At 38.2% G+C, this 72,089-nt stretch overlaps 1 protein-coding gene across 1 annotated transcript; it reads left to right on the top strand.

The window, feature by feature from the left end:
- Positions 1-34,938: 34,938 nt before the first annotated feature.
- LOC145996568 (zinc finger MYM-type protein 1-like) lies at positions 34,939-66,234 on the top strand. Its single transcript, XM_083133069.1, has 3 exons — positions 34,939-35,223; positions 38,171-38,293; positions 64,399-66,234. Exons 1-3 carry the CDS (start codon positions 34,939-34,941, stop codon positions 66,232-66,234), a joined length of 2,244 nt encoding a protein of 747 aa, XP_082989195.1.
- Positions 66,235-72,089: the final 5,855 nt, after the last annotated feature.

The following is a 72,089-nucleotide window of genomic DNA, read 5'->3' as shown; positions in this document are numbered from 1 at the left end:
GATCACATTATAAGCAAAAACTTATGGCCCAGTCGCTCCCCGGATCTGATGTCTCCAGATTTTTTTCTGTGGGGTTATTTGAAACAAACAGTTTACATTAATAACCCAAGAACACTTGATGATCTAAAAATAAACATTTGCACAGCCATTAACAATATAAACCAATCAACCTTGCATAAAGTTGCTTCTAACGTGATAAAACATGTTGATGAATGCCTCAGGGAAAATGGTTGTCATTTTCAACATCTTTTGTAAAGCTACACTGCCTGTTACGCGCATTGCATGGTGGCCAAGAGTAGGTAAGTAACACTTTTTTCACCATAATTTTCATTTTCTTTTTTTCCTGTTTCCAGTATTTCCATGTCATAGACCATCACTAAACACACCTTTTGTTGCTTTCAAACATCAACAGTGTTGCCATTGTACCTCATAATTTCTTTAAAACACCCATTTGGACCGGTACGCCTTTACGAGGCATTTCAGGATTGGCTATACGCGAAAACGATCGGTTTTTCTACTCTGAACTATAGATGGCGAAATAGTCACCTACCCAAGATGGAAATTGTCGTCCAAATTTCCGTACGAATGTTTGACATGCAATTTTCCATGCTTTGTGAAAAAATAAATTTACACTTTCACTTACATTTGGCAACACTGCATGAACAACACTGCACTCCGTTTGTTGTTTCTATGTTTAAAAATATCTACTCGGGCAGGGCTAACATTTGGTGTATGACTTATGTATGTAACAGTTTTGGGCTGAAAGGTTCGTAGGCTGACTCATAGATGGCGTTACTAGAATTAAATCCATGTGATTTTTACTTAGTACTAACCTTCAAAAGATACGTGTATAAATTTCACAGCTGCCGGATAATTAGTTCGTGAGATATAGCATTGTGAGTGAAGCAGCTTTTGTTATTGTGAAAAAATGGATAAAAAAGAATTTCGTGTGTTAATAAAGCATTGCTTTTTGGCGAAAAAAATACTGTTGAAGCCAAGGCTTGGCTTGATAAACATTATTCGGACTCTGCACCAGGAAAATGAACCGCTGAGAAGTGGTTTGCTAAATTTAAACGAGGCGAAATGAGCATCGAAGACGATGCACGCAGTGGACGCCCCAAAGAGGCTGTTACCGACGAAAACATCAAAAAAGTCCACAAAATAATTTTAAATGATCGTAAAGTGAAGTTGATCGAGATAGCTGAGATTATTACATAGCGTTGTTGGAGCGTTTAAAGGATGAAATCACGAAAAAACGGCCCCATTTGAAGAAGAAAAAAGTGCTGTTTCATCAAGACAATGCACCGTGTCACAAATCAATGAAAACGATGGCAAAATTATATGAATTAGACTACGAATTGCTTCCCCATCCACTATGTTCTCCAGATCTGGCCCCCAGTGACTTTTTCCTGTTTGCAGACCTTAAAAGAATGCTCGCTGGAAAGAAATTTAGCACTGATGAAGAGGTAATCGCCGAAACTGAGGCTAAAGAGAAATCGTACTATAAAAATGGCATACAAAAATTGTATGACCGCTATAATCGTTGTATCGCCTTCAAAGGCAACTATATTGAATAATAAAATCGAATTTTGTCAAAAAAATATTTTTTACTATGTTAGCAAACGAACTTTTCAGCCCAACTGTTACAGGTTTCGGTTACATAGTAACGCCACTCTTAATTCCCAGTTGCGCCGTTCGTGGGACACGCTGTAGAATAAAGCGACAAGTTAACCGCACGTTTAGAAGTTAGAAAAGAGATTACTTGAAAAGCAAAATTAACGAAATTGAAACAAACAGCAAAAATAAAAATATCAGAGATTTATATAGAGGTGTAAATGAGTTTAGAAAGGGGTGGCAACCTAAAGTAAACTTGATAAAATATAAAGACGGTGATTTTCTAGCTGACCCAAGCGATATTCTAAACACATGGAAGAACTACTTTAATGACCTTTTAAATGGCCATGTAGGAGATAAATCAGAAGTGAATGAAGTACACACAGCAGAACCTTTAGTTCCAGAACCTAACTTGACTGAAGTTAAAGATGCTATTAAAAGGCTAAAGAATAACAAAGCACCTGGCATTGATTTAATACCAGCTGAGTTAATTAAATATGGTGGAAATTTATCAATATGTCAAATTCATAAATTAATTTGTTTAATATGGAATAAAGAAGAAATCCCTCAACAGTGGAAAGAATCCATAATTGTTCCTGTGTTTAAAAAAGGTGATAAAATGAACTGCAATAATTACCGTGGAATTTCTATACTCTCAACAACATATAAAATATTGTCTAACATTCTTTTAACAAGGCTAACACCATATGCTAATGAAATTATAGGTGATTATCAATTTGGATTTAAACGTAAGAAATCAACTACAGATCAAATTTTTCACATCAGACGGACACTTGAAAAAAGTGGGAATATAATCAAAATGTCCATCAGCTATTCATTGATTTCAAAAAAGCATATGAGTAGTATAATTGATGCTATAACCAGGACACTTATAGCGTAGAAAAGAAGAGCTCATATGATTAAACAGCCCGATTTGCCTACACTTAAAACTATGCCAAGATGCCCTTATTCCCCATTTCTTCAAGTGTGATATGCTCTTAATCCCAAGAATCTTGAATCCTAGTGTAGAAAAGAAGAACCCTCAATAGACAGATTTGCCCACACTTAAAACAATGTCAAGGGGGGCATATACCCCAATCGGCCATGTGTGTACATATTTAAATCTAAAGAATTTTGAGCCCTAGTGTAGAAATGAAGAACTCCCCTCAGACAGATTTGCCCATGTGTGTAAAAGCTACATCTCTCAGTTTGTTGTCCATAAACTTGTCAAAAATATGCCCCCTCTTGATTTTGTTTTGACTATACATAAAACTAGGTGAAAAATGCTTATATTCTCATCCTCTACAACTTACAGATCAATACAATAGGACAAGGGCAGGCAAGCAAATTGGTTTCATGTTTTTTCTAATCTTTGATCAGTTTCATGTCCCGGCCAGCAATAAATTATGCACGCCTGGGAGATTTTATATGCTAGCATGCATGAGATAAAATCTACACTGTGCCCTTTCAGGGAAAATTGCCATGCCATCATGCTATTAACTCCAATTTACTGGAAGAGCATAAAACTTCACTCTTGCATGTTATCATATATGCCTGAATTGGATTCAGGTTTTGCCTTGTTCTGATAATATATACCCGAGTGAGACTTACAGAATATTCATTGCACAGTTCAAAGTCCAACTTTGAATTGTATTTAGCTGATATAGAGCTCATAACTCCTGGGTTCTGATATTCAATGTGTATTGCATGTGGACATAGTCCCATGGCTTATATGCTTTGTAATCAAGGGGCTTCTGTGTTTGAGGCCTCCCCTGATGGCAAAGTGTTAATATTGCTGCCTTGTAAACAAGAGCTCTGGGTTTGAGCCCTGGTAAAATGTGTAGGCCTCCCCTGATGGCAAAGTGTTAATATTGTTGCCTTGTAAACAAGAGCTCTGGGTTTGAGTCCTGGTAAAATGTGAAGCCTCCCCTGATGGCAAAGTGTTAATATTGTTGCCTTGTAAACAAGAGCTCTGGGTTTGAGTCCTGGTAAAATGTGTAAGATTGAAATACATGTGGCAAAATAATATCTCCACACGTGAGATTTTGAGAATATTCACTGCTAGTTGATATACAACTGATAGCTCCCAGATCTGAAACCTGGTAAAGTGTGTTGTACAACAGCATAATAGAGCAAAATTATTTTACATTGGGGATCACCAGAGCCTAGTTTCTGCTCTTGTCTGGGTATAAAAGCACCAGCTCAGCCACTAACTGCTGTTATAATTGTTTTGGCATATTGTCCATAGTTCTGTTTTTTTTTTGGACCAAGAAATTTTATATAATAAACAACAAAAATGCCAAATCAAAAATATTGTAATCAATGCAAAAAAAAATATATCTAGTTCTAATTGGTCTAGGCATCGCCATATTTGTGACCGTAAGAAATGCAGAAAGGCTACAAAAATGTGTCGAAGATGCCATAAAATATTAAGCAAAGCTTATTACAAATGGCATAAGTGTATTTGTTATGAACAGTCATCAACATTGCCCCCACAACCATCTACATCTGGTCTGAAAAGGAAGCATGAAACACCTGTTAATGCTGGACCGGCAAAGCAGCCACGCTATGCACCACCTATCCATAGCAGCTTTAATGGCCAACTTAGGGATTACCGGTTTGTATCAGAGCCAAGATGTGATATTAAGAATTTTTTGAACAGTATAAATCCAGATGTGCAGGCAATTCTAAATGCACAAAATGGCTCTTATAAGCTGTCCCTCAAATTGTTTACACAATATAAGAAGCCAAATGGCACAAAATTTACACAGCCCCACATAACAGAAACTGTACCGGTATATTCAAATGCAAATTCAGACAAAATAATAAGCAGTTTGATAGATCAATTGAATATTAAATACTCTGAATTTGCTGGAAAAGAGTCTGGATGAAGCCTATGCGGATATCCACACAAGCTCTATGTTAATATTTCTGAATTCAGCCCATTACAAGGATCTACATATTTGCCATTACCTGCCAATATTAAAAACAAACAAGCCGTGGTTAATATAAAAAATAATGATGAGAAATGCTTTTTGTGGTGTATTTTAGCTGCTTTGTATCCAGTTTCAAGGCATCCTGAGCGAATAAGTTAATATAAACAACATGAAAATGATTTTCATGAAGCAATGGAGGGTTTAGAATATCCAATGTCTGTTCAGAATATTGATAAATTTGAAAAAAAGGCCAGGGATATTAATGGTAAACAATTATCTATTAATGTTTTTATTTGTTCTACTGGCAGTGGCAATTGCTTGATAGCACCTCTCAGAATCAGTACATTTGATGATGATTCTGCTGTTCCGATTGATCTGCTCTTAACTGAAGGGGATGATACACACCATTATGCTCTGATACAAAATCTTGAAGCTTTAGTCAGAACACAACTAGACAAATTTAATAGAACATTTATGTTGTGCCGAAGATGTTTAACTGTGTTTGTTGGTCAAAAAATGGTGAATGGGGTTCGTGAAAAAAATGCAGAAATTGCTAAAAACAAGTTAATAGAGCATCTGAAATACTGTGGCAACCATAAACCTGTTCATATGGTGATGCCTAATCCAAGTGAAAATGCCAAATTCAAAAAATTTGAAGCCTTGTTGGAACACCCAGCATATATAGTCTGTGATTTTGAATCAAATCTCAAACCTCTTGCATTCTGTAGTCCAGATCCTGAGGAATCTTCAATTACATCATATCAATTACATGAACCTTCTAGTTTTTATTATGTGGTTGTACAGGATGGGGTTGTTAGTAAAGAATATTTATACATGGGAGCAGATGCCATCAAAGAATTTGCACATAGAATAGAAAATGAGTGCCATGACATAGCATGTAATGTCTTATTAAAATCAAAACCCATGTTGCCTTTAACAGAGAAACAGGTTGAAGATTTCAACAATGCAGAAAAATGCCCCGTATGTGATTCTGAATTTTCAGATACAAATATCAAGGTGAAACACCATTCTCATACAGATGGTAAATTCTTAATGGCCCTGTGTAATAGCTGTAATATTAAGATCCAGAGACCAAAATTTGTCCCTATATTTTGCCATGGTGCATCCAATTATGATTTTCATCATTTGATCAGGTACGAGGGGTTTGACAAGCAGACAATAATGAAAAATATATTGCCATTAGCAAAATAATTAAAGTTAATGGTGTTTCTATTCACTTAAGATTTCTTGATTCCTACAGAATTCTGTCTGCTAGCCTGGCTACACTGGCCACTCAATTATCTGATGATCAATTCAAAATCACATGTGCTTCGTTTCCAAATCAGGAGCTGAAATTAATTAGGCGGAAGGGTGTATATCCATATGATTATGTTACAGATTTTTCTAAATTTGATGAGTGTTCTCTGCCACCACAACAAGAGTTTTACAGCAAAATCAGAGCATCTGGAATCACTGATGAAGATTATCACCATGCCCAGTTGATGTGGAACAATTTAAAATGCCAGAAATTTGGTGAGTATCACAAGGCATATTTAAAACTTGATGTGACCCTCTTAGCTGATATACTTCAGGCATTTAGAAAATCTTCCATGCAAAATTATAATCTGGATCCAATGTATTTTTACAGTGCTCCGGGTCTAGCATGGTCTGCAATGTTTTTAAACACTAAAATGCAATTGGATCTGATCCAGGATCAAGATATGTATCTGTTTATGGAACAATGTATAAGAGGAGGCATGGTGCAATGTTCTCAGAGATATGCCAGAGCAAATAACAAATATATTCCTGATTATGATCCAGTACTGCCATCAAATTATATACTGTATGTAGATGCCAATAGCCTCTATGGTTATGCTATGATGAAAAAAATTGCCATATGCAGGGCTTGAGTGGGTTGAAGATTTTAATATTGAAGATCTTCAGGATTTTGATGACAGTAACTATGGCCTGTTCTTAGAGGTTGATCTGACAATTCCTGATGATTTACACAACACATTTTCTGATCTGCCCCCAATTCCCGAGGTTAAGTGTTCACCTGGCTCTAAACAGAAGAAATTGATGATGACTCTAGAGCCGAAACAGGATTATGTCATATATTACAAAAACCTCGAGTTCCTGATGAATCATGGTGTTCAAGTGACCAAAGTTGGAAAACTTTTGAGGTTCAGGCACTCAAGATGGTTGAAGCCATATATTGATACAAACACAGAGCTTCGAACATCTGCAATGAGCCAATTTGATAAGACCTTGTTTAAATTGATGGTCAATTCTGTGTATGGCAAAACAATAGAAAATGTCAGAAAACATATTGATGTTAAAATAATTACTGACCCCAGCCGGAGCAAAAAATTGATTGCAAAGCCCAACTTCAATTACAGAAGAATTTATGATGAATTTGAATTTAAAATTGTGGGTGCGTCAGCATTAAGGCTATTTTGCACCCGTCACATTATACGGGGTCCAGCCCCTTATCGTTACAAATAACAACTCTATCGTTGCAACTAAAATCATAAAATATTAAAATGTTGACTTTCGTTAAAAGCTGAGGCTGTAAAGGGGCACTCAGCACACATAAGGACAAAAACAGGACAATACAAAAAAATTATACTGACCATGGGGCCAGTCGCCAGAGCCTCGTTAGTCTGCAGTCCAGGGTGTACTACGTGGAAGTGAGGTTGACATTTGGGTGCACTACGTGGAAGGTCACCCCTTACACCCCGAATTTATGATGAGAATATGGCACTTTTCAACATGAAAAAAACAAAGATTAAGTTTGATAAGCCTATTTATGTAGGGGCTGTGATATTGGAATTGGCCAAATTACACATGTTAAAATTGTATTATGATGTGTTGAAGCCTTTTTATAAGGATCGTGTAAAACTGATGTACATGGACACAGATAGTTTTGTTCTTGATATTCAAACAGATGTTTATCAAGATATAACACAGCCTGAATTGTTTAAATATTTTGATACCACTGAACATTCAAAAATTAAACCCCACAACAAAAAGGTGCCTGGCAAGTTAAAAGATGAGACACTTGGTGATGTTATTGTGGCATTTGCTGGGTTAAGAGCCAAGATGTACAGTTTTGAAACATGTAGTGGCGCTATTGCCAAAAAGGCCAAGGGCATTGGCAGAGTGACTGTAGACAAAGAGCTTGAATTTGAAGATTACAAAAATTGCCTCAAATCATGTAGCACAATCAGAACATCAGAATCCAGAATTCAGAGTGTGGATCACTTGTTGACTACAAATATTGTAAGAAAAGTGGCTCTGGACCCACATGATGATAAGAGATGCATTTTATCATGTGGCATACATACTCTACCATGGGGTCATTGTGATTTGAAAAGTGGTAATCAATGCCCAATTACAGAGCATGATTTGAAATAAATAAACATGCCTATGAACTTATTTGGGTTCAAAAAACAGGCTATTATGGACCTGCCAACACCACAACCCTCTTCTGATATAATATCTAAACTAAGTGCTTTGTTAATTATTCATCTGAACAGCATACTTACAGATGTTGATGATGAAACAGGTAAAACATTGTACATATTTAACAATAATTTAAATTATTGCCAATTACCTGTAGGTGGTCAATTGCAATTTATTACAACCCCTGAGGGTAATGTCAAGATTTCAGTAGGGAGAAATATTTATAGAATTAAGCACTCAAACATGGTTTCTGGCACTGTATATACTGTTTCTGCTGGTGACTGCTTATATATTGAGGTCCCGGGATCATATGACAAGCTTATACCTTTTTTTATAGAATTAAGAATCAGATATTCAATAATAAATAACCACTAAAACAAAATGCCTAATGATATATTTGGCCATACAAGACATGAAGATCACAGTGATGAGATTCTGATGCTTGATGTCAGAGTCAAGAAATTAAGAAGTGATTTACAAGCTTTACAAACCACACTCAATGCCAGTCTTCAACTAGAAATTGCAAATTTACAATCACAATGCATGGACCCTCTTCTTAAAATTGATTCTGAACTCAAATTGCTGCTTCAAAAATATACTGACTTGGCCACATTAGATAATTTTCAAAGTTTAGAAGAGGCTGTAGCAGCTTTTCAAGCCAAATTTAAGACCCAGGCCACCAACTCTGAGCAATTGAAACAACAATTGGAAGAGCAGATAAATAATGTCCAGACACAGCTCCAAACAATTGTCAAAAGCATAAAATCACAACAAGATTTTGATCTAGTGCTTTCCACTCTAAAGGAACAGATTCAATCACTCCAGATACCTAATCTGGACCCTCTGAACAATGCCATAGCCGAGGTTAAAGAAAAAATTGCGACACTTGAAAATTTTATGAACAACTTGCCATCTTCTGATGCTTTGAGTGCAATAACTCGGAGTGTTGCCAACATTAAGCTGCAACTTGAAACATATGAAGATTTTGGAAAAAATCAAAGTACCATAACCCATCTTGAGGGTACAATAGCAGCAGTGCAAAGTGATTTGACAAATGTACAAGAATCTCTAGAATCCCGCCTGCCTGGTATTGTAGACACACTTGTCAGTGTCCAGCAACAGATCACAAAATTTGAAAACCTCAACACTGAATCTGAGCTATCTCATTTTCATCACTTGATCGATGATATCCAAACAGAGCTTGAAATTTTACAACAATCAACACCCACTCAGGCAGATATAGCCCTGCTCCAAAATGCTATGCAAATTGTGGCTGATGCTTCTGAATTAAATAATGTGAAATTGGCACTTGAATCTTTGCAAAATACTGTAACAAATCTGCCTACATCACAGGAACTTAAAAATATAAAGAGGGCAGTGAATCGCATATTGAAATCAGAAGATATCAAGAATATCCAGACAGAGATCAAACAACTTACTCAGACAGTGGCCACTCTACCAACTAATCAACATATTAATGAATTGCATGCCCTGTTTGAGGATATCAGAAGACAGGTCCATGATCTTACTGCTCAAAATTCAAAATTGGCAGTTATTGAAAATTTGCAACAAATTGTAGCTAATATCAAGCAACAGCTAGGGACCATGGAATCCAATCAAGCAAATGCTCTGTCTGTTTTTGCCACCCAGCTACAAGAAATTGTGCAACAATACAAGAAACTTGTTGTGGACATAAAAATCAAGCCAGGCCATGATGATGTTGTTAGGACTATCAATGAGCACCTTGAATCTGTAACAAGCAGATTGCTTACAGCAGAAAAAGAAATAACCGGCATAATCGAGAATCCTAAACATACAATAATTCTTGAATTGTACAGCATCCCCAACAAAGAATATGATTCACCATTTACACCAGGTGGCAAAATATATATGCTGTCCCCTGCACAATTTTATTACCAGTTTTTTGTTGGGGGCACACTGAGACCAATCAAGATCAAATATTGGCTTCAACCACAGGCACACCACTACCCCACCTTATCAATAACAAATGCTGACAACAAACCAAAAATCACCAGTGTAGAGTTAGAGGATTTTACAGATCCCAATACATTAGAAACATCTTATGCTGAAGATGATGGCTCTCTGGAATTTCATATACAAATAGGAGACAAATTATATTTAGAAAATCCTGTAGTATCAGCTGCTGAACACCCCATAGTTGCAATATTCTTGTTTTCATATTATGTCTAGACAAATTATTGTTGATGAATTACACAGACAAGCCAGACATAATTATAAGACTGCCAGTAGTCACAAAAGGCATAGATGATTTATGGCAGAGCGACTTGATTGAGATGGCAAGTGGAGAGCTGAAAAACTTAGACAAAATCAACAAGGGCTACAAGTATCTACTTACTGTAATAGACACATTTTCAAAATTTGCCTGGGCTGTGCCACTCAAATCCAAGACTGGAAAATGTGTTACAGAAGCCTTCAGGACAATCATCAATCAGAGTGGAAGATCACCGCGCTATTTGCAAACAGATAATGGCAAAGAATTTTATAATTCTGTGTTCCAACAATTTATTAAAAGCCAGTCAATACAACATTATTCGAGTTACAGTGATCTCAAAGCCTCAATTGTAGAGAGATTCAACAAAACCCTAAAAAATCTTATGTATAAACAATTTACACTTCAAGGTAATTATAAATGGCTTAATATTCTTCCAGAACTTCTACATAAATATAACAACTCGGTCCATTCCACAATCAACATGGAACCCTCTGAAGTAACTTCATCTGATGAGCAAAAATTGATCAGGACTGTTTATTATCCCAGATACCAGCCAACAACAAGAAAAGCCAAATACAAGGTGGGTGATCAAGTAAGAATCAGCAAATATAAGCACTTATTCAAAAGAGGCTTTACAAGAAACTGGAACACTGAATTATTTACAGTGGTTCAAGTTAAACCTGGGACCCTTAACACATATATAATAAAAGACCACCGAGGAGAAATTCTCAAAGGCCGGTTCTATGAAGAAGAACTCAACAAAACTAAACAGCCTGACACATATCTCATAGAAAAAATCACCCGCAGAAAAGGCAACAAGTTATTTGTCAAATGGCTAGGACTTCCAGAACACAGCTGGATCGATGCAGACAAAGTGATACTATGAACACCTGGGATGTTATAAAGAGGCTGCCAGAACCTGAACAGCAGATTAAGAGAAATGGCAAGTTGCTGCCTGATAATATTAGATGTCTTATTGTTGGGCCATCGGCTTGTGGTAAAACTACACTAATGATTGATAATTTTCTATTGGCACCCAACTGGTTAGACTGGAAAAATAGGCACTTGTATGTCTTCTCTAAGAGCTTGGAACAATTAAAATATCAGCAGCTGATGAAGCTATATGATGGATTGGATATAGCCACTTTTGAATCAGATGTTAAGCCACTCCATGAATGTCTTTGATAACTCTGTTGTTGTTTTTGATGACATTATACTGGATAATCAAAACAAGGTTAGAAATTTTTTTACACAGGGGCGACACAAAAACATTGATTGTTTCTACCTGGCACAGACTTTTTCTAAAATTCCGAAGCAGCTGATCCGAGACAACAGCAATTTTATATGTGTGTTTCATCAAGATCATACCAACCTCAAACACATACATGATGAATATGTAGGTGGGGACTTGAGCTACAATGATTTTTCCAAGTTTTGCAGTAGGTGCTGGAACCAGGACAGTTATGGGTTTGTCACAATTGATATGACAAGAAAACCCAATAGTGGCAAATACAGAAATAAAATCAACAATTTTCTAGACATTGAAACATATATAAATAACCATGAAAAGGCCAATCATTGATGATCTTAAATTAAGAGATTATCTTGTAAAAAGATTTAAGGGATGGAAATCAGAGAACCGAGGAATTTATGAACAACACAAACAAACAGAACAGCCTATTATTGATGCTATTAGTGAATTAGGTAAAAATATCGAAACTGTTACAGAGCAAAATCAAAATTTGATGACAGAGCTTGTACCTGTAGCTGCTAGGAACATATTAGATTATCCAATCACCCCACTTTCTAGTATTCATACACCTAGTCCTGTTGCTCCTCGAAGAATTGAAGCTACTCAGGAACCTATTGAATTGGGTCTTCTTGCTCAAAAATATTTAAGCACACCTAAAGACAACAAAGATGAGGTCTTTGGCTTATATGCTGACACAGAGCGTGATGGTAGCATCATACATAGAATTGGAAATTTCAGAGTAACATTTATGGGAGATGATATAATTGTATATTCAGAATCTCATCTTGGAGAAAGAGGTGCTTTTGTTAAATATCCCGGCACACCTGGATTGTGGGAACTGATGACTAGGAAAAGGCCTGGCAGCTATACAGATCAAGATTATGAGCATTACAAAGAAATATTAATAAAATCAGATGCTCTATACCAGAACAATGATCCCACACAAAAAAGAGTCAAGTCTAGCAGTGGAGCAAAATATAACAACTTAATCAAGCCCATATGGTCACAGATCAAGACTGGCAGTGGAATCAAACAATACAACACCCTGCCTAAAGAATTTGTTTGGGTTGATGATGTCAGGAAACTTGTAGATAGGTTATTGGTGATAGCTGGGGAGGAAAATGCTGGCAACCACAATTTTTACAATGAAAAGGTTGGAATTATGGACATGATAAGCACAAAATTGTCTAATTTTATAGTGAATGACACTAAGGGGATTGGATATCTGATAAAAATTATTAATACTCTACCACCTAAATTTTGGAATATTTCTGAGGGTCGGGGGTTGGTTAATGACATTATAAACAAGCTGCCATTTGAACTACATATTCCAGGCTATCAGTATTGTGGTCCCGGTACAAAATTGGACCATAGATTAAACAGAGGTGATCCTGGTGTTAATCCCCTAGATGCTGCTTGTAGAGACCATGACATAGCATACAACACACATTCTGATCTTGACAAGAGACATGTTATAGACAAGAAATTAGAAGAGGCTGCATTTGGTAGATTTGTAAGCAAAGATGCTTCTTTGAGTGAGAAAATAGCAGCATTGGGGACCACCATAGCTATGAACACCAAACAAAAACTGGGGTGGGGGCTGTGAATATATATATATAATAAACCTAGAATGAAGGCCAAGGGTGTTATGTATCAAATACCTTATGCAGGTCTTAAATCTCAAAACTATTGATAGTCTTTTAACCAAAAAGCAGCGCAAGAAAAAAAGCTCTTGTCTTGCAAAGGGCCATGGTACGAAATTGTTGCTTAGTACCCCCCAATTAAAAAAATTACAACAATCTAGAAAAAAATTGCATGTGGGTGGATTTATATTTACTATCCCGGCCATCTTAGCAGCACTTGGGGCTGTTGGGAGGTTGGCTGGGGGATCAGCTGCCATAGCAAAAACAGTAATAGATGCCAAGAAGAATAGGGCAGAATTAGATGAATTGAAGCGCCATAACCTGGCCATGGAGAAACAAGGCAAAGGTGTTAAGAGAGCCATGAATAAGTTTAAGAAAAACAAGAGCCGCTTACAAACAAAGATATTGAAGCTTTAATCAAGCCACTGGGCATCAAAAATTTTAGAGGTGTGTACATGTCTGATTCTTTGCCAGAACAACCACTCAACAAAGAGTGTGGCATAGTTAATTTGGATAAGTACAAAAATCAGGGCACTCACTGGATTTGTTATCTTAAATATTTAAACAATGAGGCATTTGTGTTTGATTCATTTGGAGGTGTTCCACCTGAAAATTTAATAAAATATCTAAAATCAGCTAATCTTTATTACAATAATGCCCGTGTTCAAAATTTCAAAGATGTTAATTGTGGACATTTGTGTTTATCTGTTCTTAGATATCTGTCTCAAATAAATAAACCATCAATTGAAGATTTTCAAAAAGCCTTGTGGTATTTAAAACATCATGGGGTATTCCATCTCACAAGCCAAAATTCAATATTGAAACTTAGATTACATGATGATATAGTATATCCCAAAACAATAGCTCTCAGAGCATTTTATGGCATGTACTTGATCCCCAATATTACACACCATAACAACAGAATCACAGTTGATCAAAAAATTGTCATCACTCCAGGGCAGTATAATCTGTCCACTCTAAATGCTCAATTACCCAGAGGAATAGTATTAACTCAAAATTCTGTCACTCACAGAGTAGAGATTGTATCTGCTACAGAAACAATGGATCTGGGTACTATAGGAGAGCTGTTAGGATTTGAGAACAACACAAAACTCGAACCGGCCATCAAACACACTGCTATTAATATACCTAAATTCTTAGCCATAGAGACTCTGAATATTCACTGTAATGTGGCCGAGGGTATGATCACCAAATCAAATAGCATAGGCACTCACAAACAAACTGGCATCATTGCAACATTCAAACCTAACTCTGAATTTATGGAGCCAATCATCTACACTCCATTCCCAACATTATATTTTCCTGTGTGCCATAATAGAATAGATAACATTGAATTGATGGTCACTAATGAAAAAGAAGAATTAGTTGATTTTGCTGGAGCCACAACAACTGCAATCATAGAGATTAATATTTAAATAAAAATACATACAAAAAAATGGAAAATATTGAAAGTTATGAGCTACAATCATTCCCCCCAAACAGGAGGACATTTGCAAATTTAAATCAACCCAACACAGAGATTGAGGTTGATCTTGATGTAGGGGATGGCTTTATATACCCCCACAGAGCAGATCTATACATCAAATTTGATGTTGTAAAGCTCGATGGTACAGATTATCCGGCAAATTCAAATATAAGATTGGTGGACAATTTTGTGCCACATCTGTTCTCTGAAATTGAGATCAGAAAACATGGTGTTGTTATAAACAGAGTAGATTATCCCGGCATTACCTCCACAGCTTTGGCCACACTAAAATTATCCAAAACCGAGGCTTCTTACTACAAAATAGGTGGATTTGAGGCTGGTGATAAAATTATATCTAAGAGCCACACAGTGCTGCTCCCTATGCGCCTGTTGCCAGGATTCTTCTCAGATTACAAAGATATTATGTGGAAGGGTGGTTTAAGAATCACATTTAGAAGAGCTGCCAATGATAATAATGCTTTGATGAGGTACAGTACATTAAACTCTACCAGGGCAGCTATGCCTAATACCCTACCTGATGAGGGCAAATGCATTATTCAGACTATGGAGCTAAGAATCCCGGTTGTTGAATATGAAGCCAGTTATGCTCTTAAATACAAAGCAGATATAATAAAAAAATCCACAAGTACCTTTACAATTTTATAAATATCAATGTGTACAGAAGCATGCCACTGGTTCTTATTATGAGTTTGATGCTACAAATTCATTCTCCAGTATACAATATGACATGCCGGATTTTGTGGTGGTACTGTTTCAGACTGGAAGACACAATAATCAGGAAAAAAAATTCAAGTAAATTTGATAGCTGCAACATCAAGAACATATATCTTAAAAATGGCAGAAATGAGGTATTTCCTAGAGAAAATTATAATTTAGACATGTCCAAGGATGATTTCCTTAAATTATATGAAGCATTTACAGCATACAAAAGGGTCACTACTGGCAATACTGACATGTATTACACACCAGATGAATTCAAAGCACAGAGACCCATGTTTGTCATCAACACTTCAGAAAGGAAACAAGTTGTGGTTAATGACAGGACAAACATTAAAATTATCTGTGAATTCCATGATACACTCCCTGATGACACCATATGTAGTGTTATTCTTATAGGGGAAAAATCATATGTTTATGATGTAAGAAATGAGAGAGTCACAGAGCAATTCTAGAAGATTTCTGCACAATGCATTGTCTTAGTACTAGATATGCAAGTTGAGGCTGGTGTCCAATTAAAATATTGAGCATATTCCAGGTAACATATTAACATAACAGCAACAAGTATTTAAGCATATATTACATTATATTATTGTGTAAGCAAAAGCTCTTATGAGCATTTTTGACCTAGTTTTAAGTATAGTCAAAACAAAATCAAAGGGGGCATATTTTTGACAAGTTTATGGACAACAAACTGAGAGATGTAGCTTTTACACACATGGGCAAATCTGTCTGAGGGGAGTTCTTCATTTCTACACTAGGGCTCAAAATTCTTTAGATTTAAATATGTACACACATGGCCGATTGGGGTATATGTCCCCCTTGACATTGTTTTAAGTGTGGGCAAATCTGTCTATTGAGGGTTCTTCTTTTCTACACTAGGATTCAAGATTCTTGGGATTAAGAGCATATCACACTTGAAGAATTGGGGAATAAGGGCATCTTGGCATAGTTTTAAGTGTAGGCAAATCGGGCTGTTTAATCATATGAGCTCTTCTTTTCTACGCTATAAGTGTCCTGGTTATAGCATCAATTATACTACTCATATGATTTGGTCAAAAGAGATAAATTATATAATATATTAGTCGAGTTTGGAATACCTAAGAAGCTTGTTAGTATGATAAAAGTATGCACCAGTGAAACAGAAAGTAAAATTCGTGTGGGTATTAATATGTCTGACAGATTTACAATTCATGATGGGTTAAAACAAGGAGATGCATTATCTCCATTGCTCTTTAATTTTGCCTTAGAATATGCTGTTAGGAAGGTAAAAGAAACTAAAGAGAGACTAAAATTAAATGGTGTGACTCAGTTGTTAGCATATGCAGATGAAGTAGACTTACTGGGGGATGATGTGAATACAATTAAGAATAATGCTAAAATATTTTTCAAAACTGCTAGAGAGATAGGTTTGGAATTTTCAAAACTGCTAAAGAGATAGGTTTGGAAGTTAACAAAGAGAAAACTAAATATATGCTTACAAGCCGAAAACAAGTGTTAGGTAATAATCAAAATCTAATTATTGATAACAATTCGTTTGAACCAGTTTCCAAATTCAAATACTTAGGAGTAATATTAACAAATGAAAATTATATTAAAGAGGAAATAAAAAGTAGGCTTAATTCAGGAAATGCATGTTACTTCTATTTTCATAAACTTTTGTCTTCTCGTTTAATATCTAAGAAACTAAAAGTTGAAATATATAAAACAGTAATTTTGCCTGTAGTATTATATGGATGTGAAACTTGGTCCCTTACATTGAAAGACGAACATAAATTGAGAGTATTTGAAAATAAGATCCTTAGGAAAATATTTGGACCTAAAAGGGATGAGGAGACAGGTGAGTGGAGAAGGTTACATAATTTAGAACTACATAATTTGTATTCATGTCCAGATATTATTAGAATAATTAAATCAAGAAGACTTAGGTGGGCAGGCCACGTGGCATGAATGGGAGAGGAAAGAGGAGTTTACAGGATTCTTGTTGGGAAACCTGATGGTAAAAGACCTGTAGGAAGGCCACGACGAAGATGGAGGGACAACGTTGAGATGGACCTAAAGAAAATCGGTAGGGATGAAAAAGAGTATATAGATCTTGCTCAAGATAGGGAAAGATGGAAGGCGTTTTGCTGCAGCATGAACCTTCGGGTTTAAAAATGCTAGAGAGTTAGAGTGGAATCACACTGCTACCCAAATGGATACAACGCCACGCAAATGGTCGAAAATTGTTACATTATCACAGCATACTTCAACGACACAGAGACAAATTGCTACAGAATGAGGTGTCGGATTGGGTACGTTTAATTCAATTTTGAAACAATACCGAGAGACTGGATCCATCGAGCCTCAAAGAAAGGGAAAATGTGGTCGCAAACGGAAGACTTCATTGCAGGATGACCGAATTCTTATCAGAAAAAGCAAACACAACCCCAGACTGCCTGCTGTTGATTTAACACGTGATTTATTGTCAAGTAGAGTGGACATCCACGTTATAACAGTGTGTCGCAAACTGCTTACATCTGGTAGGCCATTGAAAAAACAGTTGCTTACAAAAAAAAATGTCTAAAAAGCATGTAACGTGGTCAAAAATCGGGACTGGACCGGGAGTGACTGGAAGAAAGTGCTTTTTTCGGACGAATGCCATTTTGAAGTGCATGGTCACAAGGTTTCTTTCGTTCGTAAAGGAAAAACCATCAGCACTGGAACCATACCATTTTGTTGGGTGCCCTCTTCCTCCTAGAGGTGGAGAGGGTACTAAGAACTGAGATCTCACCCATACCGCAACTATACAGATGAACAGTTGAAAAAGGCGATATGGGCTGTTTGATTCTTTTTCATTTATATTACAGGATTATGTTTTCACTGAGTTAGTGTATATTACTTCTATTGTTGTGTTTTATATATTGTAATATGAAAATGAATTTTCCTTCTTAAATTAATTTGTTCTCAATTTGTATCACACATAAGCTCTTGAAAGAATTACAGTTAAGTGTAATGCTATTTACATTTTGGACTACTACTAGGCATTTTTTGGTTCATTTAAATATAACTTAATGTTAAAGTGATGTTTTCTATTATTGAAGAAACCTGGCATTTATGACTGTTATGTACAGTACAGTATTTCCAGGATGTCTCTATCAACTTTTCAAAGTATGACGAAAGGCTCTCACAATGAAGCACCATACCTTGCATTGTTCATGGAGGGAAATCCTCGCTGGATTCTTCAAAGTGAGGGATAATTGACATTTTTACTTGCCCTTGTTGGGACATACCAAGTTTCGTGGCAGTAATGGGGTTTATTTTGTTGGGGCATAGATATAAAATGTCTCCCAAGGCAAATTTTTTTATCAGAAGTTTGCAGATTGGCAAAAAGTGAATGCGTATTTGTAGCAATGCATGTGTGTTATAGTCTGTGGGTACACATCCTATAAACATACAAATGGGGGGAAACAAAATTCTTTGTCTTGTTAAGAGCATTTTGTATCATTTGTCTATTAATTCCATATAATTTATTTCTCATACTTTGTCCATTTGCAAAGGCTTCCACTAATTTTTCAGTGCTAGTGTATATAGTCTTAAAAAAATGTTTCTTTAACCTCTTCTTTCACAGTGTCTTTGCAATTGTCTAGCATGACACGAATTGTTTGATCACAGTTGAATGTTGTTGCTTTTTCTTTCCTCCAATTCTCAAGTTGAATGTGAGTCAACTGTACTGAATTGGGAACTATTTAATCTTGTGAAGTAAGTGTCAATGTGTTCTGAAACTGTCGCTCAAGTATTTTCACAAGTGTTCAGGAAGTATTCCAAATATTTTGAATATGAATTTAAAGGCTATTTTGCACCTGTCACCTGTCAAGCCTCTTAACAGAACTAAAATAATTGTAATGTCGTTAATTGAATTACTAACCCTCTCATGCATACTGGCTTCATATGAGGACAGATATTTCTTTCTTATCCAATTCATAGCGGAATTTTCTGTAAATGCACGAGTGCCTTGTTTCAGGACACGAAAGCTTCGGTGAGAAGTCACAAACAATTCTGATTCTCATTATATTTTTTATTTTTTTTATTTTGAATTTAAAATTTTGGGAGCGTCAGCACTTAGGCTATTTTGCTCCCGTCACATTATACGGGGGCTAGCCCCCCCATCATTACAAATAACAACTCTAGCGTTGCATAACTAAAAATGTTAAAATGTTCTGACTTCTGTTAAAAGCTGAGGCCGTAAACAGGCACTCAGAACACACAAGGACAACAAACAGGACAACACACACAAAATTATACTGGCCATAGTGCCAGTCGCCAGAGCCTCGTTAGTCCACAGTCCAGGGTGTACTATGTGAAAGTGAGGTTGACTTTTGGGCGCCTACATGGAAGGTCACCCCTTACACCCCTGATTGCCATTATATTGAATTTGATTTTATTGTGGGAGCATCAGCACTTAGGATATTTTGCTCCCGTCACATTATACGGGGGCCAGCCCCTTATATTACAAATAACAACTCTAACGTTGCAGAATTAAAAACCTTAAAATGTTCTGACTTCTGTTAAAAGCTGAGGCTGTAGACGGGCACTCAGCACACATAAGGACAATAGGACAATACACACAAAATTATACTAGCCATGGGACCAGTCGCCAGAGCCTCGTTAGTCTTCATTCCACGGTGTACTAATGTGGAAGTGAGGTTGACATTTGGGTGTACTACGTGGAAGGTCACCCCTTACACCCCTACAAAATTAAGTGTGCACACCCATTATTTTACAAAGTAGACCTGCTGCTATATATAATTTGATTTGATTTCAAAATTTTGGGTGTGTCAGCACTTCGGCTATTTTGCACCCATCCCATTTTACAGGGTCCAGCCCCTTACAGTTACAAATAACAACTCAAACGTTGCATAACTAAAATCTTAAAATATTCTGATGTCCATTAAAAGCTGAGGCTGTAAACGGGCATTCAGTATATGTAAGAACAAAAAACAGGACAACACACACAATTATACTGGCTATAGGGCCAGTCGCCAGAGCCTCGTTTGTCTCGAAATGCATTCCAAGGTGTACTATGTGGAAGTAAGGTAGACAGTTCGTTGTACTACGTGCTACCATATATAAATCTATAATACATTATTTTTACAAATATGAGTATTTTTACTTCATGACATTTTTATTTTAGAACAAGCAAATCAATAAATTTGAGAATGTCTGATGAACAACATCCAACCCCTCTCGTTCCAGTTGATGTCGATGATCGTCCACATAGTCATGACTAAATAGAGGCTTACCTCTTGGAACTGACTCCTTTCATGCCTGAAGGATCCGAGGACGAACTGGTTTCTGACGATAATGAATTTGATGATGCGGACTGCACTACCTTCCAGAAGCTAAGGAATACGAATCATCAGATGATACAAATTCAGAAAGTATAGACAATCCACCAGATGAAACTTCTACCACTCCCCAACCAAACGTTCCAAACAAAAGGGTCCCAGTGTGGTTCGTAGGGAAGGATAATTCGCATTCCAATAATATTCCACCTTTTAGTGGTTTGATTTTGATTTTGAATTTAAAATTTTGGGAGCGTCAGCACTTAGGCTATTTTGCTCCCGTAACATTATACAGGGGCCAGCCCCTTACCATTACAAATAACAACTCTAACGTTGCGTAAGTTAAAATCTTCTGACTTCTGTTAAAAGCTGAGGCTGTAAATGGGCACTCAGCACACACAAGGACAAAAAAACAGGACAACACACACAAAATTATACTGGCCATAGTGCCAGTTGCCAGAGCCTCGTTAGACTTTAGTCCAGGTTACAATATGTGGAAGTGAGGTTGAAATCTTTGAGCCTACGTGGAAGGTACCCCTTACACCCCACCTTTCAGTGGTGAACAGAAAGTAAATGTAACAGGTGAATCTGCTTTGGATTATTTCCTTCATTTGTTTCCTGATTCCCTTGTCGACAATATAACTTACCAATCCAATTTATACGCTGTCCAAAATGGAAAGAACATTTTGACTTACGTAAAGGTGAATTGTTGACTTTCTTTAGTATGTACCTTACAATGACATACATCAGACAATATTGGTCACAAAATCTCATTGCTGATGCAATGGCAGTGAATAGATTTGAACTCATTCGGAGCTACATTCATTTCCAAGACAACAACAGTATCCCTGATAATAATGAAGACACAAACTGATCCGCATACATCCAGTTTTGAATGTCCTTCATACCACATTTTACAGTGCTTGTGAACCTGAAGAACATATCTCAATTGATGAAATGATGATACTATTTAGAGGATGGTCTTCCCTCAAACAATATCTACCGAAAAAACAAATAAAAAATTGTTATAAAGTGTGGGTAGCTGCAGGAGTATCTGGGAAAACCAGGGTGCAGCTGGTGGGAGGGGAAAACCCTTCTGCAGAATTTGGAATGGCTGGTGATGTTCTCCTTTATCACTCGGTAGAAGGAAAAAATCACAAAGGTGTTTTGTGACAACTTTTCACTGGAATACCACTTGTTTTGAAGCAGAGAGAAATGGGTATTTGGTTCCTTGGAACAGAGAGGACAAACAAAATACAGGGAGCAGAAAGAAAACTCACTTCATTGCCAGATTTGAAGAAAAGGGGTAGTGGGAGTTTATCCGTTGTAACATCATCTGATGATGTAACAGTTGTGCGGTGGTTAGACAATTCTTTAGTTCATACTATACCAAGTTATGCCGGACTAGAACCACAAGACGAAGCCTGAAGATTCTCCAGAAAAGAGAAGAAAGTTACCAAAGTTCAATATCCTTTAGCAATCAAAAAGTACAATCTTCATATGGGAGTGGTTGATTTTTGAATTTGAATTTAAAATTTTGGGAGCGTCAGCACTTAGGCTATTTTGCTCCCTTCACATTATACGGGGGCCAGTCCCTTATCATTACATATAACAACTCTAACGTTGCATTAAAAATCTTAAAATGTTCTGACTTCTGTTAAAAGCTGAGGCTGTAAACGGGCACTCAGCACACATAAGGACAACAGGACAATACAAACAAAATTATACTGGCCATGGGGCCAGTCGCCAGAGCCTCGTTAGTCTTCAGTCCAGGGTGTACTACGTGGAAGTGAGGTTGACATTTGGGTGTACTACGTGGAAGGTCACCTCTTACACCCCGGAGTGGTTGATTTGATGGACTCGCTTGTGGCTCGTTACAGAAATGACATTAGAAATAAGAGGTGGTATCTGCGTATATTTTATCATTTCTTGAATGTTGCTGTGGTACACGCCTGGATACTGTGGAAAAATTCAAAAGATGAAAATGTGGATTTGCTTGAGTTCGAAAGTCGTGTGGCTATGGCACTTATTTACAAAGCAAATGCCACCACACCTGCAAGACTTCGAGGAAGACCCAGCAGTGAGACTATACTACCTCCACTAAAGAAAGCAATGCTGACAGTACCCAGGGAAAAAACGATTTGATGGAGGAAGTCATTTCCCAAAGAAGAGTGACTCAAAATATGCAAATCGTTGTCGTGATCTGAGGTGTAAAAGACAATATATTTGTGGCAGGTGTGATGTACCATTGCATCCAGAGTGCTTTGAATTGTTGATTTGATTTGATTTTAAAATTGTAGGAGCGTCAGCACTTAGGCTATTTTGCTCCCTTCACATTATACGGGGGCCAGCCCCTATCATTACAAAAAACAACTCTAACGTTGCGTAATTAAAAATCGTAAAATGTTCTGACTTCTGTTAAAAGCTGAGGCTGTAAAGGGGCACTCAGCACACATAAGGACTACAGGACAATACAAACAAAATTATACTAACCATCAGGCCAGTCGCCAGAGCCTCGTTAGTCTTCAGTCCAGGGTGTACTAACGTGGAAGTGAGGTTGACATTTGGGTGTACTACGTGGAAGGTCACCCCTTACACCCCGCTTTGAATTGTTTCATATGATGTAATAAGTGATCGTTTTCAAGGTTTAGGGGGTTAATAGTTTCATTTTCATTATTTTGTTGCTTCAAATAAAGTAATAAAGGTTTATGTTCATTGTTTTGGGGCTTCATAAAAAAATAGGGGTTATTTTTATTGTATTGATGTTCTAAATGTTCTATTTCATTGTTTTCGCTTTCCAAGGGTTCTTCTGTAGTTTTCTAACCATTTTTCGTATTATTTGTGTCTGTTATAATTCCTCATATGAGGACATGACATATCTAACTGCAAAAATTGATATTTTTTTTCGTGATATCTATTTCAGGGAATCTATTTTATCACAAAATCAAATGTAAAACAATATTTTACAACTTCATAATTCATGCATGAGGGGGTTAAAACATTGTGACTTCTGTTAAAAGCTGAAACTGTAAAGGGGCACTCAGCACACATAAGGACAAAACACAGGACAACACAAACAGTCCTACGAAGATTATGCTGGCCGTAGGTCCAGATGACAGAGCCTCGTTAGTCTGAAAAAGACAGTCCAGGGTGCCCTATTTGGAAGTGAGGTTGACAATTGCATGTACCCATGTGGAATTTGAATTTTGAATTTAAAATTTTGGGTGTGTCAGCACTTAGGGTATTTTGCATCAATCACATTATATGGGGTTCAGCCCCTTACCATAACTAAAATAACATAATTGCAATATCGTGTTACTGAAATATTAAAATAATCTGATTTTCGTTAAAAGCTGAGGCTGTAAAGGGACACTCAGCACACACAAGGACAAAATACAGGACAACACAAACAAAATTATACAGGCCAGAGGACCAGTCGCCAGAGCTTCGTTAGTCTGCAAAATGTAGTCTAGGGTGTGCCACGTGGATGGATCAACCCTCACTCCCCACTTGTTTAACAAGACAAGAAAGGTTCTATTCACCACTTACACCCCATGTTCCAAATGTGTAAAGTGTACCAGAGGTGATGATAAGTAGTTTCTAGGAAGTATTCCAAAAGTGTGCAGAAAGTGTAGTATAATAGGGACTAAAACTACAGTTTAAGTAGGATCCGAACCACTATGTGCCTGCACCGGGTATCAAATTCGGAACGCCTGCATTAACAGCCGACGGTGTTACTACTACATCATCAGGGAGGCAATTTATATTGCAATAAATGTTACTTTTCCATGTGTATCTGCATTTTAATCACAGACACAACAGGGCATCCTCCCTGCCCAATACCAGAGAAAAATAAGTTTACACCATGGGTGTCAGACATTGATAATTTGAATTTGAATTAAATTTTTTTGGGTGCATCAGCACTGAGACTGTTTTGCACCCATCACACTATACAGGGTCCAGCAAATTATAACAACAAAAATAAAAGCGTGTTTGAAAACTAAAATTTCTTACCTTCCTTCAAAGTTGAGGCTAAAAAGTGTACTCAGCACAAATAAGGACAAAACACAGAATCATCTTGGCCATGGGGCCAGTCGCCAGAGCCTCGTTAGTCTGCAGTCCAGGGTGTACTACGTGGAAGTGAGGTTGTCTATTGGGTGCACTATGTGTATGAATAGTACAAAAAAATATATATTATTATTATCATGACACTGATTATTATTGTATAGTAGTATATACTAATAACAATAAATCTTACTCAAAAGCAGTTGTTCCTCTTATTATTTGAATTTGAATTTAAAATTGTGGATGCATGAGTACTTAGGCTATTTTGCACCTGTCACATTATACGGGGGCCAGCTCTTTACCATTACAAATAAAAACTAATGTTGCATAATTAAAAACTTAAAATATTTTGACTATTGTTAAAAGCACCCAGCTCACAAAAGGACAAAAAAAAGAGGACAACACACAAAATTATACTGGCCATAATGCCAGTCGCCAGAGGCTTGCTTGTCTGCAAAATGCAGTCCAGGGTGTACTGCATGGAAGTGATCTTGTTATCATCAATAATAATAATAATATGTATGTATGAAAGCTAGTGACGGCGATTAGGGCAGGCAGTTGTACCCGCAATATGGTATCTTAACCTGTTTCTGCCCATTGTCGACGTAACATTGGGCAGCTCTAAAACAGAAATAATTATTGGTGTGAGCGGTACAGCATTTTATGAAGTGTCAGTTGGTATTACTGCGTACTATGAAGCCAGCCACTCCCCTACTTCTGTCTTGTGGTGTGTATTGTGTATGGATTTTTCCAGGCATGCAGAAGGTGCAATATCGTTCTGTAACAAATAAGTGCATTTTTGTTTGTTATTAAATTACTTTTCCTTAGTAAGTCAATAATAAGCTTCTAAAAACATGTTGTTTTAATAATGTTGAGTGAGTTTCAGGCTATTCATTAAGAGCATGGTAATATTTTGACAGTTTCTTGTGTCGACATTAGTCGACAATGGTCATGGAAGGGAGCAGGTGTTCCAGAGTGCATGGCATTTGCACTTTCACTTCTCGAGTTGGTAACAATGTTGATCTGATAGCAAATATGCAATTATGTACTTGCCTAAGGGTGAAGGGTCGTGGGAACTGGGGAAAGAAACCAATAGAATATATGATAGGAAGAAAGTCTTACATACAAGTGTAAAACAGCCACTCTGATATAGACTACTCTTTTTTCATAAAGCTCTTAACATTTTTTCTTTTGATTTCAGTTTGACGGTGGAGGAGATAGCTTCCATTTTAGAAGAATATGAGGAGACTGAAGGTATTTTGGCAGCTAAATTGTACATGGAACCTCCAGAAAATGCAGCGGAGAGTGATGGGGACAGCGATGGAGAGGCAATCAGCTTCAATTTGATTTGATTTGATGTTAAAATTTTGGGTGCGTCAGCACTTAGGTTATTTTGCACCTGTCACATTATACGGGGTCCAGCCCCTTATCTTTACAAATAACAACTCTAACGTTGCATAAGTAAAATCTTAAAAACTTAAAATGTTCTGACTTCCATTCAAAGCTGAGGCTGTAAAGGGCCCTCAGCACACACAAGGACAAAAAACAGGACAACACACAAAATTATACTGGCCAGAGTGCCAGTCGCCAGAGCCTCGTTCGTCTGAAAAACGCAGTCCAGGGTGTACTAACGTGGAAGTGAGGTTGACATTTGGGTGTACTACGCGGAAAATCACCCCTTACACCCCACAATCAGCTTCGAGCAACAGCAGAGCTGGTGTTTACGAAAGTAACAGAATAAGTAATGTTGCAGACTAGATCTGGTGATGCTGAGACCTGGGATCAGGAGGCAGGTGATTTAGATTTCCGGTCAAAAGATCCTAATGTATGTTCCACAAGTGTTGCTGATACAGCAGAGGAACCAAATATCAATGACAATGAAGACTCTATTCATAATCAGATGTACAGTGACTAATTGGAAAACTTGGCATTCCAGGGAGGGTCTCGGACAGAAAAAAACAAAACTATCTGCAAAAAAGCCTAATTGGAAGGAAGGTGATATTCCAGATAGGTCCCAAAGGGAATTCCAACATCCACCATTTCTTTGAATTTGAATTTAAAATTTTGGGAGCGTCAGCACTTTGGCTATTTTGCTCCCTTCACATTATACGGGGGCCAGCCCCTTATCATTACAAATAACAACTCTAACGTTGCATAACTAAAAATCTTAAAATCCTCTGACTTCTAACAACACACACAAAATTATACTGGCCATGGGGCCAGTCGCCAGAACCTCGTTAGTCTTTAGTCCAGGGTGCACTACGTGGAAGTGAGGTTGACTTTAGGGCGCCTATGTGGAAGGTACCCCTTACACCCGACCCACCATTTCTTGACAGAGATTTCACACCTGTAGATTTGTTTCAGATGTTTTATGATGATGAATTTGAAATTGAATTTAAAATTTTGGGAGTGTCAGCACTAAGGCTATTTTGCACCCGTCACATTATGCGGGGTCCAGCCCCTTATCGTTACAAATAACAACTCTAACGTTGCACAACTAAAATCATAAAATATTAAAATCTTCTGACTTTCGTTAAAAGCTGAGGCTGTAAAGGGGCAATCAGCACACATAAGGACAAAACAACAGGACAATACAAACAAAATTATACTGGCCATGGGGCCAGTCGCCAGAGCCTCGTTAGTCTTCAGTCCAGGGTGTACTAATGTGGAAGTGAGGTTGACATTTGGGTGTACTAAGTGAAAGGTCACCCCTTACACCCCTTTATGATGATGAAGTTATAGAATTCATCATTAACTGAACAGTACAATATGACAAAGAAAACGACAACATGTCTTTTACTTTGTCAAGTGATGAACTCAGTCTGTTCTTTGCCATCCTTTCCCTGTCATGTTATAATGTTCCTCCCTGAACCAGAATGTACTGGGAAATAGCAGAAGACGTCCATCATGATGCGGTGTCAAAAGCTATGTCCAGAAACCGGTTTGAAGAAATTTTGAGAAATTTACATATTTGCAACAATTCTGAAATAGATGAAAGGGACAGATTTAGCAAGATAAAACCAGTGTGGTGTACGTTAAATGAGCGCTGGCTTAACTACTTCCCTGGGGATCTATACCTTTCCGTAGACAAATCCATGTTAACATCAAGAGACTTTGTGAAAACAATGATGACTTTGAATTACCTGAATATACTTAGGATTCATAATTTTCAATAAAAATAATGTGTTATTATTTTTTATCTGAATTTGAATTTAAAAGTTTAGGTGCGTTAGCACTAAGGCTATTTTGCACCCATCACCTTATACGGAGTCCAGCCCCTTATCGTTACCCAGAATAACTCTAACGTTGCATAACTAAAATCATAAAATATTAAAATCTTCTGACTTTCGTTAAAAACTGAGGCTGTAAAGGAGCACTCAGCACGAATAAGGACAAAACACCAGACAACACAAACAAAATAAAATAAAACAGACTGCTTCTTTTCACAGTTAAGTTGCTATATTACAACAATGTAACATTGACAACATCCATTATCTGACAGATTCCTTTTGTTTAAAAAATTGCTAACCATTTTTATAACTGTATCTTTAGTCAAAATGAAAATAAATGTCTGATGAAGGGAGCGTGTGTTCTCCTGAAACGTCACAACGAAAAACTGTTATCTTATGCTTGTAATAACCGTAAACTACAGGAAAATAATTCTACAATGCAAGCAATGCATACATACAAGAAATCTATTGTAGAGTTCAAGTGTAAGAAAACAATTTATATTTATGTCATTATATAATAAATACAAGATAACAAAACACTATATGTATTTTTCTATTAATTTTCGGTGATGCCTTTCATGCCCATTGTCAACATGCTATAGGGAATCTATACTGTGGTCACTTGTGACCATTGTCAACCAAGAAATGTCGACATCCGTTTTCTCACAAACTATACACTAAAAAATAAATCATTTCAGACACTTACTTATGTTCTAAGTAAATATGAAATATAAATGCAAGTACTCAGAAAAAAATAATTTGGGCAGAAACGGGTTAAAGTGAAGCCTTGTCTAGCAAGGAATTCGAATTTGAATATCAATTTTTGGGTGTGTGAGCACTTCAAGACTATTTTGCACCCATCACAGTATATAGGGTGGAGACTCTTACCATAACTAAAATAACTGTAATAAATACGGAGAAACTAGTACTCACTTTTATCTGCGAAGCTTTTTTTTTTCGATTAATTTCAGTGGCCATTGTCACCACCATCCTCGTTGGAACTTGCTGTACTGTTGCGTGGCGTGCATCTTTTGTTTGTAGTTCTCTGGCTACCACTAGGTGCGCTGTTGTTAACTGTGCATTTGGGCCTGAGTAGTCTGCTGTTTCCGGGCGATAACTGTTGTAGTAGCGGAATCCAAGTGTGGTGCACTTGCCCGCTATCCATGTTTAGTTCGTGCGGGAATTGCATTATAGGGTGAGTTTCCTTGATTTTGGTATCTACGAGGATGTGGGCAGTGTGTTTGATTTGGACCTTTTGAATTTTATGGCTATTGTATGAAACAGTAAGCACCCCACCCTCGACCTCATATGTGCGGCAGAAAAAGCAGCTTGTTTTGCACCCAAACCCCAAGATTCAGAAAACATCACAACGTCAGCAGCCGGAATTTTTCAAAAAGTGATGACCAACAGTGAAACCAGGAAACCCAATCCAGTGCACCAAGAAATCTCTTCTGTCCTCTCAGAGTCTGGCAAATGGCTGAACACCAATCAAGTTTGGTGTCTAAAAGCTGACAAAACGAACCAATTTGTAATCATATACAAGGGTGATTAATCTACGAAAGTAATAGAGAAACTAAACTGACTCGTACAGTGTCATCAGAAAGGACCCCGCAGACAGGTAAAATAGAATTTGGAAAAATGTAGTGAAATCTAGTGTCATACTCAGTGAACAAGACCACAAATTCCTTTTCAACCCCCACCCTTCACCTGCCATTGCCTATGGCATTCCCAAAACTCATAAACCTGAAATCCCAATGCACCTTATAATGGCTGGCTTCAATCACCCCACGGTCCACGTAACAAACTGGCTAAAAAAACAAAACAACTCAATTCAATCACAAACTAACATATGTATTCCGCAACAGTGTCGATGCTAAAAATCTGGTGACTTCAATAGTGCAAGCTCACAGTGCAAAATTAGCCAGCATTGACATAGCAGATACGTACAGTTCAATCCCCATGGACCTAGCGCTGCATTCAGTTGAAAGATGGCTGACAACAAACAGAATACCTGCTCTAGAGGTACAAGAGATGACCAGGATATTGGAAGTTTGTCTGAAATATAACTACTTTCAGTTTGAGGATAAATTCTATAATCAATCAGAGGGCCTTGTGATTGGCAATCCGCTATCAGCTGCTTTAGCTAACATCGTCATGCACCTGGCTGAAAAAGATATACTCCACACTCCAGAACTACAATACATTCGATATGGAAGGTATGCAGACGACACAATAGTCTTATACAAAAAGACAGAAGAACTCAACCTTCTAGTGAACAAGCTAAATAGCATCCACCCCAGGCTCAACTTCACTGGAGAACACGAAAAACATGGTAAAATAAACTTCCTGGACATCATCAGCCGTGCACTTAAAAAATTCACAACCACTGTCTACAGAAAACTGGATGCAGGCAACCAGTACATACCTGCTCTCTCTAGCCATCCCCCCAAGCAAAAAGCCAATGTGTGGCTGAACTTTTATCAGAGAGCCTTCTCCTACTGTTGCAGAGAAGAGGATCTACGAGAGGAGATAGCCACCATCACTGAAATAGTCCTGGAACATGGCTACACAGAAGCACAACTTTCCACTTGGTGCAGTAAAGCAGAAATACAGGTCAGATGCCCTAACCAACCACAATCAACCCATCCGCAAGCAACCCAGCCACCACTTCCAACCACATATCCAAAGCCCTTCTCCCATATGGCATCAAAGTAGCACACAAACCCAATTCCAAAATAGCTGATAAAACTGAACAAACACAAATGGTACTTCCTCTCCCCCCTTGATGACCCAGGAATATAGGATGCAGAGTGCGAATGCAAGGCACATTACATCGGCAGGTCCATCAGATCTGTCAATGAAAGAATCCAACAGCACCTAGCAGATGTGAAAAAAGCCAAACCCACTACTGGTCTTGCTAAACATATCAAATACAATAGCTATAAAATTCAAAAGGTTCAAGTCAAACACACTGCCCACACGCTCATAGACACCAAAATCAAGGAAATGCATGCCATAATGCACTTCCAACACGAACTAAACATGGATAGCAGGCAAGCGCACCACACTTGGATTCTCCTACTACAACACTTACCGCCCGGAAATAGCAGACACAGACACACAGTCAACAACAGCGCACCTAGCGGCAGCCAGAGAACCATAAACAGAAGACACACACAAAGCAACAGTACAGCAAGTTCCAACGAGGATGGTGGCAGAGGCCAATGAAATCAATCGAAAAGAAAAAACAGCTTTGCAGATAAAAGTGAGTACTAGTTTCTCCGTATTTATATACTACCGCGTCTCTCTTTTCCCAATTAAGAATAACTGTAATGTTGTTAACTAAAATATTCTGACTTCGGTTAAATTTTGAATTTCAATTTAAAATTTGGGTGCGTCAGCATTAAGGCTATTTTTCACCCATTTCATTATACGGGGTCAAGCCCCTTATCATTACAAATAACAACTCTAACGTTGCATAAATAAAATCTTAAAATCTTTTGACTTCTGTTAAAAGCTGAGGCTGTAAACGGGCACTCAGCACACACAAGGACAAAAACAGGAGAACACACAAAATTATACTGGCCATAGTGCCAGTCGCCAGAGCCTCGTTTGTCTGCAAAATGCAGTCCAGGGTGTACTGCGTGGAAGTGAGGTTGACTTTTGATTTGATTTGATTTGAATTTAAAATTTTAAGAGCGTCAGCACTTAGGCTATTTTGCTCCCGAAACATTATATGGGGGCCAGCCCCTTATCATTACACATAACAACTCTAAGGTTGCATAATTTAAAAAAAATTATAAAAGGTTCTGACTTTCGTTAAAAGCTGAGGCTGTAAAGGGGCACTCAGCACACATAAGAACAAAAGAACAGGACAATACAAACAAAATTATACTGGCCATGGGGCCAGTCGCCAGAGACTCGTTAGTCTTTAGTCCAGGGTGCACTAATGTGGAAGTGAGGTTGACATTTGGGTGTACTACGTGGAAGGTCACCCCTTACACCCCAAGGTTGACTTTTGGGCGCCTACGTGGAAGGTACCCCTTACACCCCTGACTTCGGTTAAAAGCTGAGGCTGTAAAGGAGCATTCAGCACAAAGGTCAAAACACAAGACAACACAGTCCTACGAACATTATACTAGCCGTAGGTTAAGACTCCAGAGTCTCGTTAGTCTGCAAAACAAAGTCCAGGGTACACTACGAAGAAGTGAGGTTGACTATTGGGTGTACCACGTGGAAGGATCATCCCTTAAAAACCTAAATTTGAAATTGTAGGTACATCACCACTTGCGCTAGTTTGCACATGGGCCCAGTCCATTCCCGTAACTAAAATACAATAATATATTGATTGAATATGATATTTTGGGTGTGTCAGCGCTTATGCTATTTTGCACCTGTCACATTATACAGGGTCCAGCCCTTACCAGAACTAAATTTTAACTAATGTTAGATAACTGCAATGTCGATGGACTAAAATATCTCTACCAGGGTTAAAAGTTGAGGCAGTAAATGGGCACTCAGCACACATAATGACCAAACATAGGACAACATACACACACAGCCCTACAAGGATTATACTGGCCATAGGTCAAGATGCTAGAGCTTTGTTAGTCTGCAAAATGCAGTTCAGGGTGAACCTCACCTTGGCAAGACAACTGAGTCATCTCATTCCAGCAGACTGTCTTCCAGTTGGGTTTTCACGGCATAATACTGACATTTTATGTGTATTAAATGGTTTGCAGATATTCTTTGGCATAGGGATGTGGTGACCCCATCGGCCAGTAGCTTGTTCACTACAGTTAGTCAAACAATAAAGTGAAATGGTCATCATTTTGCTGTGTTAGGATTTACAGAGCTGTCCTGTTACTATGTGGTTCTCCCAACTAGATCCGAGGGATCCACTGACCATCAACCGGTGTGGTCCTCGATTCATCTTGAGGGGTTGGCGTAAAGCTGTCAATTGATTTGATTTGATGTTAAAATTGTGGGTGCGTCAGCACTTAGGCTATTTTGCACCCATCACATTATACAGGGTCCAGCCCCTTATCTTTACAAAGAACAACTCTAACGTTGCATAAGTAAAATCTTAAAAGCTTAAAATGTTCTGACTTCCATTAAAAGCTAAGGCTGTAAAAGGCCCTAAGAACACACACAGAGTGCCAGTCGCCAGAGCCTCGTTCGTCTGCAAAACGCAGTCCAGGGTGTACTAACGTGGAAGTGAGGTTGACATTTGGGTGTACTACGTGGAAAATCACCCCTTACACCCCGTAAAGCTGTCAAGTCTGCACTGTAAAAAAGATATCAACAATATCAGAGTAGAATTTGAAATACCCAAGAAGCTTGTTAATATGAAAAAAATATGTACCAGTGAAACAAATTAAAATTCGTGTGGGTATTAATTTGCAATTAATGATGGGTTAAAACAAGGAGATGCATTATCTCTACTGCTCTTTAATTTTGCCTTAAAATACGTTGTTAAATATGTTTCCTCCTTCCCCATTTTAAACAACTTGTACGCGAGTCATTTGATTGTGTAGTAAAAACAGATTGAAGGAGTGCCTTAAATTTTTTTTTCATATCTTCAAATGCTATCGAAGCATTATGCTAGAGTTGATATAAAAATTCATGTGTTAAGCTTCTAGTATCAGAATGCTTGGAAGCACTCCAAAATCATGGTGCCATTCTAGAGAATCATGTTGTCCTTGTTCCTGTCCATCAGTTACACCATTGGTCCCTCGTGAAGAATTCCATGCTGCATTTTGATAGCTTGCACAATATGAATGGAAATTGTCTTCAGACAATTTGGGAATACTGCCAAAATTGCTATGAGTTGTATTACAGCAAAGCTGTTGTGAATTTGAATTTGAATGTTTGGGTGCGTTACCACTTAAAGGCTATTTTGCACCAGTCATGCTATATGGGGTGCAGCCCCTTATCTTACCTAAATTAACAGTAATGTATTTTACTAAAATATTAAAACATTCTGACTTCAGTTGAAAGCAGAGGCTGTAAAGGGGCACTCGGCACACACACTGGCCAGTCACCAGAGCTTCGTTCGCCTGCAAAATGCAGTCCAGGGTGTACTATGTGGAAGTGAGGCTGACAATTGGGTGTCCTATGCGGAAGGATCACCCGTTACACCCCAGCAAAGCTGTTGTGAAATTTGATTTGATTTGATTTGATGTTAAAATTGTGGGTGCGTCAGCACTTAGGCTATTTTGCACCCGTCACATTATACGGGGTCCAGCCCCTTATCTTTACAAAGAACAACTCTAACGTTGCATAAGTAAAATCTTAAAAGCTTAAAATGTTCTGACTTCCGTTAAAAGCTGAGGCTGTAAAAGGCCCTCAGCACACACAAGGCCTAAAAAACAGGACAACACACACAAAATTATACTGGCCAGAGTGCCAGTCGCCAGAGCCTCGTTCGTCTGCAAAACGCAGTCCAGGGTGTACTAGCGTGGAAGTGAGGTTGACATTTGGGTGTACTACGTGGAAAATCACCCCTTACACCCCAGCTGTTGTGAAAGAATCATGGACTATTCAGCATGTATCCACTGCTCCACAGGACCATGCTTGTAATTAACGGGGAGTGCTCTCTGGAGGATAGAGGCGTTACTCCTATCTGAAGATAGTCTGAGCCTATTTACACAATCTCTCACCAGCCCTTTTTCTTTACCCTGTACTTAGATCCCGATAAATAATTTGACTAATAAGGGAAGGACGAAAATGGTAGGAGGCACCGGTCTTTCTTGGTAAACGCTCGTAATGTTGAAGAGAATTTAACAAGAATTAGAGATATTCTTAAAGCGAATTCAGCAGCTGGTGGAACAAACTGTTCCGATTTTGTCGTCTTGTTCACTCACCAGGGCAAGGCTGCGATACATCCAGCAGAATATTTTTCTGTAATTTTGTTCGCAGGTGAGCAGTAATGGCTAGAAGAAACGTTCCTGACAACGAAATTGAGCATCTTCTGGAACGATGTGATGATTCAGATCAATCTGCAGTAGATATTCTGCTGTCTGAATTGAGTAATGAAAACTTGGATGACGATTCAGACTTGGATAAGGACTATGATCCTGCTGAAGACAGTGACTGTGATACTAGTGATCAAGAACATTCATTCCTCAAGACTTCAAATGTAGCTAAAGCAAGACTACCTGGAGCAAGTTCATCTGTTGGTAGAGAAGGGGAAGCTACTTCATCTCCCTGCCATGTGAGTGGAAGAGCCACTTCCAGTGTTGACAAGCCTGGACAAAAAGGGGTACATTCACAGCCTCCGCTGACTTGTTATGGAGGTGCCATACCTAATTTTTAATATAGCGTAACTTCGAGCCTAGTTTCTATGCCACTTGTTCATGCTGCTTCCCCAATGAATCCAGTTCCTCCCACTAATCTAAATCCTGTTGCTACTCCAGCCCAAGTTACTCCCCCAAACATACTTCCTGTGCTTGTTCCTGGTCCTCCTCCTTGGAATCCAAATAATGAGGATTATAGTGCATTTGTCTCTATTGATCCTGTTGGAAATCAATCCAAACTTCCATATTAAGGAGCTGGTGGTGTAAATGCTGAAATAATGTCGTCGTTACCTGAGGGAAAGCCAAGTGATTATTTTTATACATTCCTCACTAACTATTTACGGGATCCTTTTTGTTGACCAGACAAACCTTTATGGGACACAATGTGTTACAGGCACAGATGATGTGCAGCCAAATGCTTGACTGGATAGTTGGAAATTTATAGGGTTGTTGGGTTGGATGGAGTTAGTAAAAGCACCATCCATACAAGATTACTGGAAAATTTCACCGATGTATAACATACCTCTGCCAAGATCCATTATGTCTAGAAACAGGTTCCAGTTACTGCTTCAAATGTGGCACTTTTCCAATAACACGGAGTGTCCACCAGGAAACCAACTCTATAAAATTCAAATGTCCTGGATATAACTATCGAAAAGTATAAAGAGGTATTAACTCCAGGGCAAACAGTGTGCATCAATGAAACGATGATGACTTGGCGTGGAAGATTATCATTCCGTGAGTATAACCAACCAAAACTCCATAAGCATGGGATAAAATTGTACAAACTGTGTACTCTGAGAGGTTATACTTGAAACCTTAAGGTGTATGTTGGTAAAGAAGCGAATCCAGTCATGGCAGCTCCTGAGAAAGTAGTTTTAGATCTAATGCAAGGACTGCTCAATGAAGGTCGAACTCTATATACCGATAATAATTGGTATACCAGCTTACCACTGGCACATTTTTGTCTGCAAAACAAGGCTCATCTTCTTGGGACTGCCCACAAGAACAGGCAGTATTTGCCTACTCAAGTGAAAAACAAAAATCTATCGAAAGGTGAAGTTTATGGTCAAGAAGATCCTGAGGGTGTAACATTTTTGAAATGGAGAGATCGAAGAGATGTGCTGATGCTTAAGTACGTGCCACACAACCAGTCAGACAGTATTACCAAGAACATCTGAGAACAGACCAGAGAAAGGAAAACCTAACTGTGTGTTGGATTACAACAAAGGCAAGTCTTCCATAGATGTTTCTGATCAGCTCTCCAGGTATGGAACAGCTCTACGTAAAACACTGAAGTGGTATAGGAAACTTATAGTAGAAATCCTGTGGGGAACAATTTTGGTCAACTCTTATTTCTTGTACAATGAATATTCGAATAAAGATCCTATACCCATAAAGAAATTTCGAGGGAAGTCATAATGGACATGTTATTTGGAAAACATGACATTGTTCCTACTGTACAACCAACAGCTGATAACATCATTGAAAGAAGGAGGACAATGAAACACCTCCTTGTAAAGAAACCAGAAAGGCCTGGAAAGAAACGTCTTAGGGGTAGATGTAATATGTGTTATAAATCTGCAAAGCAAGGGAGGAATGTTCAGTCTAAAAGAAAAAATCCTGCTCAGGTCTCAACATATTGTGATCAATGTGAGGGGCATCCTTACTTTTGTCTGGAATGTTTCAACAAACCTCATTCCTAATTTCTTGTATGGCTTCCATATTTCATACATGTATTTGTTTCATTATAAGGCTCATCAATATTTGCACACCTTTCCATGAAGTATTAGCATGTATTTATAGTAATGTAAAATATTACAAAAAAATTATATCATTTAACACTAATGAAAAACTATGTTGTGGTTATTTACAGTCATAAGATGTGTCTGCCAGTATACTATGTATTTACAATGAGCAAAACATTTACATGGCACGTTCGTCTATATTCAGTAAAAAAAATGTTTACATTCTTTGCAGGAAATTACAAGGTATTGTATGTTTTGAAGGACTGAGAGGGAAAAACTGATTATGTAATACAGACTTATAGTTTCTGAGCATCTAGTGTATACCAGTTTAGAATAAAAATCATTAAAAAGCATGCTCGTTTCATTTTCCCACTGAAAACAGTGCTTCATACATTTCTGTGTATATCCTGAAATATAGGTCTCGCAGCCAAACCAAGAACACCAAACAATCCCCCCAGAGCCGTGGCTAAACAGGTAATGGGTTACTATATGGAGCTTGAATCAACAGTGATACATGAGGCGTGCCAGACTTGAAATGCGTATGTATCACACGTGATACACACGGCTCCATGGGATTGTAATAGCATGTGTCACTGGTGATACACATGGCTTGGTGGAACATGCTTACATGTATGACCAGTGATACAGAAAAAACAGAAATGGAACAGTATTGGTCAAAAAATCATCATCTTGTGATGCCTTTTTGTGTGATGTCTCACAGGGAATATGCAGCTTTACATGAATATTGTAAAAACTCATTGGATTTTTTATATATAATGCAGAATACAATCCAAGCACACACCCGAACCCCAAACTTAATAAAAATTGGCCTGTTTTAGAAGTATTAGTTAGAAAATTTCAGGAAACCCTTAGCCTGGGTAGAGACATTACAATGAAAGTCTCCTTTTGTTCAATGGGTGTTTATCATGGATATAGGATACCCCTGAAAAGAGCACGTTTCCGCATCAAGAGCTACATGCTTTAAGTGTCAAAATCTGGTTATGTGTGGAATTTCATAATATACAGTGGACGTGACACTAAGCTGAATTAAATTTACCACCACCTTCCTGTTTCTTCACAAGTAGTAATGACATTGATTCATCCTTTGTTGGAAAAGGGACATTGCCTTACCATTGATAATTTCTACACGACACCTCAGCTTGTGTCACACAGAACAGATGTATATGGAACAGTAAGATTATCAAGTAAAGAAATGCCAGCACAACTGAAGAAGAAGAAGGTAAAGAGAATGGAGATAAAATCGATTTTCAGAGAGGGAAAGTTACAGCAATGGTTTGGAAAGACAAAAGAAATGTCTTCAGTCCATAGCATACAAATGGTTGAAGTAAAAAAAAAAAGAGGTGGTGGCCACGGTGGCTCAGCCGGTAATGCATCTGACTACCATGCTCAAGGTCCCGGGTTCGATCCCCGCCCGGTTCAAATCCGGGAACTTTTCTAACGTTGGAAGCGGCCTCGGCGCCCACCCAGCATCGAATGACATGGGTACCTGGGGGAAACCCTGGGGGGTAAAGGCGGTCAGGGGCGTGATGCTGATCACATCACCCCCACTCATGACCGGATCAAGAAAGTGTGGGGCGTTACCCCCACACCCCCTATACGCCTTCATGGCATGGTGCTAAGCACAGGGGAACACTTTACCTTTTTAGAGGTGAGATTAAAAAAAAGGCCAGAATGTGTTGTTGCCTACAATGATACAATGGGAGTACCCTTGTGTACCGATTAGCATTAGTTGAAAAAATAATGGAAAAATGCCATTCTGCTAGTGCAACGCCCTCTCCATTGAGACCGAGTGGCCGCCACTTCCCAGAATACATCCCACCAACAGAGAAGAAGGCAAATGCTACAAGGGTTCGAGATGCAAATGGCAAAAAAATTCGCCGGGAATCAGACTTCTATTGTCCAGAGTGTGATATGGCACTTTGTGTAGTTCCATGTTTCCGTGAGATGTATATCACACAGTGACAGATATTCACACACAGTGGTTGATACGGTGGCAGACATTCAAATAAAGTGACTTAAAATAATTGTATCCTTTATATTGTATATTATGAAGTGCTAAAAACTTTTATAAAAGAAGGCTTTTTTTTTTCCAAATTTTCAGAACACATTTCAAATATTGTATTTTCAAAGTGATAAAATCCTTTAGAAAAGAAGGGACTAATTTATTCTTGCAATTACGTTTGTAACTGTTCACGAGAAAACTCATGACAATTCAAAAGGAGTTGCTTTTTATTGTCTTATTGTATAAAATTGTATTATTTTAAAATTATATAGAGCATTCCCTGACATTCGCAGAATGCGAAGCCATGTATAAAATTAAGATATGTCCTTTCTTTCACACATGTCCTGCGAAATGTCCTGATTTCTACTCCGGTCTCCGAAGTCCAAATATTTATTTTCTATTTATATTTTCTTTTGTTTTTTCCATGTCAACAGTTTATGCAGTACATACTTTTCTGTTGTGGCCAGGCTGGAGAGAATGAACATCTGGTTAGAACAATGCGTAGTTACCATGGCAGAGAGCAGGTTGCAGACAGTTACGAACAGTATTGTTCAGGAATGCTTAAACAAACCAATTGTAGGTGTAGGTTGTTCTGCACATGTAGTGAATAATTGTGTACAAACTGCGGTGGACTGTTTACCGATTTACATAGAAAGTGTGGTTCACGAAATATACTCACATTTTTACATATATACAGTACGTGAACATGCTTTACGTGAATTTTGTGACTTCGTGGAGATAGAGTTCTCAAAGCTTCTTTCTTATAGCAAAACTAGGTGGCTCTCTTTGTTGCCAGCCGTAGAGCGCATACGTAAACTCTATCCAGCATTGAAATCATACTTTCTACCACAGGACAAGTGTCCCACAATCATTAAAATGTTCTTTGAGGACCCCCTATCTGTAATATGGCTTCATTTTATGCATTCCAATGCAGCATTTTTTAATGACTTTGTTCACTTTCTAAAGGGTCAATATGTTTCTATGATAGAAGGTTCTGCATTGATTGCAGAACAAACAAAAATTAGTTGACAGATATAACTGCCTTTTTCTGCCTCTTATTTTTTTTTGAACGAGGTTATAGTGCAACTGAAAAGTCTGGAGGAAAATGGGTTTGTTTGTATGTCAAGTTTTAAGGAACATGTGCGTTCATTTTATTCAACTTGTATTGAATATATTAAGCAGTGGTCCTCTCCCTTTTCTGAAATGACTGTGTTGGATTGGGTAAAACTGGATTGGATGATCGAATGGGACAGGGTGCAAAATAGCATACAATTTTTCAAGAAATGGTTAGGAAAGCAACTTAATGATTCTTATCTGTTTGATGAAATTTCAAATGTAAGAGCGTATGCTACTCTTGAAAAACTGAAAGCATGGAACACTGCTCAAATGAGAGTAGATTTAAGATGGGTTGATATATTCAAATATTTTCAGGAAAAATGTATTTCCTTTTATCAGGTATTTGATATTGTAGAGTTCAGTTTGTGCCTTCCAGCCACAAATGCACCCACTGAGAGAGTTTCTCATTGATGAATAACATGTGGACTGCTGAGAAATCTCAATTGAACACAAACTCTGAAACACCTAATAATAACTAAACATAATTTCAGTTGTACCTGTAGTGAATTATATGATAGGGTTATGGAAAATACATGCTATTCACTCGAAGCAAAAGTACAGAACCATTAAGGATGATACTTAAATATTGGTACATTTGATTATGAAATATTTGTTAATTTGAAGTTATTGGAATTGTTTTAAAGACTTAAAGTGTAAGTGACATGTTCTCAACAAAATTTTGCTCACAACTGTAGTTTGTTTAATATGTCAAATTTTAAATACATTTAGTTTTCATTTTTGTTTTATGCCACACATATACTTTGGGGATTCATCAAATAAAAGAATAATTATTTTTAAAACTTTTCTCCTTTATGTCCTTCCTTTTTTGAAGAAAGTTTGTCATGTTATGTGTGTGTGTACTGTTTTTTGCTGGTAAGAATCTGGTCACCCTACATAAAGACCAGAAGTAATCAATACATGTTCATTACTGGTAACTGAACACATATCTTTAAAATGTTAAAACTAGTTCGATATCAATAAAATGAATATTTTTTGATTCGCAAAAGAAAATTCAGGAGTGTAGAGGATAAGGACAAAACTCAGGGCAACACACACACAGCCCTACAGAGGATTATACTGGTCATGGATCAGATGTCAGAGCCTCTTTGGCCTGCAAGTAGCACTTGCACTTGTTGGAAGAGAGGTTGACTTTTGTCTTACAGAAGGTCACCCTTTAACCTTTTGAGTCCCAAGGCCATTTTCACCAGTAAGCCTCGCGGTCCCGAGCTGATTTTGAGCAAAATGCAAGTTTCAATTAAATGAGTGTAGATCGGAGACTAATTGCCCTACAGATATGAGTGATATACCGTTGTACGCGGAATGAACCAGAGATTCAGACTATATGAAATTTATGCAAATTCGGCGTATATATGGAGGGGGAAAGGGGAGAAATCCCCTGAAAATACTTTTTTTTATAAAAAATGGGGTTTCACCCCCTCCCACCCCCTCGAAAAAAGTACATGACAATGTCGACATGCACATGAAAATGATCGCTGACATGTAAGGAACACAAAAATATTTGCATTATCATCATATGACCAATGTAACTTGAGTTGTACATCCCAAAAGGAATGTCACTGATTCAAGCTTCAAAATGCAGCGGTACCTTGAAATGACTTCAGCTCAGAAACTAAATGCCCTAGAGATATGAAAGATATACCGTTGTACGCAGAATGAATCACAGATTCAGACGATGTATAATTTATGCACATTCGGTGTACATATTGAGGGGGAAAAGAGGGAAATCTTCTCAAAAATACTTTTCTTAAAAAAAATGGTGTTTCCCCCCCGCCCCCCCCCACCCCCGCCCCCGAAAAAAAGGATATGAAAAGTTCAAAATGCACATAGAAATTATCGCTGGCATGTAAGAAACAGAAAAATATTTGCATCATTGTCGTATGACCAATGTAACTTGAGTTGTACCCCCAAAAGGAATGGTGGGCACGCCACTGATTCAAGCTTCAAAATGCAGCGGAACCTTGAAATGACTATAGCTCAGAAACTAAATGCCTAGAGATATGAAAGATATACCGTTGTACGCAGAATGAATCACAGATTCAGACGATATATAATTTATGCACATTCGGCGTACATATGGAGGGGGAAAGGGAGGAAATCCCCACAAAAATACTTTTCTTAAAAAAAATGGTGTTTCCCCCCACCGCCAAAAAAATGTCAAAATGCACAAAATGCAAAATTTATGCAAATTTGGCATATATATGGAGGGGGAAGGGAGAAAACACCCAAAAATTATTTTAAAAAATTGTTGAAATGTTTGAAATTTATATTTTCCCCTTGAAAAAAGACGCAAAAGAGAAGTCCCTTTTCCCACCTTTTCACCTCCATTTTCATGAAGAAAAAAAAAGGTGCAAGAAACATTTCTGTTAAATACATGTGTTAGGAACAATATTAAAAAAAAATCGAAATTCTAGCCAAAAATAGAAAAGTTATAACGTAAAAACTACGACCTTAACACAGCATCTCGATCGAGATGCTTGGGACCGTGAGGGTTACTTTTAGGTATCTCGATTGAGACGCTTGGGATCCAAAAGGTTAATCCCCAAGACCAGTTCAGTCCATGATAAATTAGCACTCACTTCATCGGCTTAATTTATTTTCCTGACAATTCAGGTTGATCGCAAATATGAGAGGATGAAATGCATGAAAGTACAACACACAACATGAGGTCCCACAGAGGATGATACTGGCCATGGGTCCACATGCCAGAACCTCCATTGGGCTACAAAATGCAGTCAAGTGTATATTACATGGAACTGAGGTTGACATTTGGACCTTCGTAAAGGGTCATCCCTTGCACCATGAGTTTTCTAGAGGTAACTTTTGATCTATCAGTTAATGGTAGACAGGTCGCCAAGCAGTGGAAAACCTATTAGGTTTGGGTAAAAAGTACGGGCATTACCAATGTGTCTGAGATATCTTCTTCACGGAGAGCCTTATCAAGGTGCATACACTGATTGACTGAATTAAAAGTTTTGGGTGTGTTGGCACTTAAGGCCATTTTGCACCCCTCTATGTATATGGGGAAATATCCCCTCATCTTCTGACTAGGTGCATACACTGAAAATGCAATGCTCGAACTGCGAGTAGTTAGCTATTGTATCATGGATTTGATATCCGAACTTTGGGATCAGTTTTGTAGGTAACTATTTTACTTCAGTTCATGTGTTGGAATATTTACAGCAAAATGGTCTTAAGGCGATCTCCTACCCCGCCGAAGGTCTGAGCATTTTCTATGTAAGCTTATGGGATGTTTTCGGTATTTTGGTCACGATTATCTCGAGAACCAGTCGACAAAAATTTTCCAAATTTTGATTGAACACTGAGAAAGGATGTTTCTAGAGACCCACTGATTAATATTTTCATTTTTTGCATCAACGTCCCGAAAATTAATTAATTCATTTTATTCTATTTTCACTTTTCTTGACACAGCAACCCTGCAGAGCCCAGTCGCCTGGCTCTTCACGGACCCTCGTTCACGACTAATGAGCCGGGAGGAGAAGGGAGGGAGGCCCGAGGATAACTCACCAGATGTTTTCGAGCTGTAGAAATCTGCTATAGGTATAAATATCCGGGGAGGAAAGCTCTCGGAAGATTTAACTGAGTATTTTTGAAATCATAGGGCTAACTTGAAAATGGACACAAGAAAGTGTTCAGGAATGCGAATAGAATCAGCACAGATATATATTCACTTAGTCTGGAGTATGAAATTTCTCGAAGTACCGGGATGGCGAAAGTATGCTGTAAAGCATTGCTGTTCTCAAGGAGGGGTTGAGGGCAGCATATTCCCCAGTATCTCAGATGTCAAGAAGAGAAATAAATTACACAATGTCCATTTCAAGAATATTTCGGCAAAAATAAAGCGCAGGTTAAGTAGTTCATGAATATCTGGATAATGAACTTCTAACAATTGTATAGATCAGTCTCCCACCCCCTCCATGACCAATAGCGCGTCCCCCCTTAGATCATGCCATAATTCCCATAAAGTATTTTATTGCGACACTCTCCTATTACTGAAAGTCATTTTTTAAGATTTACTGAATAATTTACTTGATCTGCCCCTTCTCCAAATTATTCCTTTTCTTCATCTTGGAACCAATTATAGTGAGTTGAATTAATTACTAATCAAGTATGTTCCTCTCCGCCTCATCGCACACATTGCACAACGATGTCCTTTTTATACATATATTTTAGAAAAATATATTGAATTTTATGATAGTGAAAGGAAAAATATTCCTCACCAAGAATTTAGATGGGGCGGTCTGCGTCATTATCCCCTCAACGCGCGAAGCGCCTAATAATCCGGGAGGAGGGGGAGACCCAAGAGAATAAAACCCAGATGCACTCGACCTGCATGCAAACGGTTTCGGGTATATGTAACAGGGGAAAGACCCCTCAAGATCAATCTTGGTATTTCTTTTTCTAAATTGTGGACGGGAAGTTTCGGAGCAAACATTTGATGAATAGAAACAGAATAATCGCAGATAGTGTATATTCGTTTAGTGTGGAATATGAAATTACTGTGCTGCAAACAGTGCTTCCGGCAAGGAGGGGCTGCGGGCGGCGGCATATTCCCCAAAATCTCAGATGCCAAGAATACAGATCAATTGCGCTAAATCAATTTCAAAAATATTTCAACATCGACCAATATATTGTTTTGTTCCGTGGTGGAGGATTCTCCCCGATGGCACATTGTTAGCTTCATCGCCTTGTAATCAAGGCGTCCCTGGTTTAATAACCGGTGGAGACACATAGTAGTTCGGATCCCACTTTAAGCTGTAGGCCCAGTCCCGATTAGCTTTACTATGCATAAAATGCAATTAAATCAATGTTTCATGGTCGCAAGAGTGTAAAACAACTGAGTCACATAAAATATAACGTTTAGCTTGAATTAACAGTGTTACCTTCTCAAAGCATTTAAATAGAAATGGCATATGCATGGTTTCGTTACACATTCCAACTTTAGGCCAAAACCTAAATAGTTTTACTAAATTAAAAAAAATTACTCTCAAAAGAGGAACACTGAAAAATTTGTATAAAAGCAGATTTTCATGCCCCAAATATCGTACTAACAATAATATTACATACGCGTGTATGCATAATCACACAATAGCAGTAAAGTGGAAAATAAAATACGAAAATTGTAAGTGTGTTATGTGTGTTATGTATTATGTATCTGCATGTCTGTGTTAACTTATATTTCTGTTATTGGCCTGCAACCGTGGCGGAGTGGTTGGCACAGCGCTCTACGATGCCATGGGTCCTGGGTTCGAATCCCGGCCTGAGCATGGATGTTCTTTGTGATTGTGCCTTCATCAATTTCACAATATCATCACTCATCCTCATTTTCGCGATTAGCCAAAAATGGATTAAAAGCGACGCAAAATAACAAGAAATCAAAATGATCCGTAAATATGTTTCATGCTTCAGGACGTACTGGTAACCTTCATTTTCCACCCCCTGGAAGTTTTTTTTGCCCTAGTCCATATCTATGCAAGAATACGTTTATCTACGAATACGACAATTCTATTTATTACGTAAGGCATTATACAATATACCCCGAGGAAATATCATTATTTACGAGATTTTCTTCTCTCAGAAGATGTAAAATTGGGTTTTCATGTTGTTGTTTTTCCGTGAAGCACTGTTCTTCCATCAAGTAGCTAATCTGGAGTACGTACATTTAAATCTTCTTACACATCTCACTATGTCCGAACAAACTGTCGTACAACATGATTTTTACTCGCCAAAAGTCGTACCATTTGTTTTTATTGCACTTTCTGTCCTGACAAGACAAGCAGAATGTCCTATTGCGCATGAAATACATATATAACAGCGATGTACGTAACGTATCTAACCGTTATGGCCAGGGTTATGTCTGTCCGGTTGTCCCTATGCTAAAACATAGCACCAGCTATCGTAAGGCACAACCAACACCCTCCAGCTATCAATTTTCTCTTGGAACCTTGAATATATGTGTACGACAGAAACACACTATTAGATTGTAGTAGAAAAGGTCATATGGTTCAAGAATAGTAGAATTTGATTACAAGTAGCAAGAATGACGTCGAAGGATTTAAATTTGAAACAGATTTTCGTAGTGATTTATTCTGCATAGGTATAATAGTTCTGCAGTTGTGATGAAAAGATCTAGTATTGAAATGCAAATTGGAAGCCCTTTTAATACTAATCTTTTCATCACGCTCTTCGGTCTGATTTTCCGTGTGACTATGATATGTACCGAGATTCCATGTAACACTTTCCTAGTCTTCCACGTTCATGACAAATATGCCGCTCTCAATATAGCAACTGCTACCGATATTTTCATTTCATAGTACAAAATTTATGAGGATAATCCGAGCTTTTTCTCTTGGAAGGATCGACATCTACCATTTATTCCCGGCCGGTCATTCACGCCAAAAATAGTTTAGGCCTAGAGGCCATACCAGATGCGCTGTCCTGTTGAGCGATCATATTTCATGGCATGGTCCACTGCGTTTCACCTCGTGTCAGTTCAAATGTGTGTGATCTTCCTTTGAGACAAGTGTTTCGGAAAGCAGTGTCTGTCGAAGATTTGTAAAATGAAAAGTGGTGACGATATCAGCAGAAAGAGGAAACGGTGCTACTCCCGGCTCCCGAGAAAGAAATCCCGACAAGCTTCTGTACTTCGGGCATATTGGCAAACCCACAGGTAAGTGAACATTGTTAAACTTTTATTTATTATAATTGTAGCATTTTAAGAATATGGCATGGTGCAATCACGTATCAGAATTACAATTATACTAAATTCATTCTGAGAATATACAGTCACCGCAAGAATTCCCAGCAATTAAAGAACAGAATATTTACAATAAAACTGAATTCCTTGATGGAACGTGTAACAGGATGAAAATTGAGAAATCCTGGGATTTGATTCTGTGTGTTCGTCCCTCATCTAATTCTTTAAATCACCATCACCATTTATTACGACTGTTGCGATCAAGACGAACACTCCATATACCTAATCAAGGGGTGGGAGGCCAACATTTTGAACATTTTTTGTCAAAATAGCGAGTGTGAAAAAGGAAGATACATACATGTATACTTGGAATAGAAAGGGGTGGGCGGGTGTTTTGTAGCTCTCTCTTCTGAAGGGAATGTTCGCCACTGGTTGCAATTAATCTGGAGAGGTTGACATGCGATGGGAGGTCCGGAACCCCCCCCCCCCCCCGAAAGATTTATCAAGTACTAAAATTAAATAATGAAAAATATATTCTTTTAGCTGTTTGTGTTTAGGATTATATTGGGATCATTTCTGCTTTGAAGGTCAAGAAGGACGTATTCAGCCGATCACTGCTTTGTATAAATAAGTCGAAATATATGATTTTCTGTTCAATTTGTAGGTTTATTTTTGGCTGTTCCTTGCGCAAATTGTTATTAGTTTATGTAAGTCCGATGTTATTACAAATACTTTTTAATTTGCAGAAAGACTAAAACAAATTGTCATGCATTATTAAAACGTGGGAAGTAACAGACGGGATAACAAAATTAACAATAGATTAGAGTGTTTTCGCCGTGCTGTCGACTACTTTCCTCCCTGTTTTTTGGACTCGTTTACGGCGGAAAATGTCGTAAATCTCATATCACCTACCTTCTGACTATTCTTACAAAAGCCCCCTTTTCGTTATAATTTTCGGAATGTTCCAAAAGAACATCATCATCACCACAAGTATTAACTAAGGATTACCAGATCCAGACCACGGGTAATAATGGATGCGGATACCTACCATTGGAAACCAGGTTCTGGCCGAGCACATATCTAGAAATGTATTTCGGGGGAAGGGGGTTGAACCAAGTTCCTAAAAATAATAATAAATTAAAACAAAAATAATTATAATTATATTAAATTAATAAAAATAGTAATAATTAAAATATTCAAATTAACTAATACTATATTTTTATAACAGCTTGTATTCATTATGTAGCTTACGGATAGTTAAGCTCTGCAATATTTGAAAAAGAAACAACTGCCCTGTTAAGAAAATTAATGTCAAGTAGATAAAAAATATTTATCAAAAAAGGATGTTAGATTCAGTTGACGAAAAATAAAGTTCCTGGTAATATTTTATGCAATTAACATAAGTATTGATACATTTTGCATAAATCTCTTTTGGTATTGTCAAAATCGTATGATCCCAATATAATCCTTACCTTCCAACAAGTTCGGTGAAAATAAATAAACCTTGATTAAACAACAAGTAAATTTACATTATTTAATCTTAGTTGTTTCATTCTAGTACTTAGTAAATCTTTCTGGGTGGTCCGACCCCCAGGACTCCCTCTCTAAATACGTTCTTGGTAACCCCCCCCACCCATTCTACTTTTCTTGACAACTTTTTTCTGGTTTTAGCATAAACACCGAATTACGTGATTCGTCCTCTGAAAAACTTGGTGCGATACATACATTTCGCATGGTGAAAAAGTTTTCGTAAACAAATTAGAGTAAGGAAAGTGACCCACTGCTTACGCGTAACCTGATATTTCCCAGATGATTCCTGGAAATTGACCCCACGGCCATACTCCATCCACACCCCCATTTCTTCCTCTCACCCGCCTCCCACTCGTGGAAATCTGTCTAAAAGGCAGCCGCGAGAGGAAGCGCTTCTGGCAGGAGGAAGAAATGTCACCAAGTGCCCATGAAAATTGCCGCGGGAATACTTCAAGAAAATAAAATAATCTTGGGCAGAGAACAGATGGACAGTAGTTGAATCCAAATGTTATTGACTGATTTGTTTTCTTGTAATTGGATTTTCTAACACTTTTGGCTAGCAGGTAAAGTTCCTCCTGCATATAGTACTGTGCCTTGAAGGCACATGTAGGGGATGTGGGGGTAGGGCCTACACATTCCTGATCTCGGCCATTTTGGGGGTGATGTGATCAGCACCATGCTCCGGTCGCCTACATCTACTCGGTGTTGCTACCAGGTACCCAGATCACCAGAGTCTCTCTTTGCGAAGACAATGTGGGAATAGGCCGGAAAAATTTCGACCATAGATCAATAGAACCCGGGTCTCCCACGTGACACGCACATTAGACTTTTTTTTCAAAGGGTATACATACCTCTAAGCGGTAGTATACACCATTATTGATTTTTTCCTCAGTTTTACACATGTCATATTTGAACAAATTCTCTGTTTAGTCATTATTACAAACACAAACATCAATGTCTGGGATTCGAACCCGGTACCTCTGGCTTCGTAGCACGCTGCGCTGACCACAAAGCCACGGAAGCCGAGAAAACTGGACCGGCCGACTAGACCACCACAGCTTTTCTTTTGGGTGATACAGGTTTTAGATAATTGAAATATGATATTAGAGTGAATACAACATTTCCTGTGTATAATGATTTATTTCAATAGTGATAAATGATAAGACCGAAACGCGAAACTATTGATCTAAGGGACTATTATTTGTCAAGGTTCACAATCCGAAATCGGGATACTTCGTTCTTAGTACCTGGTTCTCTAAGGTTTCGGATCCGGCTATTTTCAGAACTGGGTAATCCGGAACCGAAATGTTTTCCGTCACCTCTGGTGTAATTAATCCTCGATCGACTAGCGTATATCTCTTTGGTAAGAATTTGTAGATCTATCTCAGGAAATGCAAAACGATTTGTATAGAATATATTAATTATTGGTAAACTTCTGGAATAATCTACTGCCATTGGAAAGAAACTACTGCCCAGCGCGTTGAGTGCTTGGCCACAAATAAAATAGCCTTGACTCTGGATCTGGAAGCCCAGACAATCGAAAGAATTCACCACGCAGAACAAAGAAAAACATATGCTGGTGGAGATTTTCAAAATATGAGAAGTTTTTGTATTTGACAAATTGTATCTTTGTAATAATCAAAGAATAAAATTGCCCTGAAAATAATGACTTTTTGTGTAAACATTGCACTTAAAAACCAGATATTCATAAAATTATTATTAATTAAATAAATATAATAATAAAAGAATAGATTTGCACTAAAGGGCAATCTTTTGTATGCACGTTGCACCAAACACAAGATTTTCATAAAATTATTATTAATTTACATTTTGGATTAGTAATTTATTAGAAACACCTAAATGTCCTAAAATGGAATTTATAAAGTTCTAAGTCTCTCTTTTTAACACCTAACAATTCGTTCTCTAGTGATAACGGAAGAATGAACCTGGAATTCATTGCTTACAAGACAAAGTTAAAATTGCGGAATACAGAAGGTCACTAAGTTCGGTGATGAACCTCTACGCTATAAAGATATAATAATAATATAATAAATTGTGAATATTCCTCCAAACTCTTTCGTTGATACCAACATACGGCCATATATTGATTTTCAGTGCTCCTTTATTCTTTACTAGAAAAAAAAAAAACAACACCAAGCAACTCGGATCATAGCTTCAGTTTGATTTACATCAACACAGGGGTGTCCAAACTTTTTAAATGCAGGACAAGTAAGTATGCTCATTGTTAGGAGCCATGGTGGCTCTGTTGATAGGACGTCTGAATGTCACGCGGGAACCCATGTTGTTTGATTTCAGATTTTTACCCACCCTCTAATCAGTGCGTATGTTTGAGCAACTCTGGGGATAACAGGAGCGTAGCGCTGAATACATCACCGCACTATGCCCGAGATCAAGAATGTGTGGGCCCTACGTCCCTACCTTCACACACCCTACGTGAAACTATGCCATGCCGAGGAGACAACTCTTCTGTAGTCATTACTAATTTAAGACCGTAATTATTATTCTATCCCTGAAATAAATCATTTTCCGAACTTGTAGCATAATTAAATATATGCATAGTTTTCCAACTAATCGGTACATTTCTCCCGCTCAGTATGTTTCCACAGCTAGAAATAAGAATTTTGGTGAGGAAACCAGTGGCGAAAGACTTAGTTACTACATAAATTACTTTAATCCAAATGGTCTGTTTGAAACTCTCATAATCATTGAAAGCATTCACATGTCTATAGACATGCACTAGTACATTTGTCCTGTTATTTGTGTAAGACTGACTTATTAGATATGCATTAATCTCAGTTTCTATGAAAAAAATATATATATATTATGGGTTATATAAATGTATAAATGTTTCAGGTCCTCTGCTTCGGGACAAACAGAAATTCAAGGGCAAGATGAAGAACTTCCACAATTGGTTGTACAACATGAAGACAATTGGATGGAAGTTCCAATAGCTAGCAGCCGGAGAATAGTGGATCTTGCGACATTTGTTGAAGATATTAGGAAAGTGAAACGTCATAGCATGGAGTGTCAGTTTGGTGGTTACTTTGTGCACTGTGCAACGAAAAATTTGGGGCTGGCAAGTGAGCTCAAATTTGTTTGTAAAAAGAAAGAGTGTCCCGCAAGTACGATCATTTTTACAGCACAACTAACAGAGGTAAATATGGACGCCATGTGGGCAGGCCTTTCTCAAACAGAAGAATTTTTCGCTGTACTGCAGTCACCCTACATGTCCAATGCAACATATCAAAAATATGAAAAACTAGTAGGTGATTTCATATGTGATTTAAAACTAGAAACTATAATAAAAAACATTGAACAGGAAAAAAATGCAGCAAAAATGAGTCAAGACATCACAGAGTTGGGTGAACCAAAAATTAGCATTATTGTTGATGGTGGTTGGTCCAAACGATCTTATGGTCATGAATTCGATGCTCGGAGCGGTGTAGCTGTGGTGATTGGAGCAAAGACGAAGAAAGTGCTCTTTGCCAGCGTACGGAACAAATACTGTATTTGCCAATTGGCAAAAACGAAAAATGAGTCGCCAAGGTAACACGCATGCAATGCTCATTGGAGTTCTTCCTCGTCAGCAATGGAAGCTGATATTATTGTTGAAGGTTTGATGTGGTTGCATAATGAGCATGGCATAATATGCGATAGAATCATTGGAGGCGGAGATTCGTCCATAATGACTAAAACACAAGAAAATGTTCCATACGCCAGACTGGAAAATTTGAGGAAAATAGAGTGTTCAAATCATGCTATTAGAAATTTTCGAAGGAAGTTGCACGCATTTGCAGACAACACGAAAATGTTTCCGGGGAAAGAGGGCTTGAAGGGAAGGAAGTTACTGTAATAAAAAATAGAACACTTATCATCTCAGGCACGTCAAATTATCACCGAGTCCGGTTCAGAAGTTCTGAAAGGAGAAAAGACTGAGGATGAAATTCAGCAAAATTTCAAGAATTCTGTGAAAGCTCTCCCTTATCACGTATTTGGTGATCACAATAGATGCCCTGAAAATTGCCCGTCTTCATCCGACGATAACACAGCCAGTTTTGGAGAAGGCTGGGATGTTTACAATAATTGAAGAAGCAATAATCCGACTTATTGCATTAAGCGATTCGCTAATATATAACAACACAAACAATGCGGCTAAAAACTTCATGTCAACAGTTATAAAATTTACCGGGGCAAAGAGAATTGACTTTTCTCGAGGTCAAAGCTACACCAGAAGAGTATCGGCAGCTGTCTTATCCCACAGTTCACCGGGCAATGAATGGCAAAGAAAACAGTACAAGAGAATGCACAAGAAAAACCCTTCATCTCCAATGGCGAGACTTATTATTAAAAGAAGGAAAAAGCTCTTGAGAAATAAGGAACATTTCACATCAAGAAGATCATTATTTCAGAAGGGCACCAGTGACATTGTCAGTAACTTTAGTGCAAGACAAAATTTGCAAAAAAAGAACACAGAGACAGATTTAGATTACGGTGCCTCGGACATTCCAGAACAACAGTTACGGAATCTTTGCGAAGAATATTACAATAATAAGGTTGACATTGGAAAGGACAAGATTACGGATATTGAACGATTTACCAGAGAACAATCAACTTGCAAACAATGGAAAGCAGAAAGACGGATCAGAATAACTGCCTCAAACGTAAAGAAAAAAGCTTGTAGACGAGCAGGCACTTCAACATCGCCACTCGTCAGAAATTTATTATATCCACCATTCCTCTCTGGTAATGCTATAGCTTGGGGTAAAGCCAACGAACCAATTGCCAAAGAGCAATATGAACAAAAGTTTTCAGTCTCCATAAAAAATTGTGGCCTATGCATCGACGAATTCCATCCATTTCTTGCAGCATCCCCCGATGGAGTAGTCACATGCAATCAAAATTCCTATCTCATAGAAATAAAATGTCCATATGCAGCCCGTTATTGTAAGACCATTGCTGAGGCCGCCCAAAACATCAAGAGTTTTCCACTATCTGTTAGCAACAGTGGTGATTTATATCTTCCCAGAAACCATCAATATTTTTACCAAATTCAAACACAGTTACAGTGTTGCAACATGGAAAGATGTGATTTAGTGCTGTATATCCCTAGTGATTTGAAAGTTCTGACCATAACTAGAGATAGAGATTTCATGCGACAGATTATGGACAAGTTGCAAAGATTCTACAATGAATGCTTGCTGCCGGAAATTGTAGATTCTCGTGTAGAACGAGGATTACAAATCTGCAAACTAAAAACGAATGTAGTACAAACTGAGAAGAGACAAGAAAATAGCTGAACCTTGCAAGTTTTCAGTTCTTCCTATTTTAGGAACCTTTATGTCAAGTGAATAATTCAAAATGAATTTTATAGACTACACAAACTGTTAAATTCCATCAGAACTATGACATCTAGTCTTCAATATGTATATTTGTGTTTATTTCATGTTATAGTGTGTAATGAATTGTTCGGAAAGAGCCATTAAAGTGCCCCTTGCCATTTTACGAACATTTATATGAAGTAAATAATTTAAATGAATTTTATAGACTACACAAACTGTTAAATTCCATCAGAACTATGACATGTAGTCTGCAATATGTATATTTGTGTTTGTTTGTGTGTTATGATGTGTAATGAATTGTTCGCAAAGAGCCACGGAACTGCCTATTGCCATTTCACGAACATTTATATGAAGTAAATAATTTAAAATGAATTGTATAGACTACACAAAGTGTAAAATTCCATCAGAACTAGGACATATAGTCTTCAATATGTATATTTGTGTTTATTTGTTTGTTATAGTGTGTAATGAATTGTTCGGAAAGGGCCATGAAACTGCCTATTGCCATTTTACGAACATTTAGCTATATGAAGTAAATAATTTAAAATGAATTTTATAGATTACACAAACTGTTAAATTCCATCAGAACTATGACATGTAGTCTGCAATATGTATATTTGTGTTTGCTTGTGTTTATTTGTGTTACAGTATGTAATGAATTATTCAAAAAGAGCCATGAAACTGACTCTTGCCATTTTACGAACCTTTATCTGAATTAAATTAATTCTATAGACTACACAAACTCGTTTCCTCAGAACTATGACATGTAGTCTGCAATATGTATATTGTGTTTGTTTGTGTTTATTTGTGTATTATAGTGTGTAATGAATTGTATGGAAAGAGCCATGAAACTGTCCTTTGCCATTTTACGAACATTTATATGAAGTAAATAATTGAAAATTTGATTTGATTTGATTTTAAAATTTTTGGGTGCGTCAGCACTAAGGCTATTTTGCACCCGTCACACTATACGGGGTCCAGTCCCTTACCGTTACACGTAACAACTCTAACGTTGCTTAATTAAAATCATAAAAGATTAAAATGTTCTGACTTGTTAAAAGCCGAGGCTGCAAAGAACACTCAGCACAAATAAGGACAGAACACAGGACAACACAAACAAAATTATACTGGCCATTGGGCCAGTCGCCAGAGCCTTGTTAGTCTTTAGTCCAGGGTGCACTACGTGGAAGTGAGGTTGACTTTTGGGCGCCTACGTGGAAGGTAACCCTTACACCCCAAATAATTGAAAATGAATTTTATAGATTACACAAACTGTTCAATTCCAACCGAACTATGTCATGTAGGCTGTGACACACACACATATTTATGGGTGTCGGAACCAGAAAACAGAGGCGATGAATTTGATGGTCTGGCTGATCATGCGTCACCCAATTAAAAAGGCAATGTGGCAGGCCCTGGCCCATAGCTGTCGCACCATCGAGTTTACATATGTCTGTAGTTTTAGTTTCTGTGTGTGTGTCGGATTACGTTTATTCATCTTCCAAACCTTTGGAAAGCACTCGGCGGGAGAAACATGATACCTCGGTGGTGATTCTCGGAATTTGACCCCAGCTGGCAGGCCCTTCCAATTTCTCCACCGCTGGAAACCGGCGATCTGGTGGTAGGAGGGAAAATGCCAGAAGTAAACAATAATAGCTGCAGAAAACAGATCGAGGTTGAGAAAAAGGATTTCTGATGTTTTACAGTCTTGCAAGAGCCGAAGTGGTCTATTTTGTCTACCCCCGTCGCAAACCTGTGAGTGCAGCGCGCTGTGACGCCATAGTCCTGGATTCAAATCCCAGTTCGGACATGGATGTTTGTGATTGTTTGTCCTCAATGAACAAGTCGAGATTTGACATCAATTGAGATGAGTTTTGTGTGAGGAAAGCTGCCCCTTAGGGGGCTTCACTTTAATAAAAAGAAATAAAAAGGATCTGACAGCCATGCGAAAGACCCGGGTTTGGTTTCCGTGTAGGTGATCTAAGGTTGGAGTTTTTCCGGCCTTGTACCCATATAAAGCGGCTCTGGGGCTGCACCAGCCTCAAATCAATGGGTACCGGGGGGGGGGGGGGGGGCTAAAAGCTGCAGTATGGGGCTGATCACCACCTCCTAAATGGTCCAGTTCGAGAATGTGTGGGGCCCTATCCCCACATCCTCTAAATGTGCCTTCATGCCACAGTGGTACGCACAGGTAACTTTATCTTTTTATAGTGTTTGCAATGGAATTGAAATATTAAAATATTATACTGGCATAAATAGGCTACTTGTATTTTGTGCATGAAATGTTTCATTGCATTAGTGATAAGAGCTTTCGAAATGATTGATTTAATAGTTAATTGGTTCTAATGTAGCCATTATGTAAAATTCATACATCCACAACCCGAAATCCGGACAGTCGGGCCAGGCCGACCTTCGTGCGAAGTGATTAGCATAGCGTGCTAAAATGCCGGGTGTTCGAATCCCGAGCGACGAATAATAACAAAATTAATCAGTCAATCAACAGATACTCGGTTCTAGGATCAGATCCAGGTACCCGGTTCCGCCGAACTTTATATTGTTTGCCATCTCTAGTATATACGTATGTAATCATGTATTATTTATACGCGGATCTTCCCGATGCCGTAGTGGTTACGTCGTCGTCTTGTAATCAAGGAATCCCGAGGTCGATACCCGGTGCAGGCACATTGTGGTTCGGACTCCACTTTAAACTGTAGGTCCAGCCCTGGCTAGCCTTTCTGTGCATAAAACAAATTTAAAAACAAACTCTACATTTATTTATGCATATATAGTATGGTCCGTTATCTACATTTATAATGGAAGAATAGTGTGTTTTACAATAATAAAAATTATGTAGTAACCAGCCCTGTTACGGAAACACCACTGCTTTAGAAACATGTTTGTCTCTCAGACTCAAACTCTCGGACCAAATTCCAACTTCATATTTTTCTTGGTCCGGAACACACTTCACCAATTTCATGCCACCACTTCCAGTCCATAATTTAAAAGCTACCCAGTTAAAAGCCAAAAGACATGTTGCTTTCTTTTCATCTTCTAAACCTGTTGTGTGTTGGGGCGAAACCAACCGCCGTGTTCCAAACCCTCTTTCTACAAGGTCATTAGGCGACCACGAGCAGTTGCAGTGAACCTGCCGGCCGGCAACAGGGTTGCCCTGTCAAGAAAAGTGAAAAAAAGTCTGATATTTCACAAATAAAATGAATTAATTAATTATGGGGACGTTGATGCAGAAAATGATAATATCGATCAGTGGTTCTCTAGAAACATCCTTTCTCAGCGTTCAGTTAAAATTTGAAAATTATCTGTCTACTGGTTCTCGAGATAATCGTGACTAAAGTTACGCCCATAAGCTTACATGGAAAATTGCTCAAACCTTCGCCGGGGTAGATCGCCTTAAGTATCACAAAAATATTTTTTTGATTAGCAAAAGAAAATTCAGGAGTATAGAAGATAAGGACAAAACTCAGGGCAACACACACACAGCCCTACAGAGGATTATACTGGCCGTGGATCAGGAGTCAGACTCATTGGCCTGCAAGTAGCACTTGCACTTTTGGGAAGAGAGGTTGACTTTTGTCTTACAGAAGGTCACCCTTTAATCCCCAAGACCAGTTCAGTCCATGATAAATTAGAACTCACTTGATTGGCTTAATTTATTTTCCTGATAATTTAGGTTGATCGCAAATATGAGAGGATGAAATGCATGAAAGTACAATCACAAACACATGTGGACAGCACACAACATGAGGTCCCATAGAGGATTATACTGGCCATGGGTCCAGATGCCAGAAGCTCTATTGGGCTGCAAAATACCGTCAAGTGTACATTACATGGAACTGAGGTTGACATTTGGGTATCTTCATAAAGGGTCATCCCTTGCACCACGAGTCATGGTTCGAGTTTTCTAGATGTAACTTTTGATCTATCAGTTAATGGTAGACAGGTCGCCAAGCAGCGGAAAACCTATTAGGTTTGGGTAAAAAGTACGGGCATTATCAATGTGTCTGAGATATCTTCTTCACGGAGAGCCTTATCAAGGTGCATACACTGATTGACTGAATTAAAAGTTTTGGGTGCGTTGGCACTTAAGGCCATTTTGCACCCCTCTATGTATACGGGGAAATATCCCCTTATCTTCTGACTAGGTGCATACACTGAAAATGCAATGATAGAACTGCGAGTAGTTAGCTATTGTATCATGGATTTGATATCCGAACTTTGGGATCAGTTTTGTAGGTAACTATTTTACTTCAATTCATGTGTTGGAATATTTACAGCAAAATGGTCTTAATGGAACAGATCACCAATATGGTGTAGAAAATGTTCCTGATACTAGTTTGTGCAAAAAAAAAAAAAAGATGCATGCAGAAAAGCTTCTTCCATCCATGCTCCCTGCACTGACACCAGGCCAGCATGTAATACTACACCTAGCAGGCTTGCTAACCCTCTCCCTGAATCAAAACAAGCAAAACAATTACACTTCACAATACTATTTTGAAGATTATGAAAAATGAGTCGTCGTTAAATTAATGGGAGGAAGGAGAAGTAGAAAGTTTGATGCAAAGTACAAAAACAAAAGGATTGTTGCATCTTGAGATTTCGTTCATTTCCTTCTAACCAATTTTGCTTCATTACATGAGCTGAGCTGAACCAAACACATGCAATGCACAGCATTGTTTGTTTCAATATATATTTGAAAGTTTTAAAAAACAAATAGTTATCTATATCCACCTAATTTGCTAACATTGGTTTATTTTAATGAGAATCTTACGATTCCTACACAATATCGTAATATACATTAAATTAATGTTTAATAAGTAACTTGCACTTCACTAAATCTTACAAAGTATGAGTAATGCAGTGAAAACCTAATTTCTTGTCTGACCAGAATGTGACATTGTGATGCTCGTATGTTTTACATTAAGTTACCTTGGTTTTGATGAGGCCAAGGCCTTCTGAAGAATAAGTGTAGTTTTCAACTCTCTAAATTGCAATATTATCTTTAGTAATACAGCATCGTCTGTGGACGCAAATTACATATTATTGCTAAGTGTATATCCTTAGTTATATATCATTGTAAAGTACCACCAGAGTAAGACTGTGCAAGCCACAAGTTGAAGACAGTTCACAAGGTAACTTAATACTCAGATCAATAGCAAACTAAGTTTAATTTGTACCTAAAAGAAATCAGTTGAGCCCTATTACGTGATTTTGGTTCCATGTAAGGCAGATTTAACAGTGCTTCTTAACTGTTTACTCCAAACATGGATGACGTGTTCAGTCCAAGTCCAGAAAAAATATGCATAAAAATGAATGATAATTGCGATAAGTGCAAAAGAGTGGTTGGTAATGGCATCCTTTGTGATAATTGTTTGATTGATTTAGTTTATTTTACTTAGCTTTTTGTGGCACTTTTGGCTAATTTGCGAAGGTGGGGATGGATGATGATTTGATGAAACTGATGAATGGACACTCACAAACACACCATGCCCAGACTAGGATTTGAACCCAGGACAGCTAGCATCGTACCATGATGTACTAACCAATCTGCAATGGGGGCCGTCCCTTTGGATAAGTGGCTACATTTATACTGTGGGGGTGTAGAAAATACTGACACACTAAAAGATACGCAAGAATGGTCCTGCCCCATGTACACACATGGAAACGAATCTAGTGACATAACTCAATCCAGCGAGGAAAACCCTAACACAATGTATCAGATCCTTTGTGTACTCCAACAGGAAATAGTGTAGGAAATGGATCCAAAGAAAGAAAACAATGTGATAAAATAGAGACTGCAGAAAATACAAGGAAGTGAAGCAGAGAAGAAAAATACATGGTCAAAAACAGTTGGGAGGACTAAACCTAAACCCTCTAGTTCTGGTCAAAAACAGTGTAGTATAGGGGTAACGGATTTCTTCAATTTTACAGAAGAAACTACTTATGGACATCAGTTTCTGTATCATTGTGGAAGTTCGTGAAGATGCTTTGTCTTATCGAAAACTATTTTTGTGCCAGAAATGTTATGTTTTTCTATGAAAATATGCTTGCCTAACCTTACTGGAAATGGTTTGTGGGGCTATGTATGAATGGTTTTTGGGGCTATGCATCAATGGTTTGTGGGGCAACGTATAGTTTTAGAAACGATTTAACATGACCGGACCCCTCTCCGATTTTCTTCATATTTGGCATACTCACTAATTAAGGCCTCCTAATCACGAATCTGAAGTTAAAAGTTGTCGGAAACGTCTAGAAATAAGGGGTTAGTTTTCGGAATGGAAACCGTTGATTTTCGCTAAATTTCTTGTTTCACAAGACACCAAATTTTAACTAACCTAACCACACGTCGTACATTCGTACTTAGCTATCTGCTTCGCGGAACATTTTTCAAGGTGTATTCACTTTCTTTTCATGGAAGTAATTACAATTTTTCACATTACAAGTACTTCTCTCTTGTAGTTTTCGCTTGCGGAAAACACAATATGGCACGTACACCTTCGCGTGTCGCATGTACACCTTCGCGTGTCATGCTTGTGGTTTGTCGATTTTCATCCGCTATGCAGTGTTTCAACCTTTGTAACCGAAAAAATATTAAGTTGATTTTTTTTTTTTTAACTTTTTCGCATTGTTTTATGAACAAAATTTGGTAACGATTAGATAAACCGGAAACACATTTCTTGAAATTTACAGGAGAAAAGACCAGAAAGTACTTATGGAATTTAGTTCTTGTGGACTTTCTGAAGCTGGGGAAAATGTTTTTTTACGAATCGTGCAACTTATTCGGCCTGGAAATAAGGGCATTTTTCGCCATTCATGTATCTCCATTGCACGATAGCTCGTGCCACCATTACCGTCGACTACGTGAATCAAATGTTCCGTGTGTTCAATTACGTAACCCCCTATCAGTGTAGCAGCCACGCAGTAGTTCTACAAGATGACGTGTGAGCGTTTTTTTTTTCAATTCAATTTTCTATGTTTGCCTAACCTAACTGAACCTAACGTGAATGGTTTGTGGATCAATTTTCGCTTAAAAACCTTTTGTGAATAGTTTTTGTCAGTTCATAAGTTTGGAAACAGTGCACATCAGCTGACAATAGACAACGTGAGTCAAGATTTGCACGCCGAATTAGCAACGACCAATAAATAATTATAATGTTAAAAATAATGCTTTTTTTCATGGAAAAAAGTGATCCAAAATTGAAAAACGTTCCGCTATGCATATGAGGTAAGTAAGGTCTAAATCACCATCCCTGAGACCTTCTGTAAACAAACGGTCTCACCGATTCGATGTATCACTTCGCGTCAGCTGATCCATGACCGCTATCATCTGTTGTTACACTCATAGTTCGCCGCACCTATTCATTTTATATAAGAGCCTCTGAATGTGAGAACCCATTCTCAAAACATCAGACGAATATGCAGCCGCATACATTGTTACTCTCCCGGTCATTCTCTCTTTCATAACCCTTAAAACTGCAGACACTGACACACCACTGCACTGGGATACCAACTTAACCACTTCATTTACTGGTTTCTCAGGATACTACTGACAGAACGTTACATAAATATTGAGTAGAATCTGTTTCTCATCCCTTTTCAAAGGCTGTCCTTGCTGGTGTTTTGAAAACAAGCTCGGAGTAAACGGAGACTTTCCCTCATGCATAGAACTCGGCATGTTATTTTTCTAAGGCTAAGTCAGGCAATATTACTAAGTTGCACTACTTGCTTGCTGTTCACATGATTATTTTTAGAAAATAACCAATGTTATAAAATATCATTATGTACACAAATCTCTAAGCTCATTGCAAGTTATATTACTACAAAATGTTCACACTTATCTTGCCTTGCCATGTCACCAAGTTATTTTACCAAGTGCACTCTATTTGGCGGAACAAAAATCGTTATTAGGATGCTTGTTAAAGTTTCCAACCGCAATAAATTTACGAACTTTTTGTCTTGTTTTGATCATCATCAATATATTTATTTGACTTACAGCAATGCATATGGCTGTTTATGACCATTATATATTTTATTTACATAAGATACAATTTACATAAACCTACAAACAAATTTCAAATACACTCCTATCTATATCAAACCTTAGAAATATACATTACCATGTTATAACATTTTGTCTAAAAAATGCAAGTAAAATATATTCAAAGAAAGAAGCCAAATTTATGGGAAATGATTACTGGTGCAAAGAGTTAACCATAAAGGTGAAGCAATAAGTAAAAAAAAGGAAGAGCATTGGGTTTAAAGTGAGACGTCATTTGCGGCAGCGTATCCCATACTACAAATTGGCCATTGTTTTACCTTACGTAATGAATCCAGTAACAACGCTGGATTTTCGTGTGGATTATTTTACTTCTATGAGTTTGCAATGCTTTCTGCATGCAGGTGGTTTTGTTTACAGAAGGTGTCAGGGTTTGTGATTTGAAATATAGGAATGAATTTTATTTGAATATAAACTAGTTAAATGTGTCTCCGGCGTATCTAACTGGTACCCAAAATTTTTACTATGCTTGGCTAACCTAACCTTGCTGGAAATGGTTTGTGGGGCTATGCGTGAATGTTTTTTGGGGCAATCCGTCAATGGTTTGTGGGGCTCCCGGTATGAATTTCACCACGTATCCACAATACGTAATGTTTGTATTTTTGGTTGGAAACACAGAAGGTTGAAACACTTCATCCCAATGAACATCAACAAAACAGAAGCATGACGCGTGATCTACCAAGGCAGAGGCGAAGATATAGTACAAGCAATGCAAGCACTGTTTGCATAATTAGAATATCATTTAATGTACTTAATGTTCTAACCATATTTAGTTTCCATCGCACTCGATTTCGCGAAAAAATGCGGCCGCAAACTCCCCCAGCAGCTCTGTAGCAAGCACCAGCCTCAATGCTTGCAGCCGTTCTGCGGGAAAATAAGGCCTCCGAAGGAGTCACATGGCGAAGCGTGAAATTCTGGTGGAACCCGTCCACAAAGCTTCTACAAAAAGCTGTGCTTTCCGAGCTTGCGTGATTCCCGAAAATAGCCGAGTTCAATCGAAAGCAGAAGGATTCATCTATGGGTACGTTGCCAACAAAAACTAGTAACGAATATTTGTCTTCATGAACACGTAAACAAGATCGCAAATATAATAATAATTGTTAGTCATAAAATAACTAAAAGAAGTTATTATCACTGTTCTAAATTCCACATATATCATATTATATTACAAATTATTTTAGATTTCGCGAAATGTAAAATGCGTAAAAAAGTTGACATTGGGAGTTGGGGCAGTGGAATTTCTGCACCCCCGTGAAGAGTTTTCGCAGGGAGGGAGGGAAGATTGGACGGACCTTGGTCCTGCATCCTGCTTCCTGGTCGGTCCAGCTCAAATTACGCCAGAAGTGTTGACCGCTACCAGTGTTTGCAACTGCCAAATTATTTACGCAGTAATTCAAGTGAGCTCTTTCACAAATTTTACAATCAATAAATTGACTGCTTTTGAATAAAACTTGGGGTGAAAATAAAGTTATCTGAGAAAGAACTATCTACTGATATTTGTACATGGCATAGAAGTAAATCGTATACATTCTGCATATTATGAGCACAAGAATATGTTTTAATGATTGATTGATTGATTTCTTGTTTTAAGTCCACTTTATGCACAGTAAGGCTAATCGGGACTGGACATACAGTTTAAAATGGGATCTGAAACACTTGTGCCTCCACCGGGTATCGAACCCGGAACCCCTTGATTACAAGGCGACGACACTACCACTGTGCCATCGGGGAGGCCCGAATATGTTTTAAGTTCTATTATTATGACGCAAGTGGTGTTCCCAGGGTCTTTTTACGGTCCCCATTTTGTCATCTTTTCCTTCCTTTGACGTTTTTTCTTAGATATACTGCGGCAAAAGGGGGTTATGTCTACCATCCACCCCACCCCCTTCGCCCCGGGCACGCCACTGAATGACACTTTATTACTTAAATATTAATGTACATACTCGTTCTGCTGAAATGATTCTGATTCCTCCACGTAATTTTTATCTCCAAACTGATATATCTTTCCTTTGTGACGGATAAAATTAAGGAAATAGGTTGGTATCACTTTCTGTTGTTTCAGAGATTTTCAAAGTGATCTTGTGTGGATGCTTGCATTTGCAGTTGTGGAAAGCGCGTGGGATAGTGTTAGTGTTTGTTGCTTCGTGTTTTGTGCTGTGAATTTATCGGAATGAACGCGTATTTAGGAACGGTTGATGTGAAGTGCGGGTGTATTATTGAGCAATTGAAAATTGCTTCGTTTAGCTCGAGAGAGATAAGTGTTAAAATGAAAATCGTGGAAGGGGGTCGACCAACACTGCATTTACCGGACTTAAAACAAGTTAGCCCAAGGGGCTTTGTGCGACATTTCCAAAGCAATTTGTACCACAAGTCTATTTGGCTAGCAGGTTGTGAAGCACGCAGTAGGTTGTACTGTTGGCCATGCGTATTGTTCGCCGTGCACAAGACGAACTCCGTGTGGTCAAGTGAGGGATACTGTGATCTGAATAATGTGCACAATGCATTACAGAGACATGAAAAAGCAGAATCTCACATAAGGGCATTTTTAACTCTGAAGGAATTCGGAAAATCTCGTGTGGATTTTGCTCTGGATCACCACAGACTAGTGACAATCGAGCGCCATAACAAAGTTGTTTGTCAAAATCGCGATATTTTAAAGCGTCTTGCAAGTGTAACAACCTTTCTTGGTAGTCAAGAATTATCATTCCGGGGACACAATGAAAGTGAGGCATCATTGAACCGTGGAAATTATGTAGAACTTGTAAATATGTTGGCAGAATTTGATACTTTGCTGGCAAGTCATTTGGAGAATTCTACAACATTTACTGGCTTGTCAAGTGAGATTCAGAATGACCTTATTAAAAGCACGAGTGGTGTCATAACGGACACAATTAAGGCCGAGGTAAGTGAAACCAAGTTCGTAGCTATTATAATCGATGAATCCTCGGACGTATCACGGAAATCGAAACTTTCGATGATGTTTCGTTACATGACGAAGTCAGGAAAATTTGTTGAGCGTTTCTGGGGGTTTGAGGATGTCAGCAGGAACCGAACTGCAGCTGTAATTGCTGCCCACGTTGTTGAAACAATTCGAAAACTAGGCTGGGAATCAAAATTGGTGTGTCAAACATACGACGGGGCAGCCGTAATGGCAGTGGATCTCTCGGGGACACAAGCACGAGTCAGACAGATTTTCCCTAGTGCAATATTTGTTCACTCTTTTGCACATTGCTTAAATTTAGTACTTTCTCAAACAGTGAGCAACATTAGTGAATGCAAAGTGTTTTTCTCGACGCTAAGTGGCCTTGCTTCTTTCTTTTCGCATTCGGCAAAAAGAAATGCTGCTCTCGACGATATAGTTAAAGCAAGGTTACCTGAAGTGGTTCAGACCAGGTGGAACTACAGTGAAGGGCTTGTACAAAAAACGCCCGAAAATAGAGTGAAGATAATTGAAATGTTTGAGGACATTATTGGCAATGCACAAGACTGGGACAGTGAAACAATTTCTTCTGCGGGTGGTTTCTTGGCATTCCTGGATAGTTTCAAAACCAACTTTTTTCTTCTCTTGTTTGGGGAAATATTTTCCTTGATGGGATATTTATTTAATCTGCTGCAAACAAAAACTATGGATATTGGATTTTGCCTCAAAGAAATTGAAAGTGTCAAAAGTGACATTACCAAGAAACGAGAACAATTTGACATAATTTATACAAGGACAATAGATATTGCAGGAGTACCACAGCCGAGAAGGAAGAGGAACAATGTAGGCGACACAAAATCTCAGTACCAACGTATATATTGTGAAGTTATAGACAACATCATAAGCCAACTGTCTTCACGTTTTGAAAACCTTGAGGCCCTACGATTTGTTGAATTGCTCGATAGCGGGAAATTTCGCATGTATGCTGCTACATTTCCAGAAACTGCCTTCTCATCGCTTATGCAACTGTACATCCAGCATTTTGACAAAACCTTGTTGCACACCGAGCTCAGTATTGCCTATTCTCGGGATTGTTTCCGCAATAAGAGTGTAAAGGACATCTTGAAGTACATTGTAAACAACGAATTACAACAAGTGATGCCCGAACTCCACAAACTGTGTCTGCTAGTACTGACTATACCAGCCACAACAGCGTCAGTTGAAAGATCGTTTTCAACGCTGAAACGTATCAAGACATTCGCCAGGAACAGCATGGGTCAGGAAAGGTTGTCAGCCCTTGCTCATTTGTCCATTGAGAAGGAACTATTAAAGGAACTCAAAATGGATGAAACTAAATTTTACGATTGTGTGCTTAAACATTTTCTAGAGAAGAAAAGAAGAATGGAGTATGAATATCGTCAATAAGGGTGGCATCCAATGGACCAAGAGTTTGAAATTTATTGTGGTGAGTACATCGTCTATGCATGTGTTTCTTTGCTTTGAAATGAATTTTTTATTGTTTGTGTTTAACTTTTTATTTAGTGTTTAAGTTACTCCAATGCTGTTTTTAGGGTGCCCAAAAATATTAAATTACATCATGCAGCGTAAAATAAACAAATGATTCCCATTTTTTTTTTTATCTAAATCGGTTTGGTCACCGTTTGACCATATTAAATAATAATGAACAAATAAAGGTACTAATAAGTAAGAAATTCCGTCTCCCTTTAGTCGTATGTGGAAAGTTCGCATATGCAAAACGTTTAATATCATATGAATAACGTTACCTGGATTTTTTTTAAAAAAGTAAATGTGACGTTTGCGGATCATATGGTTTATTTTTAGTACAGTCACTTTATTACGATATTTTGACAAATCCAGCGACTGGGTAAATGAGGCTATAAACCTTGAATCTTTCCCCTCGGCATGTCGTTGTACTACATGTTTTGTTGTACTGAAACATTGCTTGCCTCCTTCGTAAGACAAAGCATCGCTACTGTACCAAGGTATACGTGCCAAAGGCTATTGTCCGCCGGGGAATTAATTTTCAACAAAAAACATGAATTTCTGCTATGATACATTCCCACATCACAGAAAACACCTTCCTGATGTTAAACAATGCTACAGGAAGTTATTACCGTAAGTAGTTTCTTCTATAAAAATGAAGAAATCTATTCGGGGAATAGTAAATTAGTACCACAAGAAGCACTCGTAACTTGAAATTTTGTGGTGAATATCATGAGAAAAGCCTATTCACACCTTCTAGAATGTTCCGCAATGCAGAATAGCTAAGTAGGAACGTTTAAAGTAACAAAATAAACTAATCAAAGGCGTTAACCCAAACTACACTAGTAATCCTAAAACCTTCCGTTCTGGTCAAAAACAGTTCGGAGGACTAAACCTAAACCCTCCAGTTCTACATGTGCAAATACACAGAACAAGGACACATTGATTAAAACACTCGCCATTTGAAAGTCGAACATCTACAATGCACTGTAATGGAGAGGAAATTGTGAAGACAGGGAAGGTAGGGTACTACTTTACTATACCGGAGACACCCATCAATGATTTATTTTGCAATTTTTTACATTGATAACGTACTATTCTGCGTTGCAGAACATTTCTTTAGGTGAAATAATGAATTTCTAACGAAACTAATGTCTATTTCTTACATACGATAGCCCCACGAACCATCATGGGGACAAGGTATGCCTACTAGGTTAGGTTAGGTTCCATTAGCACTGCTTTCGTTCAATTTAGCATATACGGACAACATCGAATTTACAAATTCCACGGCATCTTCCACACCCGGCAACAACTTCACGACGCATCCTCGACACATGTTGAGGATCCGGTGGAGTTTTTGGTTGCACACGGGGTGGTGAAGAGAGGAAAGGAATGTGCAAAGTGTGGGAGCGAATGTAAACTACTCGTGTGGAAGAATGGGATGTGGGAATATGTATAATGGAAAGGTAAGAAAGAGAATATATGTTTCGGTAAAAATTTGGTGTGTTTTTATGAGGATGTAGAAATTGGAAATAATTGCGAATCATTGGCGCTAGCCCCACGAACCATTGGCACGTGGATAGGTTAGTAGGGCCACGCAAAGGTTTCAATAGTGAAAAAGATAGCCCCACGAACCATTGGCGCTAGCCCCACGAACCATTGGCACGTGGATAGGTTAGTAGGGCCATGCAAAGGTTTCAATAGTGAAAAAGATAGCCCCACGAACCATTGGCGCTAGCCCCACGAACCATTGGCGCGTGGATAGGTTAGTAGGGCCACGCAAAGGTTTCAATAGTTAAAAATTGGTTTCGAAAAAAATATTCGTAGCCCCACACACCATTCTCGGATAGCCCCACGAACCATTGGCGCTAGCCCCACGAACGATTGGTGCGTGGATAGGTTAGTTCAGTTAGGTTGGGATACATAGTACATAGTTAAAATTTGGTGTCAGAACGCGAAAAATAAAGTTAAAAAGAAATAGATCTGATTAAGTTTGTCGACAGGCATTTCTTGGGTTCCGAAGGTTGAAACACTGCATAACAATTGAAAATCGAGAAAAAACAAAGCCGATGTGTCATTCCTACGCGTTATTATTTACGAAGGTGTCCGCGCCATGTTGTGTGTGAGGCAAACGGAAAGGTAGGAGGAAGAAGTAGTCGTAAGTTGAAAAATTGCTCTTACTTTCATCAAGACAACGTCAATACACGTTCAGGAATGTTCCGCGAAGCAGATACGTAAGTTCGAATGTCAAAAATTTGGCAAAAGAGAAGACGGACGCGCAATTATGTAGGAAGGTGTACTCGCGATATTGTGTATCAGGCAAGGAAAAACACCTACCAGAAAGACGTTCTGGTAATGTGAAAAATTGCAATTAATTTCATCAAAACAACGTTAATACACCTTCAGGAATGTTCCGCGAAGCAGATACGTAAGTATCAATGTCAAAAATTGACGGAACCAAAAAAATAGAGGTGTCCGAAGGATAGTAAATTTTTACCTTTTTTCTTTACAAAAACCAGAAAAACGTGTCCAGGTTGGGCGGTATTGAAATCGTAGCAGCGAAGGAAAAGGCATATTCCTGCACAAATCTAGTGAAAGCAAAAAATGCCTGTGTTGTTAGGTAGCTAGGTTTAGTTTACTTAGCCTAAATAATAATTAGTCATTGTATTTATGCTAATGAAACCTAACGTAACAGGCCTAACCTAACCTTCTAGGCATTCCTCGAAGAAATAATGAAAGAAACTGTGCGTAAACAATATGGACACGAACGAATGGAGAAATGCATTGCTTTTAGTAGCAGGAAAAACATTTTTCATTGTATTTATGCTATTGGAACCCAACCTAACAGGCCTAACCTAACCTTGTAAACATTCCTCGTCTGAAATAATGGAAGAAACTAAGCGTCTGTGGGTGGAATCCGGAGCGACAAATCAACTCGAATTCCGCAAAACGAAGGGTCTCACTTATCGCACAACACTTGAGTGCGTAAACAATATGGATGCGAACAAATGGGGAAATGCATTGCTTTTAGTAGCAGGAAAAACATTTTTTACGGGCAATAATATAATAGTAATCGTAAAAGGAACACCAGAAAATGGAAGTAGAAGGTACGTACTTTCAGTTGATATAAATTTCGTTCGTCTATTTAGAGGGAAAAGGCAGCCCATGTTCTGCAGTGAGACCCTTTGAGGACACGGGTCTTGCTATAGAAATCTCAAGAAAAATGGACAGGGTATAGTTGACTTAAATTGCGAAACTTGGCGCAAAAATAGAAAATATTGGAACTGACCAGATCCCAGAGGTTACGGTTGTGAAAGGTATACTGCATCTACAAAGAAACCACAATGCTAATCATTGTAACCATTCCCAATGTCGGATATAATACAAATAACCATACCTGATCACTTTTTGTCAATTCCCCTCCCCCCCCCCCAAAAAAAAGCGACGAATCTTAACAAATATGAATTTTCGTTCGTGGCTGTTAGCATGCCTTTGGTCTACTCAGGGCTGTTTCAGTCTTATGGGAGATTGGTTGACCGTAGTTAGTATTCTGTGTTTCTACTGTTCCTCGCGAACCGGCTGAAGTCAAATTCGTGTCCATATTCACGAACCTTTTCTTCTACTAAATTTTATTGCGAGAATGAGAGTAGAATACGTGTAATATTTACAAATAGTACCAGGAATGTACGTATTCTACAACTCTTTCATTTACACAATATTTAGTTTCTAATTTGGATAAGTAGCTTCATCCGGCCGACCAGTCTGTTTACATTTTGAAATTGTTTCGTCTGATTCTTGTCATTAGAATATTATTTTGGGGGGTAAAATTTTCGTATCCCCAAAACGTATTTCTTCAATTTTACAGGAGAAAGTACTTACCGAAATGGGTTTATTTATACTTTAGGAAGGTCTTGGAAGTTTGCTTTCAACTCGTTGAAATTTTTTTGCCGATAAATCATGTAATTTTCGACATTAATGTCGCTCCGATGCATGAAAGCTGTTCCCTTGATGTCCGTCTACTACGTGAACCAAATATTTGCGAGCGTTTCATGACGTAACAACCGGTCAGTGTTTCCAAATGCGCGGTTTTGTAACTGTGTAACAGTTCTAGAACGTAAATAAACGTGAGTTACTGTTCATCATTTCTGATTACGAACTTGCGACAACATGACGTGCACAGGATCAGTGGCGTGCTCAATGTGAGGTTGATGGGGGTGATAACCCCCCCCTTTCGCCCAGTATCTCTAAGACTATTTATGAATGGTTCGTGCGCTATTTATGTATGGTTCGTGGGGCTATCCGTGAATGGTTCGTGGGGCTATCTGTGAATGGTTCATGGGGCTATCCGTGAATGGTTCGTGGGGCTATCCATGAATGGTTCGTGGGGCTATCCGTGAATGGTTTGTGGGGCTATTTATGAATGGTTCGTGGGGCTATCCGTGAATGGTTCGTGGGGCTATCCGTGAATGGTTCGTGGGGCTATCCGTGAATCGTTCGTGGGGCTAGCGCCAATGGTTCGTGGGGCTATCCGAGAATGGTGTGTGGGGCTACGAATATTTTTTTCGAAACCAATTTTTAACTATTGAAACCTTTGCGTGGCCCTACTAACCTATCCACGCGCCAATGGTTCGTGGGGCTAGCGCCAATGGTTCGTGGGACTATCTTTTTCACTATTGTCGTCTGATTCTTGTCATTAGAATATTATTTTGGGGATGCGATAAGTGTTGCCTAATGTAAAAGGTAAAAGGTAAAGTGTTCCCCTGTGCATAGCACCACGCCATGAAGGCGTATAGGGGGTGTGGGGGTAACGCCCCACACTTTCTTGATCCGGTCGTAAGTGGGGGTGATGTGATCAGCATCACGCCCCTGACCGCCTTTACCCCCCCAGGGTTTCCCCCAGGTACCCATATTATTCGACGCTGGGTGGGCGCCGGGGCCGCTTTCACCGTTAGAAAAGTTCCCGGATTTGAACCGGCCGGGGATCGAACCCGGGACCTTGAGCATGGTAGTCAGACGCGTTACCGACTGAGCCACCGTTGCCTAATGTAGTTAATGAAATCGTAATTTAACATTGTATGAAATCACTGCGTAATACGTATCAAAGCTTTTTTAAAAAAGTGATAAAGAAGTATCGCCAAACGCGAACCAAATTCCGTTCATTTCATCTCTGTGGTACAGGCTTGCATTCAGTATCGAAATCGAACTTTCTGATTGTAATTGTGTATCATTTGTTGTTTAAAATAAAAACTCAGGAATTTTAATGAAATGGTAATAATATTATATACTGTTCTGTAAGGGCCAAGTTCCACGTGTATAACTTATTCTGTGATGTTATGCTTCTACAATAACTTATTTTTTAATTCCTCTCGTATTTTCTTGCTTGAATGGTTTAGGTGGACCAGCTTTGGTTCTCTTACTTTTATAATTATACACACGCGCGGAAATAATCAGATAATTAAACCGTATGATCCTATCCTACTTATGTTATGATTCTGGTAATTATTTGAAAATAGTCGCAGCCTTTTCTATTTGTATGTAGCTAATGCTTAAGGATCATTTGAGGTAAATGCAGCTTTGTATTGAAAGCAACATATTTTCAGTTACTATTTTCACCAAGTGATCAACCTCGTTTTTGTGCAATTTTCACCTAAACTCATGATTTCTCACAATGTGGGAATTATTTTATAAAACAGTCACGTTCTCTTGTAAGATTTTGTTTTGCATTGCTTGTTAGGTTCTATGTCTCAAAAAATAATCATCTATACCATGTGATATCA

The sequence above is a fragment of the Lepisma saccharinum genome, chromosome 12 (genome assembly GCF_977018435.1).
Source record: "Lepisma saccharinum chromosome 12, izLepSacc3.1, whole genome shotgun sequence".
In the NCBI taxonomy this organism is placed as follows: domain Eukaryota; kingdom Metazoa; phylum Arthropoda; class Insecta; order Zygentoma; family Lepismatidae; genus Lepisma; species Lepisma saccharinum.
This window is presented reverse-complemented; position numbering and strand designations above follow the sequence as displayed.

Bases quoted from the DNA above. Each gene is read 5' to 3' on its own strand.
- LOC145996568 (XM_083133069.1), top strand. From the start codon at position 34,939: ATGGCTAGAAGAAACGTTCCTGACAACGAAATTGAGCATCTTCTGGAA. The intron at 35,224-38,170 runs GTGAGTGGAAGA...TTGTTGGAAAAG, and splicing joins CTACTTCATCTCCCTGCCAT to GGACATTGCCTTACCATTGA. The intron at 38,294-64,398 runs GTAAAGAGAATG...AATGCATTACAG, and splicing joins CACAACTGAAGAAGAAGAAG to AGACATGAAAAAGCAGAATC.